The sequence below is a fragment of the Hydra vulgaris genome, chromosome 09 (assembly GCF_038396675.1).
Source record: "Hydra vulgaris chromosome 09, alternate assembly HydraT2T_AEP".
In the NCBI taxonomy this organism is placed as follows: domain Eukaryota; kingdom Metazoa; phylum Cnidaria; class Hydrozoa; order Anthoathecata; family Hydridae; genus Hydra; species Hydra vulgaris.
In genome coordinates, this window is record NC_088928.1 from 41,914,243 (window position 1) to 41,986,331 (window position 72,089).

Here is a 72,089-nt window from a genome sequence, read left to right on the forward strand (position 1 = left end):
TAGAGTAGACTATAAAGTTTCAATTATCTTGAAAAAAAATTATAATTTATTATTGATTTCATCGCTAAAAAAAAAGCGATTTCTTTTAGGTTGAAAGTATTTTTGCTAATATTCTTTTAATAACAAATTTGTTAATTTTAAGTTGCTGTAGTAGAGTGAGTGGTAGAGCGCTCGCTTTGTAAGTAAGAAGTTCCAAGTTCGATTATTTTATACTCTTCCCAAAATTACATAAACATATACATAGTTAAATAACCCACAAAAAATAGTTACTAAAATCGATATTTATAATAACTTATAAATTAAACGGGTATTTAAGCGAAAATGTCGTAACGCGTTTTTATTTAATATGAATGATAAATTAAAGCAACTCAAAAAGTATAATGAAGGTGGGACTTTAGCTAAAAACAGGAACTTCTAGACTCCGACTTCGCATTCCTGTTTAAAATGTTTACACTTGGTCTAAAAAATAAGTTGTTTTTTTAAAGAAAAAATTTTTTTAAGTGGGCGTAAAAAATTTAGTCTCAACAACTAAAATATTATAAGAAAATTGTGTTTATTAATTTTTAACTAAATTCTCTAACATCAAAATCTATGTAATAAGAAATGTATGTATAAATGTGTAATATATGTGTTCATCAATTTGTTACAAATAAATGTTATGTAAAAGTTAATTTTTTTATTTCTTCTTTTTAATTAACTTTTAAAATAATTGAAATGAAAACATATGATTAATTTCAACGGTGAGCATCTTTGGCACCAGAAATAGTGGGCATGCTAGTATCTCTCAACCGTAATTGGGACTTGTTTAGCCTGTACACTTAAAGCAAAACAAAACTTAGATATAAGTGAGAATGCACAACTCTAAATAAATAACATTGTTGAATGAAAAGTTTTTATTGGCTGTTTATAAGTACAACTTTTATAACAGGTACCCGTGAATCCGCCCGTTCGTTCGACGAGTACCCAAGCAGCCGTTTTCATGATTTTCGACAGCCCTACTCAGCAACTTTTATTGCTGAGACTAATAACTAGGTAGAACTAATTTTACTGAGGACTAGGTGGAACCAACTTTAACTTAGATTTCTTAAAACCTTGATTTTATCTATAAATCGATAACATAAATAAAAATTTTTCAAGACTTAATTTTCTGTTGGAGCTAAAATTGTATAGAACGGGCGCCCAAGCAAAAAGATTTTCCCAACTAGAGAGTTAGGAAAAAAATTGAAATTAACTTCTACTATACATTTATAAATACTCAAATTTAATTTTTTTTTATATAAAGCCTATTATACATACACACAATAATTTCAATCTGTTTGGAATATAGCAGAACGTTCATTCTCTGCTAATCGAACATTTTCGTAAACTGAAAGATCTGCATCACAATCTGTTTTTTTGTCGTCTAAAACAAAATAATTATCAGATATAAAATTAGAAAACAAACATCTCTTTATTATAGTTTTGAAACACGTAAAAGTTATATTAAAGTTTGAAAACGAACAATAAGAATAGTTTCATTTTTTTCATGTTTTTTTCTAAAGATGTTGGAACATGCACAAAAGATTGTTGTGCCGTTTACCTGTTATTTTAACTAGTTACTTTTTTGTTTTCCTTAAAATTGTTTTATCTTAAGATTAAATCAGACTTATCAACGAGTCATTCATTGATGATTCTTTCATCGATGAGTCTTTTATCATTAAGTCTTTCAGGGATGAGTCTGAAACGCCACGTTACAAATCTTTTGGAGATACAAGGAGTATTTTGAATTTCAGTAATTGTTGGCAAATATCTTTAAATGATAGATTAGCAACAATTACTTGTAATTCGAACATATTTTATTTAAGCATGAAATTTATGTTGAGAACAAAAAAATAACTCAACAATAATAAAACAAAAAGTTGCTGACCTTTGTCCTAAATTTAAAACACTGGCTAATATGCCATAAAAGTTTGTTGTTGATGTCATAAACAACCAAAAACTTTATTTCTTAAACTTTGTTTAAACTTTATTAATATTTGTTAATTAGAAAAAACAACCTACAACTGCTGTCATAAATAACATAATCAACATAAAAAAAAAACTCAGCTACAAATGATTAAACTCAACCAACTAAAATAATTAGAAAGTTGTATAATGAACTTTAAAAAAAAAAGAAAGTCAAATTTCTATTAATCTATTTGACAGAATAAAAAGCTTATTGAAAGACCACCAAAGAGTTTACAATAAATTTTTACATGAGTTCAAGTGGTTGTTATGTTATTAATGTTAAAAAAGATGGCTATAAAAAGAACCTTTTATGTTTAATGAACTAATGTCAATTACTTTCTCATGCTTTCTTAATGCATCATAACGAACGGGTTTTTCAAGTTTTCTTCAACATTTTACAACTATACACAACATTCCTCAACTATTTCAGTTTAGTGCAGACAATTTCTCTGAACATATAAGTTTATTAATATACATGGTTGAAGAACAAATCTCAAAATTTTCTAAAGTATACTTTTATGTAAAGTCTCTTTAAACCTCTAATTCTTTTATATACTATTAAATATACTGATTACATGTTGCTCAACATCTCTAAAAATATTGACTTCAGAAACTATGAAATCTATATCTATAACTAAGTTAATGTCATGGGTTAAAAAATTTACCTTTAGAAATGTCAAACAAACATTTAAAATCATTATTTGCTTTAAAATTGCCATCAATGCCTGCTATCTTTAAAATTTACGCAGTTTCACTGGCTCGTTATCTTATTTTCAAGTTCAATCCAAAAAACAATGGAGATGGTCTGGGTTTCCAAATTAAGAATTCTTATAAATATAATAAGGTTGCAATTACTGAAGTTTATTTCTCAAAAACAAACGCACCTTAATATTTGAAAACTAATTTTTAACTCTTCTAAACACATTTAGTTTTATTTTAATAATCAAATATCAAAACAAAAAATAAAATTCAAGTTACAGAATTAAGAACCTTTATGCATAGAATCATAGATTACATTAATTTTTTTTTTCCCGGCGCATCAGGCATAAGTCCAACCCTGGCGATATTCTCACGAGATATATATCTTAAGAAAAACATTATTGAACGAAAATATTTTTGCAGGATTTATTTTTGCGATTAACAATAGTAAATGGCGTAATTTTTGCTTTAAAAAATTCTATGGTATGATCAGAAATAAAAACAATTAAAAAACATTAAAAACAATTATAAATTTAATTCAGCAAAAACAAAATTTACTAACAGTTTATCCAGCACAAATATCTTCAAAATATTCACATATATTAATTTACTTTAAATTTATCCAGTGACCTTTTAGTAAACATGAATAAAATCATTACTAAATACTAAATAGTATTTAAAATGATGTATATGGCGCATTGAAAAGTAAAGCCATTCATTTTAAATTTGAACATAAAGATTATAAGTTTTTAGAACCCCCTATTTTCTATATGAAAAATAGATGCACTGCTATCTATTCATACAGAAGTGGTTTCTGAGATAATAACGGTTTTAAATAAAAATGAGTTTCTTAAATTTTACAGGAAAAATACCAATATATTTGAACAACAATTGATAGGTTTATTTTTTATAAGATTTTGATTTGACAATAATTGTTTTGAGAATGTTAAAAAAAAAAAAAAAGATTGTAAAAATTCTGATTCTTTTGAGATTAAATTGATTCTTTTGAGATTTAAGATTCTTTTGAGATTTAAGTTGATTTTTGGAGAATAAAAATTGACTTTATATAAGGGATTCAGCGTGAAATGAACGTGATAGAAGGTGATCTTTTTCAAAAGGCAAACAAAACCAATGATTATTTTGTTACTATGAAACCAAAGTAAATTTTTTTTTTAATGCAAGAAACAGGAAAAACGTTGTAATCCTAATGAACAATAAAACAAATGACAAAGATAAAATATCTTTGTTTAAAAAATTAAACAAAGGTAAGTCGATAATAGAAAAATAGAAGAAAAAAAAGTTATTTTCATCTAGTTGTAAAATACCAATACCTTTATTACAATACATTTATTGTTTGGCATTTTAGATTTTATTGATACCAGTGAGTTTCTAAACACACCTTTCACTTTTTTAACAAAATATTGTTCATTTTCTATGATCACGACAGAAAGCAGTTTCATTGCAATTACAAATATGAAAACACAAAGTTTTACCAAACAGTTAATTGTTGTGACTTTTTTGATTTAAGTAATTTTTTATTCACCTAACACATCTTCTATACATTTTTTATTGTACAACTTTTTACTTGTTGATACTTTGGAAGAAAATGATTTATAAAACAAAAGTTTGCAGAATAATCGAAAAATTTAAATTCAAAAAACTTTAATTCACATTGGTACCTGAAAACTTAAGGAGAATTTAAAATAATTATGTGAATGATTGGTTTTACCAGAAAAGATTTTACAGAACTTTTTATTTTTTTACTTGCTTATTAGATTTAATTTAATTAAATCATAATTAAAGATAGTGGTAGAATTATTTTAAAAAGAGTTATGTTTAGTAAAAAGAAAAAAGCAAAAATTTACAAATCTCTTTTAAACTTTTATAAAAATAAACTGACTAGAAAAATTTGTAAAAGTAAATTGAATGATAAAAATGGAATACTTTACAAAAATGATATTTATGGAATTTATTTAGACATTCGAAGAATAAAGTTAACAACTCATACATTTAGCGAAACTAAAATTTATTAAGTTTGTATTAGAACAATCAACAAGTTTTTTCTTTTGTTGCTGAATAGTTTTAGGTTAGCTCAAAAAAATAAACATTTTTTAAATTTACCTTAATTATCATTCAAATTGGTAACAAATGTGTATGTTTGTGAAAACATTATTCATTTATCAAAACAATTAAAGGATAGTTTTAGACTTGAGTATTAGCAAGCAAAAAAGCTTTTCGTGTAACATATACAGTATACACATACAAAACTTGAATTTAGTACATATTAAATAAATACAGCATAGCACTTCAAAAAAACACCTCGATGTCATACTTAAGAGCAAAATAAAATTTTTTGAAAGTTTTGTTAAAAAAATCATAACAAAGATTCTCAAACATTGATTAACAGTTTTATAAATAAGTGTTTATAATAATTTCATAATACTTTATTAATTCGTAATTACATTAAATCACCCTAAAATACTTGAGGAAAAAGAGGTAGAAAATAAAAAAAGACAAAAGTATAAATTTAAAAGATCTCTAATAACTGTCTGGTTGCCCTGCTAGGTAACTGACTGCTACATTTTTTTAATTTAAGTTGTTTCGTACTGTATAATATATATATATATATATATATATATATATATATATATATATATATATATATATATATATATATATATATATCATATATATATATATATATATATATATATATATATATATATATATATATATATATATATATACATATATATATATACATATATATATACATATAACCTTCGGAATTAGGAAAAATGCGGTATATTTGTTGCTGTTAGGATAAGTGATGATTTTAAATCATAACAAAATGTTTAAACAATAGGTTTTTTTGTAGATTTTTAATACCCATTTAATTACCAAAATTAAAAACTAGTGTTGTTATCGACAAGTCCACTAGTCGAAAGCCAAAATTAATCGGCTTTGAAAATCGAACAGCCAATTTAATCGACTATGGAATTCTTACTAATCAACTAAAAGTCGATTTAGTCAAGTAATTATCTTATAATCTTTATTTTTTTTTTTCAATTTAGCTTATTCAATTTTTAACTTTTGTTTGTTCATTTAATAACAATACTATTATACTGTTTTAGCATACAGTTTTTGTGCACTCTCTTTAAATTTTGTAAAATTCATAGCATGTTAGAAAAATTTATACCTTATTAAACTTTCAGTTATGTATTTAAACAATTTTTTTTTAATCTTTATGCTGTGTGTGATTTTTATAAATACTTTCATATAAGGCAAGCTAGCTCGAGGCCTTGGAGTAAAATTAAATCGTAAAGCTCCAAAATCTAAATGCAATCTATACTTATAAATTTAATGTAATATTGTTAATATGGTTGTTGACTTTTTGATATTTAACAAGTATTTAAAGTGTTTCCTAAATTATTGGGGTCTGGGAATTAATGATCTTGTTGTAGGAGCGGCTCTGCTCTTATTTTGCTTTGCTCCATTATTTTTTAAATGATGCAATGTTAAAAAAATAGAAAGCAAATATAAACTACTTCATTACTTTTATTGCAATTTATTTTGAAAAAATTTATTCTCATATTTTAACTAAATTGACTTTTTGTCGACTTAGTTGACAGCTGAGTTATTTAAAAGTTGTAACAATACTATTAAAAATCTCTAGTTTGCACATTACTGCAACAAATTTTTTTTTTTTTGTCAAAGCTACAGTGTAAAAAAATTAAATAGAACTGACCTTTATTAAGTTTTTCAGTTTCCAATAAACTATCAACAACAATTAGCCCTTTGGTTTCTTTAAGAGTGAAACAAAATAGCAATGGTACTACAGGAGCACAACCCATTATGAGAAATGGCAAAGGTGCCCAAAACTGTCTAGTGAACTGTGACAACCAAGGAGAAGCTGCGCCACCTGATACACCCATTAAAAAAAAAAACGCCATTGCCCGAGATCTAAATAGTGTCAGCATTATAAAAATTACATCTTGTTTTTATATGAAAAACTAGATTTAGAAAATTCTCTATAAATTGGAATTAACAAAAAAGGTAAAAAACAAAAAAAAAAACCTAATTGCAGTTGGATACAATTCACCAGTCCAAATTTGAACAGTAAGCCACGTAAGAAGACTGGAAAACTTTGCAATCATTGCAATTGTGACTCTAATAGGTAAAACTAAAACACAAATCATCACCGAAAGTAAGTTTAAAAAAAATATAGTTCTTATTAACAAAATTTAAAATATATATATATAAAAAAAAAACTTATATATTCCTGTCTTTTTATTTATAAATATTGAAAACAAGTTTACTTTCTATTCCAAATATTTGCATGAGAGCGTAAGATACTAAACATAGACATGTAACAGAATAGCCAGCTATCGCACCTCTTTTACGACCAATTCTAAAAAAAAGTGTGAATTAAATCATAAAATTTTCATTTTTACTGTTCTATAGTTATAAATACAATATTAAAAATATTTACAACATTAACACTGTTGAGCAGCACTAAAGTAAAACAAAAATTATGCAGTACGCTTATGAGTTATTTATTAAACTTAGTATATTAGTTTGCAAAAGGAGAAATTAAAGCTAATTGAGCTGTCGCTAAATATTAACTTTTAATTGAGCTGTCGCTAAATACTAACTTTTAATTGAGCTGTCGCTAAATATTAAAAAAGTTAGGTAAAGTTTGATTTATTTTCTCCATCAATTAACATCACTATCAACACTTAACTTTCCAAAAAATTATTTTTGTTTGAATTATTCTAGTGTGTATGCATATATATATATATATATATATATATATATATATATATATATATATATATATATATATATATATATATATATATATATATATATATAGAACCCTTAGATGTTGTCCGAAAGTTTTTTCCATATTTTGTTGACAAAAAGTAAAAATTAAAATGCAAGACCGCAATTTTTTTTTTTATTAATTGATAGACTGCCTGCCCCAACCAAACCCTCAATCAATGTAGCAGCACTCCCTTGCAGGTCAGGCTAAAAGATAGTAGATGTAGCAGTACTCCCTTGCGGGTCAGGCTATTTGTCAGTCGATGTAGCAGCACTCCCTCAGGCTATAAGATAGTCGATGTAGCAACACTCCGAGAATGATTTACAGCAAAAAAATAAAAATACAAACATTTTATTAAAAAAATTAAAAATAAAAACATTTTATTAAAAATAATAAAAATAAAAACATTGTTTATATTGTTAAAAACATTCAGAATGTTTTTAAAAACATTCTGGTCAATTAAATTTGCGTTTTTGTGGTTTTTTTAAAAAACAATTAATTTGTAATTAAATTAATGGTTTTTACTTTTGTCCAACACGAAAATGTTGGACGAAAGTCAAAAGTAATTAAAAGTGACGTATGTGTTGGCGTAAGAATCACTTTTTTCCTTCCGCTCTTCCCAAAGACAACAAACTATATATATATATATATATATATATATATATATATATATATATATATATATATATATATATATATATATATATATATATATATATAAATTTAATATTATTTCTGTCATTTTTAAACTATAAAAGATTTTTCAAAATCCCCTAGAACTTTGGAGATACAAAGTTTAGTAACTTGAGAATAATATGCCTTGGCAACACAGACAACACCTTTTTGCAACAATTTTTAATAACCATAAGATGTTTGTTCTCAGAAGAGTGAAGAAGAAAATTGTTAAGATTGAAAATAGCAGCAGTGGAAGAAGTAGAAAACAATAGGGTAGAGCGAGGTTTAACTTCATTTATACAATAATGCTTTAAGATTATTAATTTAAAAATAAAAATTAACTCTCAATCTTATATTTTATTGAGAAAAATCTTTTTTCATTTTCTAAAAAATTTTATCTTTTTAGGAAATAAATTACATGATAAAAAATCAAAATACCTTATTCACCTGTTTATTACATATATAGAAACTAGGTTAGCTGGAAAGTCAACAGAACAAATAAACATAAAGTCATGGTACAAGTTTCCTGTAAAATTGCCCGCTGCTATAGTTATTGCATAATAGATAAAATCATTTGTGAACCTAGAAAGATAAAGACAAAAATAAAAAGCTAAACTCTTGAACTTAAAAAAAAAACCTTTTTACAATTGCAGAAAACATACCACATGCTTGCAACTGCAATTGCTTTTCTCAACATTATCCACCCTTTAAATAAATCCTTATATGATCCCCTTGCTATTTCACTATCATGAATTGGAATTAGTTTTTTTCCTTCAGGATAAGAACTTCTATTGATCTTTGCTACTTTTCTTAAAATGGCTTCAGCTTCATGTAAATGATTTTTTGTGCGAAGCCATCGCACTGATTCAGGTATGCAACTAAATAAAAAACAAAAAATTGAAGAATTTAAGAAAAAAATTTGAAATTTTAAAATAATCAAACTGTAATATTTAAGTAAACAATACTAAATAGTACAATTTAAATTTTTTTAAGCGCATCATTAATATCACACACCTTAATTTAAATCAATGCCAATGTGATAAGATCAATTTCTGATCAAATTTAAATTATTAGAAAAATTGAATTAAAAAAATTATAAAAAAAAAAAAAAAATTGAAACAAAAAAATCTTGTTAAAAACTTAACTATTTCTAATAATTACTTATAATCTTATATCAAGAAAACACATCATCAAAATATAGCAAAAAAAATTTTGTTCAAATTATGTCTTTACTTAAAGTTTTCTTTAAGTATAGTATACTTTTTCAATTTCTGATTAAAAGTTTTTTATTATTAAAGTACCCATGCAAAAGATATATGCATATCAATAATAGAGTTAGCATTTTTTATGAGCTCACCTCCCCTTCCACTTCCCCATAATACCATCTCCTTTAACTTTACAGCATTACATCCATCATTGTAGAAAAATTTAATTCATGTCTGTTGATATGAACTTTATGGTTAATATTGTTTGCTTACAGCATATTATTTTCAAATTATTTTTGATTCATCATTTTAAAATATTTGTCTGTTGTTAACCAGCATGTTTTACAAACTAAATCATTTTTGTTACGTAAAAGAGACATTTTTTTCTGCAGAAGATAACATTTTTTCTTTCTTTTAGAAATTCAAAACTTGTTGATTAAAATGGTATTGAAACTAAATAAACAAAGTGATTGTTGTTTATATATTGACAGTTCAAAATGTAGCCTCAAATGCATTCTCTTACATATTGAAAATAAATATGGTAGGGCATCAATTGCTCATATTACAAAGTTAAACAAAGACTGTTACTATTAGTTACTGTTGTAACATTTGGTTAGACTTAAATAAGATACAGTGATTTTAGGTGACAATTTGTGTGGACTTATAAAAAGTTAACATCCTTCTCGGCCTGCAAAGTGCCTACGCCAATTTGACCAGTTTTAAACAACTTTGGGACAGTAGGGCAAAAAAACAAACATAAGATAAGAAAACTAACAAAGTAGTTAAAATTAGTTTTAATATTTTTTTAAAACACCTATGTCATTAATTGTATACAAACACCTGCATTATAGAGTTACGAGCGTTTAATTAAAAGTTTTATTTAATTTATAAGAAATAGTATGAATAAGAATTAACAAGATATAAAAATACATAGTTTGATAAGATATAAATAAGATATAAAAAGTATTCATCATTTTTTTTATTTAAAAGATTTTATTATCGCTAAATTCTTTTAGACTATTGTGATTTGCAACTGTTTCATTAACTAACATTTAACTGCTATATATTCATGTTATGCATGTATACATAATTTCGTTTTAAATATTACATTGTATGGTATGCTTTATTTTTTCTAGTTTTAACTGATGATTATTCAAATGAATCAAACAATTAAAGTTTGCTTAATAATTTTTAATAATAATAATAACAATAAGGCTTTATAATGAGATTTTATACCAAAATTTCAGGATCAAGGCACAAGTATTTTTTTTTGAATAATAATTATCAAATTTTGTGACAAAAATAGAATTAACAGTTTTTAAAAATTTAAATATCAGAAATTGAAGACCAATTTAATTATTTCCAGATATCACACTTTGTGATCACTTAATTCATGCTTTGCAATTGGTATAAAAAATTTAAAAAAAAATGAATCTACCAGCTAAAAATGACTTGGATAAAAAATTAACTAAAATTAAAGTTAGATTAAAAAAATCAAACTTAAAGCTCCATACTAAATGGTAGCCAGCTACAATAACTTAAGATGTGTCATTATATTTTTGAGTATAATAATTCCCTTAAGTAATAATAGTTGTACTTGTAATAGTTATATTCTTTGAATTCTCATATGTGAAAAAATGGGATATTTTAAGATTTATTAACTTTCTAATGTCAAAAACCTATTAATCTAAAGAGATCCTGGTTTTTGACATAAGAGAATTCAAGACCAAAATAGAATTTTTACTCTGATAATTTATAACTGTTAATTAAAAATTTTGTTAACAGAGTTTGCAAAGCATGCGAATACTGACTTACCATCCACCAAGAGCAAAAATGAGAAATGGGGCTGATAAAATCATGCTGAGCTTCCTCCAATCTTCTAACAACCATGCAAATAATGTCATTATAAACAATCCTAATGTCCACATATTCCATATAACAAGACCTGCTAAAGCACGTCGCTCTGCTAAAACCAATTCTACAGATAAAACCATGTTGCTGAGGAGAACACCACCAAAGCATATTCCAACTAAGCCACGCAAAAAAATAAATAAAAAAATGTTTGTGGAGAAGCTACCAGTAAAGGAAAACAGAATAAGTCCGATATATGCTGGAATTAAAACTTTCTTGCGTCCATATCTAAATAAATTATAATTCTGATAAATTAAACAAACATCTATATCAAAAACTTCTAAATAAAAATATACAAATATTTTAGTTGAATATTTCAAGAAATTTTTTTTTATAAATAAAAACTTTTCATGAAATTAAAATTAACAGTATTAGGAGATTTAGGTATGTTGGCAAACTGCCTCATTTTAAAAAAATGGTACTAGATTTTTCCAGCAACATAAAAAAATGCTATAAGAAATGTAATGCAACAAAATATTGACAGTGAAACTAAGTTTTCATTTTCATTTGATGAGTGGACATCAATTTAAAGTACCTTTTATTTGAATATAAACTTACACGATAGAGATAATATTTGGAATTGAGTTTAGTGAGGATTGAGGATGAGGAAACAATGCCAGCTGAAAAGGTATAATTTTACTTAACTCACCACATTTGGTCTAAATATTGATATACTATTGTGAGCATGATGACGGACTGCACACAAGTAATGAAAAAATTTGGAAAACTATTACAGATTAATCATCAGATTTGCTCATGGTATTCAGGTGGCTATTATATCACAGTTTTACTTAATACTACAGCATTATTTTGTCTGCAGAGACAATTAGTAGCGAAAGTTGATAATGCCATAGAAAGTTTGGAAAATAAATCTGAATAGTGAAATCTGTGAATCAGATAGCGATGCTATTGGATATGAAGTTGCCTTATAGCAAAAAATCAATTAATTGAAAGTATATAATTACAAACTAAGAAATTGGGCCAGTGATAAATAAAGTTAGAAAAATGATGATAACATTTAAAAGATCACCAAATAAAAATATTTAGAAATATGTCATGACTTTTTTTAAAAATACGTAAAAAGCAATTTAAAAAAAATTTTATTTAACAAAAGATTGCAAAACAAGATAAAGCAGCTTACTATCAATACTTTAAAGGTTTTATCATTTAAAATATGGCATAAAAAAGAGGGCTTGTTGATATCAGTATTAATAATTCGATTAAAATGGCAAATAGTGAGAAGGAAATTGTTTCTGAACTAATAAACGTGCTAATTCCAGTAAAGGCAGCAGCGGATGTTAACATAGATACAAATGTTAACATAGCAGAGTGCTATGTTAACATGATACAAACATTATAACTGCTGACAATGTGTTGGAGTTTATGCTTACTAAATTAAAAGAATATTAAAAAATGTGAACAAAATTATCACTATCTACATTATGAAAAAATTAAAGCCTGTAGCTAAAGTTTTTAAAATATCTTCAAATTTTCAAAACAAAAAAATGTTGGACCTTCTAAATAGATTTAATGTCAAAAATTTAAATCATTCAAGAAAGTCTTTAAACAATGTTGAAGATTTGGACAATGTTGAAGTTATATTTAGTGGTAGTCGGTAAAATGCGATCTGTGAACCGCGAACTGGCAAAATGCAAACTTTTTTGCAAACCATGGTCTCTATTTGTTGTTAATGATGTAATATCTTTTATATTCCATTTGCCATTAATTTCCTTATTTTGCTATATATTTTATGGACTTTAAAAAGAAGTATAAATTTTATTTAAATTAAAAGAAATACAATCTCATTTAAATAAAATATATCAAGTTACATTATATTTAATTTAAATGAAAAAATTAATGAGGAAACGTTTTTTTAATATCATAACTAAACTGGTCATTAAAAAATTATGTCTTGCTTTGAAAAAAAGCATTTTACAGGTTTGCAGTTTGCGGTTGGCAATTTGCATTTTACCAACTACCATATTTAGTTTGATTTACTGAATTGATAAAGTACATCACAGTAAATTTACCTATAAATCAAAACAACCAGTTAAGTTACTAAAGTATCTTACAGTTACTTAACTATTAAATTTACTAATCATACTCGCAAAAATTAGCTATATAAATGCATCTACTTATATCTTATAACATATATATATAGTTGCTCTTCTAACTAAAAATTACATTGAACAATTATAATATTCTAGCAAAAGGCCTCGTGGCATTTTCAGCTTTTACTGCCGTTGATGTCTTGTTGATTGATATAGAATCTGTAGTTTTAAAATTTTATAAATTTTTTTCAATATACACAATCAGGAATTAATACTTAAATATTTAATAAATACTTAGCTGAGTATACATATAACAACTTATTATCACATTCAAAAAGTAGGTGGTTATCGTTCTTTCCAGCAATTGAGTATTTAGGTATTCAAAGAATGCTAAAGTTGTGAGAACCATTGAAGAAAAAAATTCCCCAAAAGCAATAATAGATTTTTTCAAAAATCCATAATCAGAAGTATACACTTTATTTATACACAGTCAGATGTTTTTGTTTGAAAAACAAATTAGGAAACTTAAAAAAATCGATTATAACTGTTATTGAAGTAAAAAATATTTTGAAGGACTTGAAAAAACAATTAACTGAAAGATTAAGTAATAAGTTTTTAGGTATTCAAACAAGCCAAGCGTACAATAAATAAAAAAGATTTAATGAAATTATTATAACACAACAAGAAGAATTTAAAAATGATGTAGAAAATTTTTTCAACGTTGGAGTTAATTACTTGGCAAAATGGTCAGTTCCAATGGCCAAGTATGATGTTTTTTCGTGATGCTTCTAAATGAAGTATCCGAATGGGAAAACGTTGCAAAAACCATTACATATTTCAGAGAAAAGGGTATACTTTTTACGGATTCTATTTACAAGGAAATTGTGTATATGAAATCCTTTATTGAATGAGAATTGTGTGAAGAATGGAAAATGACATGCATGGTAAATGGTTGCACTATTTTATAAAGACTGAAGAGACTGAAAGAAAAGGTAATCTATTGAAAATGTGCCAATACTTGTTTGCCATTCCACTGCAAAATGCACATGTTGAATGCATGTTCTCATTAATTCAAACTCAATGGAAAGATGAGCAGAATTCGCTTTTTATCAACACAGTGAAAAATTCAATGTGTTAAGAATTTTTAAATTTTATGTTGTGAATTCTACAACTATGTAAATAAGGAAAAAGAGCTGCTACGAAAAACCAGAACATCTGAAAAATATGATTGGATAAAATAGAGCAATAATGAAGTCAGGGAAGAGTAAAGGTGAATGAAGAATGTTTGTAATAAAATGTTTTGATAAGTGAATATGCAGTTAGGTTACGCTTGGTTATTTAATTGCTAATTAATTTACAGTTTTTTATAGCCTTGGTACATTGCCCATATAAATAAAAAAGTTCTGTTGACCAAAATGAATTACCATTGGGGTGACAGTTTTGCCGTTGGAATAGCAATGATCAATCGCATTTTTTTTTTAAATAATAAAGCTATTATTATTAACAGAAGTTTATTTGAATGTGTTGTTGTTGTTTTTTTTATTTTAGAGGGTGGGGGTGGGGGAAACGGATGGGGTAGTCATGGTTGGTAGTCCGACAATTATGGCAGCCCTAAGCTACAGTAACAATATCAGATTTAGAACATAGTGTTAAGTGTAGAAGTAGTGTGGAAGAAAGTTTTATCTAAATCGTAAACATTTTGAATAGTCAACTATATTTTGTTTCTTGAAAATAGTTTTATAAGTATAAAATAATCCAAGCAGAGGCAATTTTATGGGGGAAGGTGTAATTGTGGGGAGGGGGTTCATCCTCCTCAACCTCCTTCCCCCCTAAAGAAAGCAATTTTCAAGTTTTAGTCGACTAGTCGCGAATTTGACACAATTCAGCGGCATAAATTTTAGTTTTGAGGACTTTTTTCTTTTCTTTTTTTTTATAGAAGCCAGTCTGTACTTTTTAAGGATTCACCCCCCTCCCCCTCTTTTTTTTCATAGAATTGCCTCTGAATCCAGAAAACATTTTTTTGCAAAAGTTAAAATAAAAATTATATTATAAATAATTTAAATTAAAACTAATAAATAATTTTACTTCTGTTTAAAGAAATGTTTTTCTAAAAAAATAATTTAAGCATATTCTTAAACTTAAGGAAATATAATTCATTTTATTAAACCAAATTTTTTGTTTCACTTTTCATAGCAAAACAATTTGAATGAAAAAATTGAATGAAAACATCAATTTAAAAATTATTTAAATGAAAAACTTAATTATACTTAAATTTTTTATAGTAGGCTAGATCAAGAAATAGTAAATTATTAAAAACATGGTATCTAATATTTTTTTGCTTTGATCTTACTCGTTTGGTCTATAGATTATAGACTCATGTGGTCTATAGGCATGTTTTTGCCCAAACATAAAGTTTAAAGTTTTATATATTAACAAGAACAATTCTATTTACTTTGTTTTATTTTAAATGCGCTTTATGTTATTGTATAAATCTGTATAAAACAGCAATAAAACAGTGTCACGAAGTTGTTTTACATTAACACAAGTCAAAACAACCATGTTTTATTGTTGTTAGTAATAAATAGTAATTGTAAATAGTAATAATAAATAGTAATAAAACAGTGTTACAAAGTTGTTTTACATCAACACAAGCTCTTTATATTGTTAAAACAACTTTGCAGTTTGTTTTATTGTTGTTTTATAGCTTTTTGCAATAACAATTAAACACTCTTTAAAAATAACACATGTTTTATCATCAGCATGAATGTATTAAACAGTTTTCTATGACTAATTAAAGTGGTTTAAATATTGTAATGTTCGCGTTTTTACTCTTAATTTTTTACTTTTACTTTTTTAAGCATCGTTAAGTAAAAACAATTACTTAAAGTAATATTTTGCTCATATCACTATAACTGCAACTTAAATTTTAAATTATAACTTAAGCTGTAAATTATAACAGTAACTTACTTACATTACCGCAAAGCAGCGCAAGGAATTAGAGATGGGATGGAGGGATTTAACAAAAATAATTTTTTTTTGCGATAAAATTTTTTTGCATTAATTCAAGCCCTGGTACTATTATATTTTGTATCTAGTATATCTATATACTAGATACAAAATACTGTATTTTTTTATTAAATGTTTCTGTGTGAACTAAATAAAATAAAATGGACCAATCTTATAAAATGGATCAAACTTTAATAAAAGTTCAATTCAAGTACAGTCTCACACTGCCTTTGTAACTTTGTATGCTAGAGAGAAAAGGACCTCTCTATAGTTATTTGAGATCTGTAAAAAGTTTTTTTGCAACTTCATTAAAAATCATTTAATTTTTGTTAAAAACCAACCAATCACAATAATTTTTAAAAATAATAATTAATATACCTGTCAGATAACCATCCAATCAAAATGGTACCAATAATTTCACCCAGGAAAAGTGCTGAGTTAGCCAAATACGCATATGAATCTCTTTTACATATCAAATCAAACTAAAAATGAGACAAACTATTTTACACTAAGACAAAATATTTTTTTTTTTTTTTTAATAAACAAAAAATGCTAAAAAAAATGTTTTCAAAAATTAGCAGCCTGTTCTGTCCCAGCTGAATTTGTATTTGTTTGAATGCATTTCTTATTGTTGCATTATGCAAAAGTATACTGTTTTTTGATACTGCTTACAAATAAAGTAAGCCTAGTAGAAGTTTCTCAATTATGTAACAGTATATCAAACTTGTTTAAAAAAATTGTATCACTCCTCAAATGGGGATTAAATTTAGGTTGGCTGTAGTTTAGTATTTTCAATATTGTTGCTCCCAGCTAGATTGTAAATTTTTTGTTAGCAATTTTCTTGTTAGGAAAAATTGACTGAGAAATTTTTCTTTCTCAAAAAAAAAAAAAAAAAATTCCAAACCATCCAACATCCCTGGAAAATTAATAAATGGGAGTGTCCTAATAAACTCCAGAAGGAATAACTTTATATTAAGAATTTAAATAATTAAACACCCCGCTCTCTTAATTATTAGGCACCTAAGTGCGAACCTGCATAAGTTCACCTTACATATAACCTTATGTATACCTTAGCATAAGTATGTTAAACACTAGCAGAACTGTGCTGAATTGTTTTAATATTATTTATAGCAAACTAATATTTAAAAATGAAATTAAGAACTTCTGTAACTAAATTCCAAAGTAAATGTATGCAGATTATGCTTATTACAAAAGTCAGGTCAGGTTATCCTGCTACTGGTAACCCAGTACAACCTGCTTCATGTCCTGATGCCTTGTAGGATACGCTTGTTTAGGTAAAGGCTAGAGAAGCCAAATCCAACTTAAAACACCCCCTGCCTTGGAGGTCTAGGTTGAGTAAAGACTAGAGATGGTGTCTCAATAAAAACTCTCATCTTGGGCAGATGTTAACCGCATCCAGCTACTGTCTTGTAGGATACCTCCTAGGCAAAGACTTAAGGGGTAAACAGATTCTATCTGTTGACCAGCCTCGCACCCCTTTCTCATCTATTAGGCTGGCGCAGATGTATTTTTTAAAATTTTTTTCCAGTTTAGGATGTTGAAGGCTGGGTCTTCTTGACTCAATGCATGGGTTTTGCTTGTGTCTCTGTTTTTGTGACTAGGTAACTCATCCTATTATCTCCGAATGAGGGTACAGCTCTAAAACTCAGGTTTATGGTTCTGAGGCCAATTGTTAGTCAGGTTTCCCAAACTCTGTGGTAGCTCACAGAGAGGCTGATTCCATCAACAGTTGTAAAATATCAGAGTACTAACAATGCCATGTTGCGCATAGGTGGCGTTCCTGTTCATTCTTTTAGAGTGGATTGTCGAGTCCACATTTGGAGCCTTTTGTAACGGCTTAGGGTTTACTAATACTAATAAGGCAAATGCTTAGACTATTAAATAGTTACTGAGTACTATCTGTGCTTTGAGTCAAGTTCTTTGACCAATTTAAAAAATTACTAAAGTATCAAAAACTATAAAACACAATAAACCATCGTCATCACCAAGTTCTCTAAACCTATCATTCATTAATATTCATGGTATTTGAAGTAACTATTCTTCTGTTGAGTCTTATCTCTTGCAAAGTTCACTAGACCTACTTGCTCTTTGTGAGACTAATTTGAGTTTGGTTGTTTTATCTTGTGATCTTAGTGATGATGGTTATCTTCCTTTAATTCGTTAAGACTCCAATAGTCACATGTTTGGCCTGGGCATTTACATTCATAAGAATCACCCATTTGTCAGGAAATTAGATTTGAATCTACCGATTATTCTTTTATGTGCTTTTGTTTAGCACCACTTTACTCTATCGCCTTTCTCTTTGTTCTATATCGCTCTCCTTCATCCAAGACTCCACTCTTTTCAATTTTATTTCTGATCAAATTGACCAAGCCCTCTCTCTATATCCATCAGCTAATATCGCTGTTGTTGATTACTGTTGTTGATTACTGTTGTTGATTAATGCTCATCACAATGATGAGCTCGGCACTAGTGTTAGTGACTCTGCAGGCATGAAAGCCCACAACTTTTGCCTTTCTCAATCTCTAACTCAAGTAGTCAACCTTCCAACTAGCTTTCCAGACAACCCAAATCATTTACCTTCTCTACTCAACTTATGTCTTCTTTCTGAACCTAGTCAGTGCTCAGTTTCTTCACATTTACTCTTAGATCATGGTTTGATCTCTCTAAAACTATTATCTCATTCTTCCACCAGCACAGTGGGCCAGTATAGTCAAATTTGAGACAAAATTAATAAGTAATTTAATATTAGTTCTGTATATACTTAATTTAGCAAGAGTATCTAAATGAGGTCTGTGCTTCTAATGAAAGGGATAATTTTTAAATTTAGTTGCTATGGATACCTAATTTTGCATAGCAACACCCTATTTTTGATCTTAGAGATTTTTGTTAGTGCTACATTTACCAAATTTGACATGAATACAAATATGAGGTCTAAGCTTCTTACTTTTCATAGTTGCTACGGATATCTCATTTTGCATAGCAACAACCTGTTTCCGGTAGTTAGAGATTTTAATTTTTCTTTACTTCTTTAAAAGTGATTTTTTATATTCAGTTACTATGGCTACTTAATTTTGCAGAGCGAAATTAGGTGGTATATCTCCTATAGTTTACTAATTTTGCATAGCAAATATAGTTAACCATATATATATATATATATATATATATATATATATATATATATATATATATATATATATATATATATATATATATATATATATATATATATATACATATATATATATATATACATATATATATATATATATATATATATATATATATATATATATATATATATATGTATATATTTTAAATACATATATATATATATATATTTATATATATATATATATATATATATATATATATATATATATATATATATATATATATATATATATATATATATGTATATATATGTATATATGTATATATTCTTGAATGGTTGTCTTTACCATAAGTTTTTACCATAAAATGTCAGTTTTAGGTTAATTTTTCAAAAAAACTTATCCCCTATAGTTTACTAATTTTGCATATATACATATATATATATATATATATATATATATATATATATATGCATATATATATATATATGTATATATACATATATTTATATTTATATGTATATATATATATGTTTTTATATATATATATATGTATATATATATATATATATATATATATATATATGTATATATGTATATATACATATATATGTATACATATATATATATATATATATATATATATATATATATATATATATATATATATATATATATATATATATATATATATATATGTATATATTCTTGCATGGTCGTTTTTAAGTTTTACCATAAAATGTCAGTTTTAGGTTAATTTTTCAAAAAAATTTATTTTAAAAACCAGAAAAACCTAACCAAACCCCCAGTCAATGTAGCAGCACTCTGTTGCGAGTCAAGCTATAAGATAGTCAATGTAGCATGTTTTACAGTAAAAAATAAAAATAAAAACATTTAGAATGTTTTTATTTTAAAAAAAATAAAATAAAAACATTCAGAATGTTTTGAAAAAATTCAAAAACATTTGTCTTTTAATTTGCATTTTTGTGATTTTTTAAAAAATCATAAAATTTAATTAGTTTTCTCAATTAAATTAATGCGATTTATTATAATCTAACCTTAATTTTGTCAGTCTAAACACCTTAGACAAGTGAAGAGCTGTTTTTAATACAAGCTGTATATCTAAGCCCTTTACTATAGGTATATACAGGGGCGTCCAAAGCATTTTTTGTTCTTTGAGGTAGCTAACTTCCAGACATGGAGCAAACTTTAAACATTTATATGTTTATACTTATTTCAAATGAAGATGCTTTGCAAAAAATTGCGATAATTGGAGCTTGGGAACAAAAAAGCCCCAAAATTTTGGCCCCCATCCTGCCCCAAACATGGAGCAACAAGTTGATGAAAAATTTTTGTACTATTTTCAACTAGACTTATATTCATCGATAAATTTTAAGTTGTATAGTATTATCTCTCAACGTTCAAAAATTATGACAATATAAAACTTGCAACCCCCTCAAATTGAGGGGGGTTTAAACTTTATATGGTCATAATTTTTGAACACTACATCTTCATTGCATTTTGATTGTTTTATTTTTCTTTCATGGTCTTGGCGACAGCTCTTAAAATCTTTATTACAAGCCTCTTGAGTTTCCGCTGAAACAAAACCAATAGACAATATCAATTTTTCCACTATAAGGTATACATGTATTAATATTTTATGCAGACTTTGAGGTATATAGTATTAGGAGTGACATTTAATAAAATATCTGGCAATGTTGAAACAATAATCCCCGAAATTTTAAAATTTCTAATTCAAAACCACTGGAAATACAGCAAAGTATAACATGCAATCTTTGGCGCTACTGCAGTTTCTCCCCCCCCCCCCCCTTTTTTTATTTTTTTTATTGCTGATTATGATAGAGAACTTTATGCTGATTAAGAATCTTATAAAGACAGAGGTCTGAAAATCAACAGAAAGTGCTCTAATTCGCTGTTGAAGTTTAAAAAATTACACTAAAAAACGCTAATATTCGCCATTTTTTTCATACTTCGTGAAAATTAAAATCCTTTTCAAAGATAAATTTTAAAAAGCCTGGTTTCTATCAACAATGTAAAGCAAAACTTTTAAAAAAATGCTAAGTGCATTTTTTGATTTACCTGTGGCCGAGGAGGCTGAATAAGTGCGAATTTCATATCTGCAAATCTGCATAAGTGCGAAGCAGTTGCAAAGACTGGCATAAGTGCGAACTGGCACAAGCGCGAACTGGCATAAGTGCGCCGAAAGAATTTGCAAACATTGGCATAAGTGCGAACTGGCATAAGTGCGAACTGGCATAAGTGCGAATCAATTGCAAAAACTGGCATAAGTGCGAACTGGCACAAGGGCGAACTGGCATAAGTGCGCCGAAAGAATTTGCAACAAATGACATAAGTGCGAACTGGCATAAGTGCGAACTGGCATAAGTGCGAACTTGCCAATTCGCCACTTATGCCAATTTGCACTTATGCCAATGTTTGCAAATTCTTTCGGCGCACTTATGCTAATTCGCGCTTGTGCCAGTTCGCACTTATGCCAGTTTTTGCAATTGTTTCGCACTTATGGCAGTTCGCACTTATGCCAGTTCGCACTTATGCCAATGTTTGCAAATTCTTTTGGCGCACTTATGCCAGTTCGCGCTTGTGCTAGTTCGCACTTATGCCAGTTTTTGCAAGTGATTCGCACTTATGCCAGTTCGCGCTTGTGCTAGTTCGCACTTATGCCAGTTTTTGCAAGTGATTCGCACTTATGCCAGTTCGTGCTTGTGCCAGTTCGCATTTATGCCAGTTCGCACTTATGCCAGTCGCACTTATGCTGATTCGCAGTTATGAAATTCGCACTTATTCAGTCGCCCCCTGTGGCCCAAACCCTAACCCTGTCCCAAGTCATGTTGAATCGCGCCAATCCCTATTTGTCAGTCGTTGTACGTGCATTTAGTTGTGCCGATCCCTATTTGTCAGTCAATGCATTTACATTTAATTGCGCCAATCCCTATTTGCCAGTCGATTTATGTGCATTTAAAAAGCAAAATCTTAGATTAATTTTAAAAAAAATAATTAAAAATATATAAAATATATTCATAAAAACATTTAATTTATTAATAATTTAATTTTGATGACAATAAAAACCGGGTCACGTAGTTAAAAAAAAGATTTTCTAAACAATTGATTACAAAATATAAACTTTGATGTAAAACGTTTTTAAAAAATGGCGAATGTTAGCGACTTTTAGTGTAATTTTTTAAACTTCAACAGCAAATTAGAGCACTTTCTGTTGATTTTCAGACCTATGTTTTTATACGATTATTAATCAGCATAAAATTCTTTATCATAATCAGCAATAAAATTAAAAAAAAAAGGGGGGGGGGGGAGTAAACTGCTGTAGCGTCTAATCTTTCAATTAGCAATTTATTAATTCCTGTAATTTCACTAAATACGTATTCATGTAAAAAAGCTACCCTGACTGTATTACCATTATTAGCATTCCCACAACCACCTGTTCTTGGTTGATCTACTATAAATCCAAGAATCTTTATCCAAGAGCCTTTGCTGATTTAAACTCTTTTGCTCCATTACTGATTTCTTGGCTTCAAAAGATCTCGCTTGCCAAGATTTTATTTTAATTTTATAGCAATAAGCATTCAAAGGACCTTAGAAGCTTGAACGACCATACTCAGTCTTTCACAGGAAGACGTGCGATCACACGCAATTTATATGACCACGCAAAAAATAATTTGTTTTGACAACTTGATCACGGCTTTTGACATATCTTAAAAATTTAAAAATGCGCTACAAAAACTTAATTTATCTAAAAAAATATCGAAAAAGAAAAAAAAATCTTAACGAAAATCTTAAAAGAAGAAAAAAGAATAAAAAAACTTCAAGGGAAAATAAAAATATTCTTAACTAAAACAAAAACACAAAAAAATATATATACGTATAAATATATATATATATATATATATATATATATATATATATATATATATATATATATATATATATATATATATATATATATATATATATATATATATATATATATGTATATATATATATATTTATATATATATATATATATATATATATATATATATATATATATATATATATATATATATATATATATATATATATATATATATATATATATATATATATAAAACCAAACTAAAACAAAACTCATCAAACTAAAATGCTTATTTTATTTTATTTACGAATTAAAAAACCATTTTTTGTTTTAACATTTGTTTTTTGTTTTTTGTTTTTTTTAAATATGTTTCAAAGGATAAACAACTATCATAAAAAATAAATAATTATATATTATATAAGTAAAAAAAACAACAGTTTATTAATACTTATTATAAAAATTTATTAGAAATGTTTTGTTATTTTATTAAAAAGCGTTTCGATAATATAAAAGCATTTAAGATCAAACTTATTTTCAGAGTTGTTACGACATAATATGTCTGGCAGATCTGTCGACATATTTTCAGACATATTTTCTGCCGACATAAAATATGTCCCACATATTTTCGATTGACATATTTTGACATAATTTTATGTCTGAATTATTTTCTGCTGACATAAAATATGTCAGACATATTTTCCATTGACATATTTTGACATAATTTTATGTCTGAATTATTTTCTGCTGACATAAAATATGTCAGACATATTTTCTATAGACATATTTTGACATAATTTTATGTCTGAATTATTTTCTGCTGACATAAAATATGTCAGACATATTTTCTGTCGACATATTTTGACATAATTTTATGTCTGAATTATTTTCTGCTGACATAAAATATGTCAGACATATTTTCTGTCGACATATTTTGACATAATTTTATGTCTGAATTATTTTCTGCTGACATAAAATATGTCAGACATATTTTTTGTCGACATATTTTGACATATTTTAATGTCTGAATTATTTTCTGCTGACATAAAATATGTCAGACATATTTTCTATCGACATATTTTGACATATTTTTATGTCTGAATTATTTTCTGCTGACATAAAATATGTAAGATATATTTTCTATGGACATATTTTGACAGTTTTATATCTGAATTATTTGCTGTTTGATATTCTTGAAGAAAAAATCAATCTAACAAATTTATTGCGCATTTCAACTTAATTTACAGAGTTAAGTAAAAATAGTTTAACAAATTTGTTGCTTTTTTGCAATCAATTATAGTTGAAGGTCAACAAAAAAAAAAAATTTTTCTGGTGCCGAGCAAACAATTTGTTTTTTGGATTGCATTTCACATTTTGATTTCAAATATGCAACTCATTTTTTACCATCACGACAAGTTGTAAAGATATTTGGGTTCAGATCTTTAATATTTGGGGTAAAGTCCCTAATATTATCAAAAAAAAAGTTGTTCAAAAGTATGTCAACTTGGGTCTCAAAAAAAGCGTATTTTAGAAGATAGTATAAAGATTTTAGAAAACATAAAAATTTTTCCTTAAAATTTTTTGGCAAAAAAATTATTTGAAAAAATGCTAAAGACTCTTTAAAAAATGTCAACAAAATGTTTTTCAGCAATAATACAAAAAATACTTATTTTTATTACAAACGAATAACATCTTTCAAATCTCGATGAAAATAAATTTGTTTCGACAATATTAGGGACTTTACCCCAAATTTTAATAGTATTTGATAGTATTTTATAGTATTAATTAGTATGGATTAGTATTGGCGATTTCCCTTATTAGAATGTAAAAACCATCTCAAGCTGAGTTTTTATTACTGAAAATGGTTTTTATTAATATGACTAAACTTAAGATATTCTCTTGATTAAAATAATATTTAAAAAAAAATTTTTTAGTTATTTTTAACTAATAGTTGATTCATTCAATAAATTATTTTCCATTTTTGACTTTAAATCGTAAGGAAAACGAAAAAAAATAATTATTCCAATATATGTTTCACTCAAAACATTTTATGCAAGTTTATGGCAGTTAATTATGCTATTATAATGCAATTGTCAATTATTTTATTGTTAAATAAATCATAACTATTATAACTAAAAGTATATTATTCGTAATTAGTTATAAATTATTACCGGTTAGTCTTCTAAATATGAATTTAATGAGCTGAATATAACTTTTGTGAAATATTTCAAATTCTTCAGCTTAAATGAATTTAATTTGGCACAAATTTTTTGAAATTCTGTGAACCGCTTTTTTCATAGAATCTTTTGAATTCAATTTTTCATAATGAAATCTATTTCAGGATCAACTAATAATTAAAAATAACTGTAAAAGTTTTTTTTTTTTATTATTTTAATCAAAGAAATAATTTTAAGTTTAGTCATACTAATAAAAACCACTTTTCAGTAATTTCAAGCTGAGTTTACTTAAAGTAAACTTTAAGTAAACTCAGCTTGAGATGGTTTTTACATTCTAATAAGGGAAAGCGCCAATACTAATCAATACTAATCAATACTATCAAATACTATCAAATGATGCCTCAATACTAGTCAATATTAGTCAATATTATCAAATGTCAATATTAGTCAATACTATCAATGTCAATATTAGTCATAATCAATAAATAATTCATAATCAATAAATAAGTCAATAAATGCCAATATTAGTCAATACTATCAAATGATACATTGCTAAAAAGGGCAGAAAAAGACCTTTATGAAACAACTGATGTTTGCTTATAGGGTTTAAAGTAAAATTTTTATGAAGCAAAATTGATTGCAAAGACATAAAATTATGTCAAAATATGTCGATATAAAATATGTCTGACATATTTTATGTCAGCAGAAAATAATTCAGACATAAAATTATGTCAAAATATGTCGATAGAAAATATGTCTGACATATTTTATGTCAGCAGAAAATAATTCAGACATAAAATTATGTCAAAATATGTCGATAGAAAATATGTGGGACATATTTTATGTCGGCAGAAAATATGTCTCAGACATATTTGACAGATAACAACCCTGCTTATTTTATTGAAACGGCTTTTTAAATCATTTGTCTTTTTTTTTTAACGAAATTTTAATTATCTTTTCAACTTTAATTATTCTTTTATTAAAATTCGTTTTCTTTTTAAATAAATTTCAATAAGAGGATTAAAAAAAATTGATTTATAAATTTTTTGTTAAAACCTTAAGTTTCCTAAAACACCAGGAGAAATCCAGGGGCGGATCCAGCATTTTTTGGTCTTCGAAATATCTAACTTCCAGACATGGAGCAAACTCCAAACATTTATATGTTTATACTTATGTCAAATAAGGAGACTTTGCAAAAAATTGCGATGATTGGAGCCTGGGAACAAAAAAGCCTCAAAATGTTCGCCCCCCCCCCCCACTCCAAACGTGAGAGCAACAAGTTGATAAAAATCTTTTTTTACTATTTTCAACTAAACTTATATTCATCGACAAATTTTAAGTTTTATAGTAAAATATTTTAGCGTTCAAAAATTATGATCCTATAAAATTTGCAACCCCCTCAAATTAAGGGGGCTTATTTTTTATATGTTTATAATTTTTAAACGCTAAAATATTTTACTTTGAAATTTAAAATTTGTCGATGAATATAAGTCTAGGTGAAAATAGTGAAAAAAATTTTTATCAACTTGTTGCTCTCACGTTTGGGGCAGGGAGGCGAAAATTTTGGGGCTTTTTTGTTCCCAGGTTCTAATAATCGCAATTTTTTGCAAAGCATAAACATATAAATGTTTGGAGTCTGCTCCATGTCTGGAAGTTAGCTACCTCAAAGACCAAAAAATGCTGGATCCGCCCTTGAAATCTTATGTAACTGTCATCTATTATTTAAAATTATTGAAGTAAATATAGTTTTTTTTCTTTTGTTATAGATGTTTTATGGCTGCAGCTAACATTTTCATTTTGTAAATCAAAATATTAATTTGCTATTTAAAGCGTTGTTTGACTTGGCTTATGTATTGTGCGAAAATATCAGCGTTTTCTAAGGTATACTGTCAAAATGCATGAAACTTTTAAAAATTTTAACGGTTGAAAAGCTTTTGTAAAGATCCCTACACTGAAAAAAATATAAAAATTCAGATAAGATAAGTAAAAAAACTGACAAATAAAAAGTTTTATTTGTCAGTTTTTTTAGAAATAATAAAGACTTTCGTTGTTGTAGAATGTCATCGTTTATAAAAACAAAACAATATTTTATTTTTTAATAAGGCTTATTATAAAAAAATACACACTTAAACAGTTTATATACTATAAATTAAAAAAGTAAAACTGTCAATTATACTTTAAAAAAAAACCATCATCAGTAAATTGTTACTTTATTTAAAAGCATTTGGCTAATATAAAAACATTTGTTAAAAATTTTGATGTAATTTATTTCACTCAAGGTACAATTCAGAATATTTTTCATTCAGCGCGTTTTTAAAATGTTTTTTGAAATAGCCGCAGTCAAATCGTCAAAGCAAAATTTGCCTGGTCATATAATGACGTGCGATCGCACGTCTTCCTGTGAAAAGACTGACACTGGAGAATATGAGTGAAATAATTTTTTAATAACAATTTAAAAGAAAATTAAAAGCTATAAATGTATTTTAAAATTTGCTAAAAAAAGCGCAACGAATAAAATTAATTTTAAATTTGTGAAGAATTAAAGTTGAACATATTTTTTATTGAATTCTTAGTTGCTTTAAATATCTGAAAAAGATCCCTATTCAATTTGTAACTGTAAAAACAGTTTTTGAGTTTTTTTTGAGAAAAAAAATAATATCCATTTTTGAAAGGTTTTTTGAAAATATATACTATTAACGTACCTAAAAATGTTTTTTTTTAAGAACATTACTTTTTTGATTTTTGTCACAGCCTGGCCGTATTTTACTTATGCTGTATCTCACTTATGCTACAGCATGTGTGGCTGGTGAACTTTAATTCAGTGGCTGGTGATTATCACAGTGGCTGATGAAATTTAATTCAGACAAAACCCAATTTTTTTCAGCCAATCGTTATCAAAATTATTTAGATTTTTTTATATTTATGAAAAAATGTACTCAATGAGTCATCTACTCTTCATCTTCTAGGATTAACTCTTACTTCCGATCTTTCTTGGAAACCATATATCACACCTAATGCAAAATTAGCATCTGCTAAGGTTGCATCTCTTTATCGTGCTCGACACTTTTTTACTTCGGATTCTATTCTTTATCTCTATAAATCTCAAATCCGTCCTTGTATGGAATACTCTTGCCATATCTGGGACTGATCTTCCAATGATGCCCTTTCTCTTTTAGACAAAAATCAAAAATGCATTATAAACATTGTTGGACTTGCTCTTGCAGCCAACCTCCAACCATTATGACATCGTCGTAATGTTGCTTCTCTTTCTCTTTTTTACAAATACATAGTTTTATATATAATTTTATATACAATTTTACTATTTACAAATACTATTATAATAGGCACCGCTCTAAAGAGTTAGCGTCTCTTGTGCCATCTACTAAAATTCATTCTCGTGTTACTCATCATTCGATTAAGTCTCATCCTTTTTCTGTTCCTAAGTGCTCAAAAAACTCTTATTCGTCTATTTTTTTTTTCTCGAACATCAGTTCTTTGGAATTCGCTTCCTTTATCTTGCTTTCCTGATTCATATGACTTAAATTTTTTAAGTCGTCTGTCAATCATTATCTTGGTTTATAAACTTCATCTTTTCTCTTCCAGTAACTTCCAACTCTAATAGTGGTTGTTTGCAGCCTTGTAGGAAGCGAAGATGTTAAAAAAAAGAAAAGTTATAAAAGTCGCAGTTCACACTTAAACAAGGTCAAATTTATGTATGCCTACTGATACAGGTTTGCATTTACTTTTAAAAAATTTAGTAAAATGGTTTGACACATGCATACTAGTTAAATAGCAAAAGACTTTCTATTTTAGCATTTTCGATTGAGTATTCTCAAAAATTTTGAATTCTTTACTTTACGCTGGAATTGTTGGAATGTTAAGTTTTTTGAAGGACTATGATGTATCTATGTATCGAGCATTATTTTGCATGACAAAATTCTAAATGCAATGATTATTGAATACATTGAATTGTTTTTTATATTTGTTCACTGAAAGAAGACCTGCAACTGTTTTGCTATTGTAATACGTTGAGCTAATTGTAAACATTTGATATTGAAATTCGGTTTCAAATTATTTTAATCAAATTTCACACATCTAAGATTATTTTGATAATACTATTTAATTTTCCTTTCACCTAATTTTGTTAAATGAAAATATCTATAATTTAATTTCTTATGCTAAATTTGCGCGGTAGCTTTTTGGTGAGTAAAATTTTTTCGGTCATTGGTTTATATTTAACTAGATGTCTAAACTGAAGCAGTTTTTTTCAATGATATATTAAGAATATTTTATATATATAATAATATATATACACTGCGCGACATAATGATAATACACCCCAAAAAAATTTATAAAACTCTACTATACGTTTATATTTAAAAACTAATTTTTATTGTAAATGAAAGTAAAGGGTTTACAACACTAAACAACATTTTAACAAATTTATTTTTAACAGCATTCTGAATAACAGCCAGTTATTCATAATGCTTTTCACCTTTCGCGCAAAAAACTTCAGTGAAAACCACCTTTGACAACAAATCATATAAACAATGGAATAACTTTTGCAAAGGACCACGTAACATAGTAAGAAGAGTGGCAACAAGTAGTATTTTCTGACAAAAAACGATTTTGTCTTGATGGACCGGATAGATGGAATTATTATTTTCACGACTTGCGTAAAGAACCAGTAACACAGCAACGACGTCAAATGGGTGGTGGTGATGTAATGATTTGGTGTGCAATTGGATATCATGGTAAATCAAAAATTCATTTTATTGACGGAAAAAGGAAGTCTAAGGATTATCTTTTAATTGTTGAAGAATTTTTAAGGCATGAAGCATCTGTAATAGGTGGTAAAAATTTTGTTTTTCAACAAGATAGTGCTAGCGCTCATACAGCTGAGATAGTAAAGGAATATTTCAACAGCAGTAAAATTGAAACATTTAAGTGGCCAGCTAGATCTCCAGACCTGAACATTATTGAGAAAGCTTGACCACAGCTATTACATATAGTGTTTGAAAGTGGTAAACAATATAATTCACTAGCTGACTTGAAATCATCGCATCTGCATGGTATGCAATTGACATTTCGTACATAAAAAAGTTGTATGATTCTTTACCTTCTAGAATGATTGAAGTGATTCAAAAAAATGGTAAAAGTACCCACTATCGATTGTTTAAAATTAAGACGTCTTTTTATATAAATGACAATTTATATGAATTTTTTCCAAAAGTGTCTTATAATTTTGTCGCACTAAAAAAAGAGTTTTTTTTAATAAAATATAAGTTAGGTTTAAAATAAATTTTTTTAAATGTTGTTTAGTCTTATAATCCTTTTAATCTCATTTACTATAAAAACTTTTAGATATAAATGTATAGTAGAGTTTCATAAATATTTTTGGGGTGTCTTATCATTATGTTGCGCAGTGTATAATTTTAATATATTATTGGTTTTTTAAGCTTGTAAGCCGGTAACCGGTATCAATAAAAAAAAGTAAACAAATAAAAAAGATAACCTTCATTTTGTACATAAAGACTGTTTTTAAAAACATTAGTACTAGAGATTGCAATCCGAGGCTTGATTTACGATCCCGGGATTTCGGGATTGAAGAAGTTAAAATCCCGGGATCTCGGGATTATATATAATGTGAGGTATTTGCTAAAAAACAGAAGTTAATACTGCATATATGAATATATTTTTTGATGTTATCAATTTTTTATTTAATTTCATTATGCCTTAATAACTTAAATTAATTTTCTATGGCGCCTTAAATTGTTTCAATTGTGTAATAGGCAGCAGGTGTATATAAAGATCTTAAAATGATGCAGAAATATATATACGGTACCTTCCATATTATGTTTTAAGATTACAGATTTTACAGAATAATCTTCATCAAATAATTGGATATTTTTTTATATAAATTTCAAAATAAATTTGTAAACATAAATTTTCTTAAACTTGGCTACTGATGAAGCAGCTGTAGCAACAAGCTACTTTGTAAAAAATAACAAAATAAGTTGTTTTATTAATACTGAGTACAAAAATTAAAGAAAATCTTTATTTTATATTTATAAATAAATGGTAGCTAAATAATAAATGTAAAACAAACAAAAAATTCATATTAAATGCATACTTTATTTACAAACTTTCTTTTTTTGTCTGAAAATATGCCCGGAGGAATAGTAGAGCATCTAAGGTTTGGTTAGCCTACTCCTTATTTTACTTCCCAAATACCCAGCTGCAGAAAATGCCCGCTCAGGTTCGATGCTCGTCGGTGGAATAGATAACAAATATTGGTATACTAATTCCAAATTATGCCCCCGGTTTCCACCATTTTCAAACAGATTTCTTTCTTTATTACTGACATTAAATTTGAAGTTTGTGTTTCTGGTTCGATGGCTTTCATGCTTTGTGCAATTTGTTCTTGTAACTTTTCTCTTAAAGACAGGGAGGCTCGAACTTGTGATTCTTCATTTCTAACGACAGCCATTATATTTTTATCAACATCAATACTTGATTTTTCTAAATTATCATTTTTAAAAGCAGCTAGTCTCTCAATAAGTTTTTTTATCTGCTTCCTAATAAGGGTTTGAGGAGGAATTCCAAAAATTTTGCAGACATTTGTTTCATCATTCACAGCATCACATTTTGGATTTTGAAGGTATTTTAAAACACTAGAAATATCTTCACATCGTCTTTTTTCCATTCTTGTTTTTATAGCTTGGAACATTTTATTAGCAAAGGGAGATTGTTTTTGAACAATCTGCTGGAATAAAAATATGACTGCATCTGCAGTGCATAGATTAGCATCTCGTCGGCATAACGCATCTACTGCTAATTTGACAGGTGCAAGTACTTGTATTATTTCCGAAAGAACTACAAATCACTTTCGTTTAAGGAAACTGAGTAGTTTAAGTCAATTAAAGCTTTCTGTATACATGTTTTTGAAGCAAGGAAACGCTCTAGCATCGATAGAAGAGAGTTCCATCTTGTTTTGCAATCCAAAATGAGCGAAAGCTCGCTGCCTTTCTCTTCTTTGACATATTTTTGCAAGACTGCATCATTTTTTGTCGGAGATTGTTTAAAAAGAACAACTACCTTACGAACTTTTTTCGCTAGTTCATTGATATTTTGTTAATTGGTGAGTAAATCTACATTTGCTATCCCATCATTTGTTGGGGGAAGAAAGCCTAATCCTATTTCCTCGTCGATATTTTCTTAATAATTTAATTAGTTCAATCCTGCTATCCGTCCGGGATCCCGTATCCCAGGATCGCAATCCCTAATTAGTACATAAAAAAATACTAAAGAGTTTCAGTTTGGCTATACGCATTTTTTTTTTTTACTTTTACAACTATAACTTAAAAGTATCTTATGGGAAAATTTTGAGTTATTGTTATAAAAAATAAATATATTTAATTAAGGAAAAAGGCAAATGATAATGTTGGTGTAAATGATGAGATATATATTTTTTTAAATTGTATGTAGGCTTTCAATAGAAAAATTTCAATTATTTTAAAATAAAAACAAACATAGGAGATTCTATGGAACTTTCATTAATGAAAAAAACTATTTTATAAAGAAGTTATTTTCTTTTTGGCACTTAAATAATATAAAAATAGTATTGCATATTTTTTATAAACCTTTAAATGAAACAAGCTTATAAGACTGTTGCCGTAATCTAATCTTTCCTTTATGCAATTTATTTCTAGTGTATAGCTGACCATATGAGTAAAGAGGTAATGTTAAATTCTTTTCTATACATTTTTTAAAAAATTGGGAAGAATGCATGTCTTCAGTTTAGATCTCATGTTCTAAATTGTGCATATTTAATTCAGGAAACAGCGCATCATTTACAAGTTGTTGATTTATAAAGTGCACCAACATTTTAAGACTATTTCTTGAAGATATTTCCAGATTGTATAGATCTATCCCACACACAAAAACGTGCTCACATTTTTCAACAATCTTTAAAACTTTATAGGATGGAAGTATTAAACTACCATGATTTTTAAAAGTTTTAAAACTTTTCCAGGGTGAACTGCAAAATATAGAGTATTGATGATCTATGGACATAGCCTGTTGAGAAATCAAACTTTTTGCACATGTCAGTTGCGTTGGCCCAACATCGACCGCCAACGTTGTTTTTATACCATTTTGGTTACAAATGCGACGTCGCCAACAACCAAAAAACAACATTGGTTCAACGTTGTATTTTAAGTCGGCATTGCGTAATGTTTTACGTTGATTCAACGTTGTACTTTACGTTGGCACAACGTTGTTTTTTACGTTGGCAAAACGTTGTATTTTAAGTTGATTCAACGTTATATTTTGGGTTTGCACAACTTTATATTTACCTTTTATCGAAACTGAATTAATTTATTTTATGTTAAGCATATACATTTTAACATAAAATATTATTTATTTAAGCACGTGTATAGTCGTATATATGAATTAATGTATTAGCACATATGTATACATATGTATTTCCACCATTTTGATGCTGAATTAACATTGTTGTTTACGTATGATTATACTTAATACGGTGCATCTGATTAAACAGACATTATTCATGTTTGCTTTACTTGTGGCTTGATATTTCATTACATAAAAAAGAGAAAAATATATAAGCAAATATATTTCCATGACGAACTGAAATATCTAAATGAAAAATAATTCTCATAAATTATACAAATGTATATTTGTATATCCGCCTTTTCTCTATGCAAACGCTACGTTAATCCACTGTATAAAATCCAACGTTGTTCCAAAATATGTATATACATCAAATCAACGACAGGTTAATAACATTGGATCAACGTTGGGTTTAGATCGTAAAAAAATCAACTTTTTGCAATGTTTTTACATACATTGAATCAACGTTATTTTGTATATATTGATTCAACGTTGGGTTATACACAATGGGTCAACGTTGGGTTTAGATCGTAAAAACAATCAATTTTTTGCGATGTTTTTACATACATTAATTCAGCGTTGGTTTATACACATTAAATCAATGTCGGTTTAATAACATTGGGTCAACGTTGGGTTTACATCGTAAAAACAATCAATTTTTTGCGATGTTTTTACATACGTTGAACCAATGTAAATGAGCCAGCTGTTTTAAGTTCCGTCGGTATTAATTTTATCATTAAACAAATGACATTGGATTAACGTTGGTTTTGCATTGGAAAAAACAGTCGACGTTTGCGATGGTTTTACATACGTTGGCCCAACGTAAGTGTGCTAGCTGGGTATAGCTTCTTTATAAACAGAAGAAGAGACTGATGAGAGACAACCAGCAAGTTTTCTAATATAGTTCAAATTCTCACTACATGTTTTATTTTGCTCAATAAAAGGAGATCTCTTTTTACTCCACTTTGATAAAAAGATTTAGGAGAGATCTTTTTATCAAAGTGGAGTAAAAACAGAAGGTCTTTGGTCAAAAGCAAGACAGTTCCTAAATTTTGATCCTATGATTAGGGTTGCCAGATGTCCGGCTTTTACGAAGGAAAACGCGGTAAAAAAAATTATTTTTCCAGTTTTGGCGCTGTATTCTCCTATATAAAAGTTGGACGTCTGGCAACCATACCTATGATTGAGTTTCTTAATAAAATTCTATTTAAAGTAGATTTTAATTGATGTGCATCTGGATTGTTATTGAAACCATTTTTTCCACGAATACAAGCAAATAACAATTCAATATGATCTTGTGACATTTCATATATCAAAATAAATTTAAAAAGGTTCTCAAGCCTTGATAAAAGTTTAAATGATAAATCTCTAATACTCGTGGCTGCTACAATAAAATCAAGCACAAAAGTCTTTTTTCTATTTTCAATTAAAGGAGTTCTAGATATGTCTGATAAATTAATTAAGTAACTTACAGATTTGTCTATGGTCTCAACCCAATTTGGTGCTTCATTTAGAAACAGAGATTTCTTCTATCCTTTTTCAAAAATGTTTTTATAGTTTAGCAAATCAAAAAGTTTATCTAAAGTTCTAATAAGATCAACTGTGCCTTGAGCATCTAGAAAAGTTGGATGACCAGAAACCATCAAAAATTCGATAGCATTGGCAACTGAAGCACTTAGTTTCTGAGCTGCAATTTTAACATTCATTTTGTGCCTATAAAAGTTAATATGATAATTGCATAGTTTATTTCCAAATTTTAATCCTTCTTCTTGTAGTTTGTGCAATACTTTAATGTGGTCCCACTTTATATATTGATTTTATTCATCAACAAAGATGCCAATACTACACAGAGCATTTCAAGCTAATTTCAGCATATGACAAAGATCTGGGATGCAAAATAGGATAATATAGGATGATCTTATGTAGGATGGATAGAACTACCACATATCTCTTTGATTTTACTACGAAATAATAATAAGCCAACTTATATCTGTTGCTGGTCAGCAAAATTAGAAGAAAAAAAAACATTTAATGTTTTTTTTTTCTAATTTTTTAATTACTCTGTAAGTGAATCAATTTTTTCTTTTTTTCGTCTAAGCTTTTGTTTCAAAGTTTTAATGTTTTTTTTAATTAAGATTTTCGTGGAGAATTTTGTTTAGATAATTTTTGGTTTATTGCATTAGTAGTTTTAACCTCTGTTAATTCTTTATTTAAGATAGAACATTTAGTGTATGTTAAATCATCATTGTATAGTTGATTCGGTTGAACTCTCTTAATTTTCATCAAAACACAAATTCAAAAACTGAAGGTACAACATCTTTTTTCAACACCTGTTTTACAATCTCTTGGTAATTAAAATCTTCTAATTTAAAATGTTTACTGCAGATGCAACTATATTGTACACGTTTAGTGGCCATTACCCATTCTTCACAAAGATGTTGATCATTTAAAGGGAATCTGTGAAAAGTTATTTAAATATTAATGTTATAACATTTTAGTTATAAATTTTAGAAATTTTCATAAATTTGAAATAAAAGTAACAATGATATATATTTGTAATTTTTTCGTAAAATCATTTAATATTGGATATTTTTATAAACGTAGGCTAAAAGTATGGAAAACGTGTGAACATATGGAAAATATCAGAAACATGTATAATTTTACATATTTGATATATATATATATATATATATATATATATATATATATATATATATATATATATATATATATATATATATATATATAAATGCCAAATGTGAAAACAATAGTAGTAGATTAAGTTGGCCAATTTTCACTTTAACTTGGCATTTTTTCATTTTAATTTGGCAATTTTCACTATAATTTGTAAATTGAAAATTGCCAAATTAAAATGAAAAAATGCCAAATTAAAGTGAAAAACTGGCCAACTTAAACGCAAAAAGGTGTAGTAAATATACAACATTGGACGACCTCAATCCGCTACCATGTTTGTCGAAAGTGCCTATGCAATCAAATGAGTCGAATGTAGCGGAGTTGCGGATAAAGTCGCCTGGAGTTCTGCTTACCAAGAGTGTATATTAAAAATATACATTTTATTTTTTTGGTTTGTCTGTCTGGTTGGACGAATAATAAATTTTTTAATGTTTCTAGAAGTCATAACGACAAAAATTTCATAAACTTTCCGATTTGGTCCGGTGTTAGTTTTGTGTAGTATTTGTATAAGTATTTGTATGCACCAACATATAATGGTTAAAATAAAACAATCTGCATAGGTTTTAATACAAATAAAAAAATCTAAACGGACAGCTTTATATTACAAATTTATCACTTTATTATTGTTTAGATGGTGTTATTGAAGGAAACAGGTTAGTTACTTTTAGTTACTTAAAACATTTTTTGTTTTAAATGACTTAATAAATTAGATAATTTCGTTTGACTATTTATATAAAAGCAAACAAAAATAGCGTGACTTGTGATTATTTTATCCGCAACAAGTGTTTAGAGCAGTCGTGGTGCAGTTAGAATTTTTCTCAGAACCAAGAGGTCCGAGTTGTACTATGCCGGGTCTGAACCGATAAAAAACATAGAAAGGAGGTGTAAACTTCCTAATTAAATGCTTTTCTGTGGTGCTCTGTGATAAACCACTAGGACTTCTTGGAGCACCTTAATAACTTAAAAAAAAAAGTTTCTTAATGTTTCTTAAAAACACCCCCTTTAAAAATCAAGAAAAATAAAGTTTTGAGTTTTGTACTTTAAATATTGAAGTACAAAATTTGTTATATTTTCATTATTATGTGCTTTAAAAATGAAAAATTCAGTGCCGATTCGCACTTATGCCTATGTTTGAAAAATTATTCGGCGCACTTATGCCAGTTCACATTTATGCCGATTCGCACTTATGCCAGTTTTTGCAACTGTTTTGCTCTTATGCCAGTTCGCACTTATGCCAATGTTTGCACTTATGCCAATGTTTGCAAATTCTTTTGGCGCACTTATGTCAATTCGCACCTTTGCCAGTTCGTACTTATGCCAGTTCTTGTAACTGCTTTGCACTAATGCCAGTTTGTACTTATGCCAATGTTCGCACTTATGCCAATGTTTGCACTTGTGTTGGCGCACTTATGCTAATTCGCACATACGCCTATCGCGCTTATGTCAGTTTTTGCAACGCTTCGCACTTATGCCTCTTCGCACTTTTGAAATTCGCGCTTATACAGCTAGTGGTTAAGAAGTTTTTTCTTTCATACATAAGCGGCCGCAGAATTTTTTGATGTTTCAGATATGACACCTGCACGTATTGTGCAAACTCTAAACTTAAGTATGTTCATACCTATGCCAAATGAGGAGGCCTTGCAAAAAATTGGGGTGGTGGAGGTCTGAGAGTAAAAAACCAAAAAGATTTGCCCCCTCCCTCCGTGTGGGTAAAGCATGGAACACTTTAACTCAAAACGCGGTAAATTCAACAAATATAAATAACTTCAAACATAAACTATCATTATTATAGCACTTAAACTGTAATTTGAAAGCTAAAGACTATTTTTATTTGAAAGCTAGACTGTATTTTCATCACAGTGCGGCCTGGTGTGCAGCTTCATCAATTTGTAAATTTTATTGATTGTGAATAAATTAAATTAAAAACTAAATGAAGTTATTTTTTATTTTAAGACGTTTGCGCATAATATTAGTACGTTGTTACGCTTGTTGTTACAGATTTACTAAGGCATTTTTAAAGATACTTGTTTATTGCGTTGATATTAGTTAGTGTATTTTTAAACAACGGTTCTAGGAAAAAATTCCCCGCGAAAAATAAAATTTTCAAAAAAATATTGCTTTCAATTGGTAGACACCCCAAACCAAAACCCTCAGTCAATGTAGCGGCACACCATGCATGTTCTATCTATTTGTCAGTCGATGTTTGTACATTCCTTGCATGTTCTGCCTGTCAGTCGATGTATGTACACTTTTTGTATGTTCTACCTATTTGTCAGTCGATTTATGAAAAATGAAGGATTAAGGTTCTGCTTGTATTATAATATATACAGTATCGGACAAAACGAGTGCAACCAAATAATGCTAATTTAGTTTCTTTATATAAAAGTGCTGCATTTTTTCAATTCAGAGAAATAACTATGTAACTGTTTAGAGACAAAGTTCTTCAAGTTTTATTTATCACAAAGTTCATTATTTGTACACGAAAATTAATAAATTAATCAATAGTATTAAAAAAAGTCGATTTCCTTCTGGACAAAACAAGTGTAACTCGACAAAATGTTGACCAAGCTGTATTTCGCTATCAATATTTTGTGGCGAATCCTTTGTTTTTGATCACAGCCTTGCATCTTCGAGGCATAGATTCGATCAGGTGATCAATGAAACTTTGTGGAATCGCTGCCCAGGCCTTTTGGATTTCAAACAGTTGATCCTTATTACGAACACCTTCACGATTAATTCTGCGGTTGACGATCTCCCACAGGTTCTCGATAGGGTTGAGATCCGGAGATTGAGGCGGCCAATCCATCGCCGATAGGTGGTTGTCTTGAAACCACTGCTTGACTACTTTTGCAGTGTGTTTCGGATCGTTGTCTTGCTGAAAAACCCATTTTATTGGCATATTCCATTCAGCATGAGGTAACATAACATCTTTCAGGATATTTTTATACATGAAACGGTCCATTATTCCATCGTTTCGATGTATTGGACCTAGACCGTTAGCAGAAAAACACCCCCAGACCATTACATTGTCTCCACCATGCTTCACGGTCTTATGTCGAGAAAACAATCCGGCTTCAACAGCACGTCGTCTGATTGTTCGGTCCGATACAGGCAGCTCTAATTGCTTTTGTATCTCGACTGATGATATCCAGGGATCCTTCTTGACGGATCTGACGATCATAGAATCCTCTCTAGAAGTGGTGGAACGCGGTCTTCCACCTTTGCTATCTGCTGCCAACTTCCCCGTAGAACGATATTTGGAACATAGTCTTGATACGGTCCATTTTTTCACGCCATATTTATCACAAATACTTTTTTGTGACATTCCACTTACGTAATCGCCAATAATTTTCTTTCTTAGTTCCAATCCAAGACTGTCGTGAGCCATTTTTACACTTGAAGTCATAAAAATAATAAAAATAAATAATCACGCTTCTCAAGGCTTACCGTGTTACATTTACCTTGTGATGATACAATAATGCTCTGTGGAACACAACGTCTTGGTTGGATGTGAACTGTATTGATGTAATGAAACACTTGTTGTATTTCACTTCTTGTATTGATGTTCTTCGATAAAACACTTTGATAAAACTCACTTCGATAAACTGTCTTGATAATACTGACTGATTGACTTCCATATACTGACTGAATTACATGTCGATTTACATGTCTCTTATATAGTAAAATGAACCTGTGTGAACCTGTTCTGGAAGATTCTAGATGCTTCTTTTCGACGCTTCTGGATATTTCTGGATGCGTCTGGATGCGTCTGAATGTTTCTGGATATTTCTGGATGCTACTAGATGCTTCCAGATGCTTCTTCTGGAAACTTCTGGAAGCTTCTGCATGCTTCTGGAAACTTCTGGAAACTTCTGGATACTTCCTTTAATTATTAAAAAACTTCCGTGACGTTGACACGGACCAGACTTAAGAAAATAAAAACAAACCAAAAAAGTTGCACTTGTTTTGTCCGCTGCAAAATGGCACTTGTCAACGAAATTTTGCCTGTGTGCTGTCACCTGTCAGCTGATTGCTCGTGTCATGGCATGTTATGACTCCAGATTCCTGAACTGTTTACTGTGGTAGTATAGTTCGTTTCGTTTTTAAGACATGTAAAATTAGGAACACTTTTTAGCATTGTTCGATGTTGGTTGCAAATGTTTTGTCCAATACTGTATGTATAAAATATTTATATTATAAACAACTATTATATTATATCGCTTATTTTATGCGCTGTAAAAAAAAATCGAGGGGGATTTTTTCGGGAGAATAGCTTACAGAGAGATTTTTTCCTGCTACCTAAACAACTATATGCAATCAACTATAAATAAAGCTTTAAATAAATAACTAAATATAAAGCGAATGCACTTCCTTCACGAAACAACGGATTTATCAAAGACAATTCGCCCACTTTTGCTGCTTTCCGACCAGTTTTGCTTTTTTCAGCCACAGATCCATCAATTTATCAATTATTTTCACCATGGATTTCATAATGCCGAAATAGTGTGTAAAAACGATAACTTTATTTCCTAATTACACACTTTTTCTTTAACATACTATTTTACATTTATAATTTGTATACACTTGGCGTAATCAAAAAAATCCCTAGAGCGTAATTATGTACAAAAATAGCTCATGACATATTTACACTATTAAATTTATAATAACTTATTCAAATAAGCTATTCACGTTGTCAAACCCTGAAATGCTAAGAAAGTGTTTACAGGAAATGTGACACAAAACTACAATGAGTCATTTAACGGTTTGATATAGGAACGATACCTAAAGACAAGATACCTAAAGAAATTTGCGAAATACCTGTTTTCTCTTCAATTTTAAATTACAGCGATGAATTTTCTATTTTTAATTTGCATTTTCTGCAAGCTTTTATTTTGAAAAAGAAGATCTCAAAAAGATAAAAAGTGCTTAGCTATTAAAAAAAGTTATTTAGAAATTGAGAAGGAGAATGATGATGCGAACTCTTATGCTTGTGGTAGTTTTAAGAAATTTTCTAAAAGAAAAAACTTTTCGCTTTTAATTTTTTAACGTGATTTTTAAGACTTTCAAACTTTATGTTTAAAAATCTTCTGTTTTATTGAATCAATTGTCAGACAATAAACCAATATCTACCATTTTAGATTAACTTAACTTTAGAAAAAGGTTTCGCGTCCTGAAGCAACTATTTTTCTACTATTTAGAAAATTGTGGTGTATTTATTCTTATATAAAAAATTAATAACAAGCTTTGAAATAATATATTTAAAAAGTTAGATTTAATGGGGATGTACCTCCTTTAGTGTCTCTATACGCCACGCTCTACCTAACTATATTTACGAGTCCTTTACAAAATAATTATAGATCTTAGTTTTTAATATTTCTTTATTAAAAAATGTTTATAACGCTTTCTTTAACAACAAATATAATCTCTTTGTTTTGAAACAAAAAAAATGTCATTCAAAGTAAATTGAATTACCTGACTCAATTGCGCGTGGTCAAGGTCAAAGTTAGCCTTCATCTGATCAGATTAGCGTACTTTGAATAAAATTATCGCGCAGAATAACTTAGGTATTTAACACACTCGTAGACGGGGGTAGCAAAAGGTGGTGTTAAAAAATTAATTTGCTTGTTATACCAAACATTTTTTTCAAAAAAAGCAATTGTATTTAGAAACTTTATTTAAAAGCAAATATGTTATATTTTTTGTCATTTTGTTACAAAAATAGTTAGCAAATTATATTTATTGGTTTTTAACAGATAAAGAAATTTCTCCTCATTTTATCCGCAGTAGTAAACAATTTTTTTATCTTACTTTTTTCTTCAAAGAACGTAGAATTATAAAGTTTTTTCATTGTAAAAGTTTTCTCTTTTAAATAGAAAACGAAGTTTTCTAGTCTGACTTAAAAAGCACATTAAAGCCAAACGAAATCAGTTTTATTTACGGATTTATAAGAGTTTTTTGTGTATGACTTTTTTTGTTGTAGCTGCAGTTTTAAATCAATCCGCGTCTCTTTGATTTAAAATTACTTTTTTTTACTGATTAACAATAAGATTATATAATCCCCTTAAAACATAGTGCTCTTTAAGAATTCTTTATTGCGAATTTTTGAGTGGGTATGCTTGTGTTTAGAGGGATGGGGTAGCACAACCATACCCAACGTTATTGAATAAAGTATATCTCTGATATATTTTTTTTTTTTTTTTATCTATTTACATTTTTATGGAAAAAAAATTCTTAAAGAATCGAACTTAGAATTTTAAGTAATTTAGTTACCTGAGTCACGATCGAGTATGAATCTGGTTTCGAGTACTTCCATGAAGATCGATTTAATTTACACCTTTTATCGTTATCTGCCGAAAACAAATTTGTACTATTGCATTCTTGACTAATTCCAGTGCATTGCCATTTTGGAGAATCTGCCAAAAATACTATATTAAAAGCCTGAAATGCTGGAGGCATGTAAAGTAAACTGAAAAGAATAAGAACAAAAATTTGGAATTTGCCAATCTGACCAATTTGTTCTAAAACCTCGTCGATCGTGATCCATTGGTTATTTTCATGTTGAAAAGATTTTTGAACGTTTAACTCTAGAACCTTTTCCATTTTTTACCGATTATATTTGATCAAATGAATTTCATACTCACGCTCTGTATAAAAATAACAATTAAGTATAAGTTTGTATTCTGGAACTTATTTTTGACAAATGTTAAAAAATTATTACCAAAACAACTTTTTAAAGTCAACATTTATTTTAACTTCAAAAAAAGTAAACAAAACTTTTTTTTTTTTACTTTTACCTTTAATTATTGTTGCTTTTACCATTTATTTTCTTTAATAAATAATCGAATTTCGAATACTTTATTCATTTCTTGTTTAATTGGTTTGGCAAACATTTTACTAGTTCTACCGAAAAAAAAACTTTTAACTTATAATTTTTTTTTAATTAAGATACTTTTAACCTTGCGTCACAAGATTAAACAATGTTATATGTTTTTTGTTTTTGTTTTTATGTTATGCCACTACCTAACTTATAGTCTATATTTATTTAGATTAAAAGTCCCGCCAAAAAAAAATAGCAGCTAGTTTTTAAATTTACTGCGTAATTCAAAATTCTACACTTAATTTTTTCATTTTAAAACTGTATAAACACGTCGAACTTTTTTCATTTCCATTGTATTTAACAAACAACAAATGAATAGAAACATACTTAATTTTTATTTTGTATTTAACCGATTTAACTTTTTTTGAATAAAATTTTTTGTACAATGCACAACGCGCACGAACGTTAAATTATTTATTTAGATAGATAAAAAATCGTAACAAATTAAACAACTTAAGTTATAGAATTATATAGTTCGGTTATAGAATATTTCTTGAAAACTCAACTAATAATGGTAAAAGTTAGACTTATAAAATAAATTAAAAGCAATACATCTATTTTATTCAAGCTATATATAAAGATACTAGGCGTCCGGTTTTTACGTAGGAGAGCACTCTGTCAAACTAATTAAAATCAAGAATTACTTTGCGGCTTCTTGTATAAAAACCAGACACCTGGTTACCTAGCTATATAATAACTATATTAATACGTATTAATAAATAGCATGATTGCGAGCCATATTTGAAACTTGCTGTGTTGTTTTGCTGATAATGAGTATGCATTATCATTATTTGGTAGCTTTTTGATATTTTTGATGTTTTTTTATGTTTTAACGCTCCAAAAGATAGAGAGAGTAAAGATATTGAGTTTTGCTGATAATGAGTATTTTGCAGATAATGAGCATTATCATTATTAGCAAAATTAAAATCAACACGGTGTAATGTGAGAAAAATATACATGTTTTAACATCGTAACATTTTGAAAGATATTAAAAATAACTTGTATGGACACAATTTCTATTTGATTAAAGATGATAATATTAGTGAAGCGGCTCGGGTTTTTTGATGGAAACGATACAAAAAGGGATTGAGTGAATGCTATCTGGGATATATCTAAAATATATGAAGTTGCATATCTTGTTTAAAATGGCTAAATTTTTTCCTGCCATATTCAAATGCAGGCGAAGAAAAAGTATTTTAGTATGGTGGGTAAAAACAAAACACTTAGAGTAAATGCAGGAAAGGGAAAAGTTTCCTTATTTATAAAGAAATGTGGCACTACCATCAGGGTTGACTAGCATACATCAAAGAACTAATAAAGGCAAATATTTTCAACAGAAGTAACTGCGCAATAAACTAATGGTAAAGAAAATGCAGAAATTTTATGTACTTGTGCTGAACACGAACCTAAAATGAACCTAAATTGAACCTGAACATAAACTTAAGTTCCTATGCGTTGAATTTTCCAATGTAAAAAAAAACCAATATTCTAGAACTCCAATAAACGGGGGCAATTTTAGTTATTTAAACAAAAAAAATATCAAATTTATGAAGCCAGAGGAATGAGATTTAGGATTTAGTATATAATACTCTTCTCAGAGTGAAACTAACTTAAACAGGGAGTGAAACCATCCATTTTGTTTTAATATTTTTAACATCCATAATCGTGGTGTCAAAAATTAGAACAAGATAAAAAGACGAATCTATAAATGCTATTTTATCTTTAAAGAGTTGATTTTAGTTTTGTTTATAAATCAATAATAAATATATCATTTTTTTTTTAGTTTATGTTTTCTATTTTAATAATAATAAAAAAGATATTATTAGGTTATTTAAATAATTTGCAAAGCTTTCTCAAGATTCAAGCAATGTTCCATAACTTCCTTGCTAGTTACACTATGTAAACTGTGAAGATTATAGAGAAAACCAAACAACGAACTTATTGTTTGCATAAGAGTGAATATTTCTGTAACCGATTGTATTGTTGTATCAAGAATAGCAAAATAAAAGTTTATTTTGGAAACTTTACTTTTAGATCTTGAATAGGTTTTTCATCTCCTTCATATGTAAGTTGTATATTCTTTCTTCTGATACTGGTTGATTCGGTTTCGAAAAGTGCTAGTATCTCTAAACTGACTGCAATTTCAACTGCATCTTAAACTCCATTTCGTTTCAGTGGTTCTCAAGAAACTTCTTTATTTTTTAAAGGTAATTTATGGCGCCATGCATATCTAACTCTTTTGTCTGAAGTTGCTACTATTCACGGTGATCTCAAACAACACGTCATACCACACAATCAGAGAAGCGACAAGCTTGAACTGGAAATGGCGTTTGTAATAAACCGTGCATCTACCCATGTTGAATTACCTAAAACTCTTTGTTGGACATTCTTATTTTTTGTCCGCGTAAGGTTTCAAAAGAGAAAGATATCTCGTTTAACTGTTTAAGAATAGTTTGTTGTCTCTTTTAGAAGTACAAAATCTAAGAAATGTTTCTTTACAGATGCTGTTGCTGTAATGCCATTTTCTGGATTTGAAATCACATACACAAAGTAAATGATCATAGTCGCTTGTTTAACATGAGCCGCATCAGGTGTGCATAATTATTGAAAAGTACTTAGCATCACGAGCAGATGGTAGGATTTTTTGTTTGACTGCATTAGAAAGAAAATGAATTAACTCAATTTTTGTCTTTGCCTAAGTAATGTATATGTCTTTAATCATTCGAAGATGCTCATCTATAAGTGAGTCAAACAAAGCTAGAAATTCCACAAACTTTAGAAAGTTTCCGTTACCAGCAGTTTTCAGTTTTTCATGTGTTCCACAAAAAGCATGATTTTGCATACCAAGAACTCTAACTAAAGCTATCTGCCGTTTCATGATTTGCTGCCGATACTGTTCTTCTTTTTTAACGAAACGAAAATATTCGGCACTAATTGTTTTATTGTGTCGCTGCCACTTAATCTCTCATCTTGAATCTAATAACTTAATTTCTGATTATCAATATGGATTTCGATCTTCTCATTCTACAGCTGATTTACTAACAGTAATAACCGATAGGTTTTATCGTGCATTGGATAGAGGTGGAGAGGTTAAGGCTATCGCTCTTGACATTTCTAAAGCTTTTGATAAAGCTTAGCATGCTGGTCTTCTCGATAAGCTTTCTTCTTACGGTGTACCAGGTAACATCTTTAAGATTGTTGAATCCTTTCTTTTCAACCGTACTCGGTGTAGTTAAGGCAATTTAAAAATAATTCGAATTCTTTTATTTGGAATTTTACATGGTTTTATCAGCGTATTATGTCCAAATAAGAGCTTTAGATAGTATAATTTTTTTTGCTTCAGGTTTTTTTAATATTTAAAGAAACTTTTTATATATATATATAATTTTCAAAACCTTTTTACGACACGTAATTGTCAATCTCAAGAACACCATTTTGAAGTCTTTAGATCAATTTCGCTCATCGGCATTATTTTGAATGATTATTATGAATTTAGTTAAAATCTTTTGTAAAAGTTTCTTAATTTACTATTGATTTTAGTTCTAATCGGTTCTGACGTATATTAACTATATATAGTTGTCAATACAAAATATTTCTATCAGTTTTCACAAAAAATACTAGAATTCCGACCAAGAAAAAGCTTATAATAAAGAAAAATTACCAATAAACTATCAGAACAAATTATGTTGTTAAACTATAATGTTTATTTCACCTAAAAAACGTTCTTGTTTAAAATCTTATTAAAATTTGGACAAGTAGTTGTGATTTTATGAAGTTTTTTTTTTTAAAAAAAAGAATCTTCGGTCTCGGTTTTTTCGCTATAAACATTTATATTTTATGAGACCGCAAAATTTATCATTTTAATTTTTTTTTGTCTTTTCATAATTCACAGACATGCTCATTTAACGGAAATATGTCGTAGTCAACAAAATATCATACAGACGCTATAATATTTTAAAATTGCCTTAACTAAACCGAGTATAATAAAAGTTGTCCTCAATGGACAGCATTCTTCTTCATATCCAGTAACTTCTGGGGTCTTCAAGGTTCTATTCTTGGCCCTATACTCTTTTTAATTTACGTTAACAATTTTCCAGATATTCTCACATCTAAGGTGGCATTGTTTGCTGATAACACTACCATTTTTGTCTTGATAAGAAGCCAACACTCTCTGATTACTTGGAGGGGGCATTTGAGCTTGAAAAGGATCTCACTTATGCTACAACATGAGGCTTACAGTGGCTGGTGAACTTTAATTCAGATAAAACTCAATTTTTTTCTGCCAATTGTTTTCAAAATAATTTAGATCTTCATATATTTATAAACGGTAATGTACTCGATGAGTCAACTACCCTTCATCTTCTTGGATTAAATCTTACTTCTGATCTTTCTTAAAAACCGTATATCAAATTCATCGCAAAATTAGCATCTGATAAGGTTGCATCTCTTCATCGTGCTCGCAACTTTCTTACTTCGGATTCTATTCTTTATTTATACAAATCTCAAATCCACCCTTGTATGGAATACTGTTGTTATATCTAGGGGCTGATCTTTAAACAATGTTCTTTCTCTTTTAGGCTGGTGCAAAAACGTATTGTGAACATAGTTGGACTTGCTCTTGCAGCCAACGTCCAACCATTATTGCATCATCGTAATGTTGCTTCTTTTTCTCTTTCCAATATACTATAATGGGCACTGCTCTAAAGAGCTAGCGTCTCTTGCGCCATCTACTAAAGTTCATTCTCGTGTTACTTGTCATTCAATTATGTCTCGTCCCTTTTCTGTGACTGTTCCTAAGTGCTCCAAAAACTCTTCTTCATCTATTTTTTTCCCTCAAACATCAGTTCTTTGGAATTCACTTCCTCCATCTTGTTTTCCTGATTTATATAATTTGCAAACTTTCAAGTTGTCTGTTTATCGTTATCTTGCTCTATAAACTTCATCTTTTCTCTTCCAGTAACTTCAAACTCTAATAGTGGTTGTTTGCAGCCTTGTTAAAAGCGAAAATGTAAAAAAAAAAAAATTATGTAATTCAAATTTTTCTGATACTGTCATCTCATCGACTTTCTTGTCTGCTTTAACTTGATTGTTTAACTTATCTGCGCCATTTTCAATTCTCTGCGGTGTACATAGATACTTTAACAACGAATCAACCTGTTTTGTTACGAACTCTTCATTTGCAGTCCGTCGTTTACCTTTAAGTTCTTTTAATTAAAGATTATTTTAACTTTTTTAGTTAAAGTTACATTATAAAACTTTTAAAGCTCCATAAATATAAATAATTACACTCTAATAATATAAAAGCACAATAAAAATCAATCAATTTATTATTATACTACTTTGTAGTATAATAATAAATTGATTAAATCTTAGAATATTTAATTAAAGTTAGTTACTTTCAGTAAAAACAATTTTCACAATAAAGTTAGCTAAACGTATCAAAATTTGATATGAGTAATGAATCCTTCTAGAAATTTATAAAATTTCTGGAAGGGTTCTCTGCTGGTACAAAGGCCTGTAAGACGTCCTTGCGACGTCCAATAAACGTCTCATTTTCGTGAGACGTTTAGCTGTCGTTCTGTGTCTAATTTGGTTGATAAAACTTTTAAAGAAGTAAAATCGAGGAACTTGAAAAATTTTACATTGTAAACAATATTTGTGCTCTCGTATCTGACAATCTTAAACACCCAACAAAAGGTACCAAACAACAAAATTAAAACTTTAAAGAAACCATTGAAAGATTTTATTTTAAATTTTTAGCATGCCTGGTACATTACTCACATCCAACCATTATTTCGATATCCCATCCTATCGTGATTTTCTCATTGCAAAGAAGACATAAATTAATTTAAAAATTCAACAACACGCAACAGTATATAAAGCAATTAGAGCGTTTGAAAAAACCAGCGGCGGTTTTAAGCACAGGCAAAGCAGGCATTTGCCGGTGGCCTCGCGCTCAGGTAGCCTCGCATTTTTTTTTCTTAGTACAAGTAATATAAAAAAATTTTCTTAGTACAATAAATATAAACAACGAAACTCATTTATTAAAATTCAATATAATGTATGCGTACATTATTTTTATAAACAGTATTTTTATAAAATATTCAACTTTACATATACATCTATTATTATGTATGTAGCAATTTTTTTTTGCGTTATACATAATGCCTAGCAACCATATGAAAGAGTATGCGGTTTCTAGTCTCATACACATTGACAATGACTGTGACAAATATATCTTTGCCCATATACACCTACACGTCTCAAAGGCTTTTTCTGTTTTTCCATCCTCCTAACTGAATGACTTTTTGTTTGTTTGTTTATTTATTTTATATAATATTGTCTTTACATTTTTACTGTTGCACAAGACATAATCTGAGCAGTGATGTGATGTTATGCTGGTTCCGGGTATTTGTTGTAGCGGTTTCTCTTTGAGCCATAGATCAGTGTTTATTTCATGTATAGGTGTTTTATCCATTGTGGGTTCGATGAAGTGTTTGTAAAATGACTGTTAAATCATTATCAGATACGCGTTGGGAAAGCCGTATAAATAGTACAAAAGTTGTAAAAGATAATTTGGTTCAAATTATAGAAGCTTTATAAAAAATTGCAGATTCAAGTTCAATTGGAGTTGCTGTTTCTGAAGCTAACGGTCTTGCAAATGAGATATCCTCATATCAGTTTATACTTTCACTTACAATTTGGCATGATTTATTGTTTGAAATTAACAAAGTAAGTAAAGTTATGCAGAATCCCTCGGCAGATATTTCTATTATGATAAAATTGGTGGAAACTACGAAAATTTTTTTAGAATCATTCAGATGTGATGAATCATTTGAAGCGATTATTAAAAAATCTGAAGAAATAGCTATAAAATTAGGTACTGAGCCAGTATTCCCTCAAGTGCGGCTTAGCCGAAAACGACGTTTTTTTGAATATGAAGGAACTGATACACCTCTAAATGGAAAGTCTAAATATAAAGTAGATTTTTTTAATGCAATAATTGATGTTGCATTAGTAAGCTTAAATGAAAGATTCAAAATGCTTGATTCATGCAACAAAATATTAGGTTTTTTAACCCGTATAAAAAAACGCGAAGTTTAGATGCAAATGAATTGTTGAATGATTGTAAAAATTTAGAAATATCACTGAGAAATCCTAGTACAGAAGAATCGGACGTGAACCATGAAGAGTTATACTCGGAAATAAATACATTTTTAAGAATAGAAGCTTCGGCGGAATCGAAAGATGCGCTGGAAATTTTGAAGTATATTACGGCAAATTCTTTAATCGAAATTTTTCCAAACTTATTTATTGCCCTACGAATTTTACTAACTTCCCCTATTTCAGTGGCAAGCGCAGAGAGGTCATTTTCCAAATTAAAACTCATAAAAAACTATTTACGTTCCACTATGGGTCAAGACCGTTTATCTTTATTATTATTAGCATTAGCTTTAATTTCCATTGAAAATAAAATAAGTCGGTCCTTGGACTGTTCTGATTTAATTGATGAGTTTGCGTCTTTTTTCTATTTTCTATTTCTATTTTCTATTTTATTTTGCCGTTTAACAAATTTGACAGTTTCCATAAATTTACAATTAAGTTAATGGCCGGAGCAAGAAGAAGGCATAATTTGCCTTATCGCCAAGCACCGTGTTACAATTTATAATTTTTACAAAGTTGCTTCAAGAATATATAACATAAAAGAAAAATTAAATGAATGTTTACAAAAGATATATAATAAATAAAGTAAAATATCGTTTAATACATAATATCATAAATAGATTGAGTAAAAGTAAGAGTTAATATATAAAACTTTATATATATTTTAAGTAAAATATATAAAAGATAAAGTAAAATATCATAACTAGATTAGGTAAAAGTAAAAGTGAATATATAATAACTTTATATATATAAATACGCACAAAAAATAAAAAAAAAAGCGAGAAAATGTGATTTTTGATAATGATTATTGTCAAAAAATTTTAATCTTTTTTTTTTCTTCTTTCGAATAATTACGAAAATACGAATAATTAACTTGTTTTTCAGTTTTTAAATTATATCTGATCTATTTTTAAAAGAAAGACTTATAATAATATAAGTCAAAATCTGCGTTTAAAAAAAACTGTTTTGAATCAGTTTTAAACTGATGAAGAGATTTTTTTTTTCCGGAAACAATGTTTGGAAATCTTTTCCACAAAAGTGGTCCGCGATTCTGAATTGAATAAGAAACTTGTTTAGAATAAGATTTTGGTATAACAAATTTGTTAGCGGAAAATCTTGTAGCATATTTATGATGTATTACTTTAAAATAAGTTTCAAATATTTTGGGGGATAGTCCATATTTTGTTTTATACATGAACAGTAGAACAAGATGGATATTAAGTTTGAAAATATTCAGGGCACCAATTACACGTAAAAGAGGTTCACAAGGAACCGCTCTACCAGATCCAAATATGATTCTAACAGCATGTTTTTGCTTGCTATAAAGTTTTTTTAGCTTAGTGTAATTAGTACTTGCCCATATGATGTTGCCGTAAGTAACTATGTATAAAGGAAAAATATAAACTTTTTAGGGACTTAAAATTTAAAAGTGGCTTAACTCTATAGATCATGCCAATGCTTTTTGAAACTTCTTTTTTCTATAGAATTTATATGCACTTTCTATGCGTCTTTAAAAGTCAGAAAGGTTAAGTTTTAAGTCAATGTAATCGATCCTCCTAAAATCTGCGAAAAAATAAATGGTATCGCATTTTGAGTAGTCTTATTAGTGCATCTTCATCCAAAATAAAAAAAATACTTAATGTACATTTAAAACCTATGTGCGTTTTTTGCTTCGTTACGTTCTAATAAATATCCAAAACACAATAAAACACAAGAATTAAAAACTCAACTAATATAATAGAAAACTTGCCTATGGCCTCGCATATGGTAAATCCGCCACTGGAAAAAACAGCTGATTGTTAGAAAACCACTTGTTAAATAATAACCTTTTACATTATATATAAAAGAACCAATGGACTTCCATTTAATTATTTTATGTTAGTATAAGATAACGAAATTTTGCAAATCTTTTGGGTATAAACTGAAATAGCTATTTGGCCGTAGTTAGGAAAAATGTTAGATTGAAGTGTGATTTAAAAACAGTCATGTTATAATCTGCTTATATTTTAATTTTCCTTTAAAGTTATGGTGAAAATGTTGAAATACATGGTAGTAATATAGTTTGCATGGTTGCTTTATTGTTATATGCGCCTTTTTTTATTCGAGTGTTTTTGTATGACATTTATTTTTATTATTTATAATTATAAACCTATAATAAAAACTAAATTTATATAAAATGCCTTTATATAAAAATGGTGATGAAATACATCACTATCTTTATGTAAAAAACATATTTAATTCTTAATTCGAAATCTGAAAACTACTTATTTAATTCTAAAATTTGCAATTTTTTTTTACAATTTAATATTGGAATTGTAAAATTGCTGAGTCAGCAAAAAACTGTTGAGAAATTTAAATTTTAAATTGAGAAAAATAATTCTAATAATTATATCTTGATCTTACCAGCTTTTTTAGTAATAAAATTATTGAAAATAACACTTATTATTTGATTTATTGACAATAAAAATGTATTACTTAATTTTGTATTAAACATAAAAAAAAATAGAGGGGTTCACCACTTAAATAAAGTCATCTACAATTGAAATTCAACTAAAATTTTCTTAAAAAATATTATACATTTATAACTTAAGAGTAACATATCTACAAAAGGTGCATCCATCTCTTATTATGAAATAATTGACACAAAAATTGTCGATACAGATATAAAAAAGGATACGGTAAAAAATTTTAAAATCATAAAGCACCAGCTGTCTAAACAAAAAAAGATTTCAAATAAGACTCCCTTCTTAAAAACTACAGCTTATAAAACAAAGTCATAATAACTCAAGTGTACAAAAATGAACAGATTTTAAGCATGAAAGCTTTTTAAACACGATTTTCCCCAAGAAAAAAAACACAAAAAATATTATAAACTAAATTTGGATGACCAATCTTTACCCTCACCGCCTCCAATGATGTTCCAGCCTCCAGTCAACTTATAGAACATTTCATCGTCTAAAGGTGCATTAACGTCTTTACGCATAGACAAGAAAATATAGCCTCCAATAAATTCGTGAACCAGCCTTACATCACCTCCGACAAGTGAAAAAACAACTGTATCTCCTTCACAACTTATAATCATTTCTCGAGTTTCCCAATTTACATTCCAGTTTTTCATAGTACTATAGCGCCATTGTTTTACAGTGAGACGCGAAGCTACATCATACAGCATTATTCGATTGGTGCCTATTCCAACGATTTCCTGTTTTACAAAAAAAAGTTAACATTGTACATAACTAATATTAATCAATAACAACAGTTTTGCTTTTGTAACCGTATAGGTATACAACGTTAGAAAATTAATCAATAACAACAGTTTTGCTGTTGTAAGCATATAGGTATACATTGATACAAAAATTTATCAAAAGTTTGCTTAAATTATTCACCAACAATAAAATGTTTAACTTTATATGAAATTATACTTTAAACATAACTTTTTTATTTATAAAGATGTTTGTAAAATATTTTTAAAAAACATAATCTTATGATTTTAATTATAGTTTAAAAAACTTTTATCATCGGGACAACCTGGATTACACATAAAATGCAGAAGTTAGAGAAGATTATAGCCAATATGAAGCGAGTATAAAACATTCCTAATACTAAAGTTTTCCTAAAGCAATAAATTTAAAGCAGTATCATTTAGTAGAATCGTTTAGAAAAAAGAAACTCAACAATTTGCTAACAAGCAAAAAAGTGTATCAGTATTAGCTGATGATAAACTTATAACAGAAAATAATACCAAGTTATATATTTATTAAAAAAGAATTTAAAAAGAGGACAAGAAAAGTTTGCACTAATAAGTCAAAATAATTGTGTTTTGTGCTTTTAATAAGACAGCAGAAGGTATAACCAAGGTAATACTAGCAACCTTCTGGTTCCTACAATAGTATGAACCAATTTATTTAATGATAATTTAAATTCTGATAATTTAAAAAACTTCTTAAATAAAAGCTGTGTAAAGATAAGAGTGAACCTCATAGTTACATAATACATTTTGCTGTTACACTTAGATCAAGATTTCTAATAAAATAATGTTTTTAACGCATTTATTTATGTACTTTTTATACAACATTTAAGATGGTGTAAAAACGAATTCTTACTTGTTTTTTCTTACTGTCACGAAACTTTGCATTAAAGCGAGTTATTCCATAATCTGGCAATGATTGCCATTGGCGGATAAAACTAAGTTTAGCTTCCTGTAAAGCCAATTTAGAGAATGATGAATGTGCCTCAAGAATACGAGCTGCAATCTGAAGAACAAAAAACATTACTACCATTAATAAGTAAATACAATCATTCTACTAGTTTACCTAAACCATTACAAACAACATTACCAATAAATAAATCAAGCTTTTTTAAATTTAAAAACACAAAACCTGTTTGCTTTTGTATTTAGCCAACAGTCTGGGAGGAACAAAATCTTCAGGTTGCATTCCAGCCTGCTTGCAGAAAGTAAAAACATAAAATAAATATTATAAACACAATTAACTATAAGTATTACTACAAACAAATAAATTTTTTATACATGATCTCCAGCAGCATAGTCTGAGTCATCTTTAGAGGAATCATTTTGCATGTTTAAAAATGTTTTTACACCAGCCATTTCAACATTGTAAGAAGGGTCAGCCATGGTTTTTCCTTTGGAAGCTAACCTACATGCAGCCATCCATTTTATATACTGCTCAGCAGATAAACAACCTAATTCTACTTCGCAAATGTCAGGACCAGGAATACGTAATTTGATATTGTATTTATTTTTTGTAACATTTACCTCAGGAACAATATCACAACCTAAAGTTCAGTTTTAAAACATTTTAAAAAAAATTTTAAACTTAAATTTAGTAAAAACATTTTCTTTTTTAGAATATATAACCCCTTCCCTTGCCTAGGCAGTAAAAATTTAAAAACTAGTAGCCTCCTTAACAAATTATGATTTCTTGTAGTACAGAAAAGGAGAGAATATATCTGTAACCGAACTAGCATTGTCGTATCACACTGTTTTGTACCATTATAATTTTTGATCACTAGACTGTACAAAGAAACTAAATTCAGTGATCTTTAAAGATTCAGAAGTTGCAAAAAAATTGCTTTAGCTCCTACTAAATATGAGGCGGAAATAAGAGCGCTGTTACATCAACTAAGAGTATGCCATAAAGGTAGGAAAAACTAGTAACAATTATATATATATAATAATATACATACATATATATAATAATATACAATACATATATATAATATAATATATATATATATATATATATATATATATATATATATATATATATATATATATATATATATATATATATCGGGGATGCGGAATTTATGGGACAAATCCTAATTTCATTATTTGAGCATAATAATTAGTTTTGTGGCTTATCTTTGATTTTATCATAAAAACTGATTATCACTTGAGCATAATAATCAGTTTTTGTGGTAAAATGAGGTTAAATGCAGCTGAACGAGAATCTTTTCAAAAGCGACTAAAAATGTTTTTTGTAAATAAACCTAATATATAAAAAAAAAAATCGTAAATCATTTTGAAGAGGAAGGATTCGAAGTACAATATATGATACAATATATCGTTTTCTGATAGAAAGCACCCTGGTCGTCCGACATCCTGGACTAGAGAAAAGAAAGCCAAATTAACGAGACTTGTCAACAATCGAAAAGGGGTCAGTCAGAGAAAAATAGGTATTAAATTCGGTGTAAATCAATCGACAATTGGTCGTCAGTTAAAAAAAATGAATATTAAATATAGAAAACGTGAAAAGCCTCCAAAATACACTATAGAACAACAAATAAAGGCAAAGAAAAGAAGCAGGAAAATAGTTAACCAACTCTAAAATGGCTTCTAGTCATCGATGACGAAAAATACTTTTGTTTTGCAGGGGACAACATGCCTGGAAATTCTGGATACTACACAAACAACAAAAAGACATGCCCAAAAAGTGTTCGTTTTATAGGAAAAGAGAAATTTCCAAAAAAATTATTAATGTGGATAGCCATATCTGACCGTGGTATGTCTGTGCCATTGTTTCGCACTTCCAAGGCTGTAGCGATCAATTCATCAATCTATATTAATGAATGTTTAGAAAAACAACTTCTTCCATTTATTCACAAGTATCATAAAGACTTTAACTATTTATTTTGGCCAGATTTAGCAAGTTCTCATTATTCTAAAGATTCTCTAAATTGGATGGACCAATATGTCTATTACGTTGATAAAGAATCCAATCCCCCAAATGTGCCTCAAGCACGACCAATTGAAAATTTTTGGGGACATTTGGCACAGAAGATTTACGAGGGAGATTGGCAAGCTTCAACAGAGCAAGTTATGATTGCTCGCATTAAACTAAAACTACAAGAAATTGATTTAAACTTTTTACAGTCACATATGAAAGGTGTCAGAGCAAAATTGAGATCAATTGCAGATGGTGGTGTTTTTTCATATAAAAAATAATATATTTTTATTAAAAGATAAATGCTTTATTTAAAAAAAAATAATAGTAGTTTGTTTTTTTATTTATAAATAAGTTTTTGACGTTTTTATTTTGTCCGATAACTTCCGCATCACCCGTTATATATATATATATGTATATGTATATATATATATATATATATATATTATATATATATATATATATATATATATATATATATACATACATATATTTATCAACAAATTGTCAAATCATCCATTTATCAAATTTTTAACATTTAAAGTTTTTAAACTAAAGTTATTGATAGACACGCAGGAGAAAAATTTCCTTGAATGTATATAAGAAAAGCATAAGCAAGAATAAAAGCTCATAACCTTAATTGTACCTTTTATACATTATTTTTACATAAACATAATTTGAACCACATTCAATGAACTGAAACAAGACTCAAGTCAATAATAATAATGAAATAATTAAAGTTTTCAGAGTAACATACCTAGATTGTCAAAAGCATTTGGGAATAACTTATGTTGACAAAACTAAACGGGGGTAATTTATCTGGATTGAAAAAAATATTACAAGTAGTTTATTCAGACAAAACAATTATTTTCTCAATTATTTATTGATTTATTTTAACATTTCTTAAGTATTTCTTGATTGGTTTGTGTAATCAAAAACTGCAAAAACTAGTATTACAAATTAACTGGATTAATTTTAAAATATTGTTTTCATGATTTTTTTTGTCAACTTTTCGATCCTTATAAATAAATAAAAAACAACCTTTTAGATTAAATTTTTGTATTGGTTGTCCCATGGACTCTGATTGCTGCTTAAAATAAGATATATGCGTGTCTTTAAACAGGAAATAGTAGGTTTTCACATTCTTTCCAAATTTTTTGTTTCTAATAAATTAATTAAAATTTTTTTAAAATTCGATATCTAAAAAGTTCAAAAACACTGAACTGATTTTTAAAAAATACACCTACTTTATAATCATCAAGTTATCTTTCATTTCTGGAATATGAGTTAAGATCTAAACAAAATTAAAAAAAAAAAAGTTAATAAGATATAAATAAATAAAATTAGCAAATTTAAAATAAAAACAACAAATAAATAACAATACAAATAACCAATAACTAAATGCACTCAATCAAATTGATTAGTTAGAACTTTTATATAAATATTAAGTTTCATTGAATTAAATGTGATTCATTTAAATGTTATTTATTATTGACTGGCTCATGAGCTTTGAAAAGTTTTCAAAATCATGGCATATAAAATCAGCATTTTAAAACTTTATTATATCACAAAAGATATTGCAGTTGGTTTTTTTTGATAAACATAAGCATAAAGTTTTTAAAAAGTTATAAATAAACTTTGGACTTAAAATATCAAAGATTAAAACACCAAAACAAATCAGACCAGATTACCACAACACGACATTTGGTTAAAAATCTAAAGCAAGTTTGCAAATTATAAAAATATCAATTTATGGGTCTTGAAGACCTATAAAAAAAACCCATAAGAAAGACTCATAATTAATATCTTGAAGAATGTTATAGCAATAATCCAATTAACTCTTTTCTTCTTGTAAATGACCTGCACTTGACTATGGAAAATAATATTAAAACTCAACAATTGTTTTATTATTTTTTATTCTTGTTGTAGTTTTTTTTTTTTTATTGGTTCATTAAAAATATTGATTTTGATTTCTTCACAGTTTTTAAAACTAAATGTTGTCTAAAACTTACATTTTATTAAAATTTTAATATAAAATATCACATCACATTTTTAATTACAAAAATTTTGTAAGCAAATGTTAGGTATAAATGTATATAAAATATTTACAGATTCAAGGTTTATTTAATTCCTTCTATCCCCTCTAGCTTTAAAATAATTGATTTGTGTATATCATAAGCAATATATCTATATAACATAATTAGTATATTGTATAACAAGCCACTGTCATGTATCATATAGCACTTGGCTCAGCATGGGATTTATTTATTCTATATATAGAAATTATTTGCCACACAAAAAAAAAAGAAGCAAAAAAAACTGTAATTTTTTTAGGGAAACAAAAGGAAAATGGGCAGATTTAAATTCTCCTAACGTTTGAGAAAACTACACTTTTCAGACGGTAAACAGTTATTAATAAAACAATTTACAAAAAAACTACAAAGCTCTATGGCGAATAAAAAACTATTTACCAAGTTAATATATTAATTAATTATTTTTTATTTGGATTTGTATGAAATATTGATTTAAAAATGAATTAGTGCAGGCCCTTAGCATCTAAGGCCCTAAGCTTAAGAGTCTGGAGGTCCAAGTGAAGACCTTAAGTCGCTTTCTGTTTATTTTATAAATTTCATTTTTAAAATGCAATACAAGTATCATCAAACCATGTTTAAGAAATTACATAACATGATTGGCTCACTAGCTTGGGTCCCCTACTAGCTCAGGCCCCCCATCTATGCTTAGTCCACATACCTTATAATATACCATATAAATTAAAATTTTTTTGATAATTATTTACATTTTTAAATTGAGTGAAGAGTTTGAGGAGCAAATAGTTAGCAAAAGCAATTACTCAGAGATACTGAAACAGAAGAAGAATTAATATTAAGGTTAAGACTTGGAAAGATGGAATTGAAGCAAAAGGGCTTTAGATAAACATGAATAAGATAAAAGTTATGCATTGTAAAGTCAAGAATGAGCAGGCAGAAAATACTGGGAAGGAGTGTGTAGGAAGAGAGTATGAGCTAACTCTATAGTTTGTACAGTTTGTATGCAATCGTTTCATAAGAGATGTAGATATTGAAGAGATATTCTTTAAAGATTGTTGGTTTTGAGTGTTTTAGAAAATACTGGGAAGTGGCCATGTGGATTTTTTAGGAAGAGAGTTAGAGCTAACTCTATAGTTTGCACAGTTTCTATGCAATTGTTTCATAAGAGATGTAGATATTGAAGAGATATTCTTTAAAGGTTGATGGTGTTAAGTGTAGAAAATGTACTTTTGGTGAGTATAGAGAAGAAGTTAAAAAAGAGATTAAAATAAAAAGTGGAGAAAAGATAGTGTGTTAGTAAGTTTTGTTATCTTGGAGAAGCATCTAGGGCAAGAGTAAGGTCTGCTTGGGCCAAGTTTTGAGAATTATCTCCACTTTCAACAGCAAGAGGTGCTTCATTAATGTTAAAGGAAAGTTCTACATACAGTATCGGACAAAACGAGTGCAACCAAATAATGCTAATTTAGTTTCTTTATATAAAAGTGCTGCATTTTTTCAATTTAGAGAAATAACTATGTAACTGTTTAGAGACAAAGTTCTTCAAGTTTTATTCATCACAAAGTTCATTATTTGTACACGAAAATTAACAAATTAATCAAAAGTAATAAAAAAGTTGATTTCCTTCTGGACAAAACAAGTGCAACTCGACAAAATGTTGACCAAGCTGTATTTTGCTATCAATATTTTGTGGCGAATCCTTTGTTGTCAATCACAGCCTTGCATCTTCGAGGCATAGATTCGATCAGGTGATCAATGAAACTTTGTGGAATCGCTGCCCAGGCCTTTTGGATTTGTTCAAACAGTTGATCCTTATTACGAACACCTTCACGATTAATTCTGCGGTTGACGATCTCGAACAGGTTCTCAATAGGGTTGAGATCCGGAGATTGAGGCGGCCAATCCATCACCGATAGGTGGTTGTCTTGAAACCACTGCTTGAATACTTTTGCAGTGTGTTTCGGATCGTTGTCTTGCTGAAAAACCCATTTTATTGGCATATTCCATTCAACATGAGGTAACATAACATCTTTCAGGATATTTTTATACATGAAACGGTCCATTATTCCATCATTTTGATGTATTGGACCTAGACCGTTAGCAGAAAAACACCCCCAGACCATTACATTGCCTCCACCATGCTTCACGGTCTTATGGCAGTAATGTAAATGGAGGCGTTTTCCGGCCGGTCGACGTACACGGCAAATGCCATCGCTCCCAATGATGTTGAACTTCAATTCATCACTGAACAGGACAGTTCGCCATTTCTGCACATTCCAGTCAATACGAGATGTAGCAAACAGGAGTCTTTTCTTCTGGTTTTTTAGTGAAATCAGCGGTTTCTTTGCAGGGCGTCGAGAAAACAATCCGGCTTCAACAGCACGTCGTCTGATTGTTCGGTCCGATACAGGCAGCTCTAATTGCTTTTGTATCTCGACTGATGATATCCAGGGATCCTTTTTGACGGATCTGACGATCATAGAATCCTCTCTAGAAGTGGTGGAACGCGGTCTTTTTTATTTGGAACATAGTCTTGATACGGTCCATCTTTTCACGCCATATTTATCACAAATACTTTTTTGTGACGTTCCACTTACATAATCGCCAATAAATTTCTTTCTTAGTTCCAATCCAAAACTGTTGGGAGCCATTTTTCCACTTGAAGTCATAAAAATAATAAAAATAATTAATCACGCTTCTCAAGGCTTACCGTGTTACATTTACCTTGTGATGATACAATAATGTTCTGTGGAACACAACGTCTTGGTTGGATGTGGACTGTATTGATGTAATGAAACACTTGTTGTATTTCACTTCTTGTATTGATGTTCTTCGATAAAACACTTTGATAAAACTCACTTCGATAAACTGTTTTGATAATACTGACTGATTGACTTCCATATACTGACTGAATTACATGTCGATTTACATGTCTCTTATATAGTAAAATGAACCTGTGTGAACCTGTTCTGGAAGATTCTAGATGCTTCTTTTCGACGCTTCTGGATATTTCTGGATGTGTCTGGATGCTTCTGAATGTTTCTGGATATTTCTGGATGCTACTGGATGCTTCTTCTGGAAACTTCTGGAAGCTTCTGCATGCTTCTGGAAACTTCCTTTAATTATTAAAAAACTTCCGTGACGTTGACACGGACCAGACTTAAGAAAATAAAACAAACCAAAAAAGTTGCACTTGTTTTGTCCGCTGCAAAATGGCACTTGTCAACGAAATTCTGCCTGTGTGCTGTCACCTGTCAGCTGATTGCTCATGTCATGGCATGCTATGACTCCAGACTCCTGAACTGTTTGCTGTGATAGTATAGTTCGTTTCATTTTTAAGACATGTAAAATTAGGAACACTTTTTAGCATTGTTCGATGTTGGTTGCAAATGTTTTGTCCAATACTGTATGTCCAGAGTGTTATGTATGGCAGTAAAACATGGCAATGAAGCTTGATGATGTCCAGCTTTTGGAAAGAACAGAAAAGATAACGATTAGATGGATATGCGGTATGTTTTTAAAAGAAAATAAAAGCAGTTATGATTTAAGAAAAAGATCAGGCATTGTGAGTATATCTGATTAGGTGCGTCAAGGAAGCTTTAGGTGGTTTGGGCATGTAAAGCGTAAAGATGCAGATGACTGGCTATCAGCATGTAGAGAGTTGGAAGCTTCAGAAGAAAAAGCTAGAAGTAGAAGCAGAAAAACTTGGAAAGAATGTGTTTCAGATGATTTGAAAAAGTTGCATTTAAGGAAAGAAGATGTTCAGTTATACCCTTGAACTTCAAAGTTGAAGTTTGGAGTTTGTTGATGTTAATGTTGCTTGATGTTGGCGTTTATGTTGCTTTGTTACAATTTGAGCTTCCTAATTCATTTTTTATTAATCTTGTAAGTTACAACAAACTATTCAAACTGCTAGAAAAACTTCTCTCTCTTATCTGTCAAACAACTTACAATCGATGGAAAGAACTGTAAAACTTTCATCTGAAGCCTTAAAAAAAGTTTATGGAAGGGTGAAGAGGCATAGTTGCATGCTGGTTATAAACAAGAGCAAAATGGAAACCAAGAGAAATGCGACCATTGCATACTTTTTCCAAGTAATTTTATTATGTTTTATGTTACAAAAAAATATTGAAAATGACAAACATTTCTTTAAAATACAGTTTGTTGTTTCTTCCAATATGAGAAAAATAAAAAGTTTTGTATTGCAGTAATAAATACTAAAAATTATGTAAACCATACGCAGGGACGCAAAGACATGAGAGGCAAAAAAAAAAGGATTATAATTTTTATGAGAAAAGAGACAAATAGTTGAAAACTTTGAAGTGATTTCCCAAAATTACCCTAAGTCCTACAGTGAGCCAATGTGTTCAGAAAAAAAAGTATGTTTAAAAAGTGACTCATTGTATAAGACAAAAATAAAAAAAATTAAAACAGCTTTTTATACTCTCTTTTATTTCTTTGCTTTGCTTGTGTAACTGTTGGTTAGGAGACTGATCTCCTTACTTTTTTTTTGCATTAATATTCTGAACTCTTTTTCTGGGATTAGGAAATCAAATCCTATAATCCAATTGATTATTTACATAAATATCACCTGGAAAGTTCACGCTACAAATAATATCAACAGCATACTAGACTTATTAAACATTTAAAAAAAAAATTATTTTAAAGAATAGTGGAAAAAAATAAAATAATTTTTTTTCTTCAACATTTTTTCTTAAGTTTATTGATTTGTATTCTTTCTTTCTTTACTCTTACTTATTCTTTACTTTACTTTTGTTTTTTTTAGGCAGCAATCATAATACTAGTTTTGTTCAATATAAGTGGCTCCTGATTTAGTAATTTTTTTAACTAGACAACATTGAACAGAAAGAAACCAACTACAAAAATCTCTGACTGAGATTACGACGTAAAAAAATATTTTTATAACTGAAAGGCATATAAAATCAACATTTTAAAACTTTATTATACTACATAAGATATTGCAGTTGCTTTTTTTTGATAAAAATAAAAAAAAACTCGTTGTAAGTTCGATAAAATTTCATGATATATCAAATTGTTGGTTGGTTCCTTTGAAATGAGATAGTAAATCAAAGAAATGAGATAATAAATGTTCATATAAATGGTAAATGAAATAAACTCAGCAAACAGTTGATTAACTTTTAGAGGTCTCAACTTACTGGTCTTGAAGGATTTGCACTAGTATTCGAAGTGTGAGGTGTCGTACCTTCAAGTGTCATCTATAAAACAAACTTTACAAATAAAATACAACGTACGACACATTAGTCACACAATAAAAAAAACTTATAATTTTACCTGCAACTCATTCAGAGCTGAATCAATATCATCAACTTCATCTGAATTCAAACCTGTTTGAGGATTTTGCAATGCAACTTTTACTTGAAATTGTAACGCAGCAAAAGTAATAGCTTCTTCTTCAGTACAGTCAACATCTTCTGATAAAATTTGCCATTTTGCTTGTTCATAAATTTGATTAATACGCACTTCATCTACCTTTAAAATAAAAAATATTTTAAATCAACCTAAAAAGTTTTATTTAAATAACTCAAATGTTATCAAATTTTGGTTGGTAATTTTATTTATATCATATTCAGAAAGCTTACACTTGAAACTGATGAGAAGGGATAATAGTTAATTTTTTTTAAATTTTAATAATTCCTTCAAGAAGTTATAACCTGATAAATTGATGAGTCTTCTATTTCTTAGTTAATTCATACAATTTTAATTTAACAACTTCAATTTAACAAAAAATACTAAAAAAGAATAATAGAAGGTGAAGGGTATCAAAAACGGTAATTGAGCAATTAGGTCCAATCAAGTTTTACTAGCAATTCTGCAGCATTTTTATGACACAATAACGCTAGGATCTTATTATTTTAATCTATAACCGTTATTTTAAAGTCAGAAAATCATACTTTCACAAAAAAAGAAAACTCGGTATACACATTCAGAAGAAACAACCCAAAAGCAGTATCAGCTTTGAGTGCAAAAAACTACTGTTTGTACTCAGTAAGTTATTACTAAATAAAAATTGAACTAAAATTCTTCAAGTTAGCCAGTGGAACAATGGAAAGTCATTATCTTTGTAACAAGTTTTATTTTAAAACAAGCACAGTAACAAAAACCCAAAATTGTTTTGAAGAACAAATGTTTAGATCTAACCTAAATAAAAACCTATATTTATTTTTATGAAACGGTTATAGCTAACAACCAACACTTGAGACTTAATTTGATAAAACAAAGCTCAGGTTGGATTTGAAGACCAACTAGGAAGTAGATGTAATTTTAATAAACAACTTTTTCAATATTTGAACCTCTGAACAAAAAGAAATTATGTAAAAACAAAAAATGGTTAGTAATAACCCTCCCTGCCACAGTTAAAATATTTTAGGGCTGTATATAATTTTTTTATATAACATATATAAACTTATATCAAGCTTTGATTAAATATATAAAAATTATTTTTCAAATATCCACTTCATTAAGACATAACAATATACTTTTTAAATTCTTTTCTGGAACTCATGAATTTTGAATATATGTAAAAAAGAATTTAGGGCAAGTTATTTCTAAAACTAGAACCAAAAGACTGCAAAATGTGGTGAATACAGAAAAAAATGCTAATTAACATTTCTCAGTACACTGACTATTATGCCTACAATTTTTATTATACATAAACAAAGTTCATAATTAACAAGTTACTAAGAAGGCAGAGTTGAGTAAATATAGTTTGGTTCTTTCTTTGGTTCCAATCTTTTATTAATTTTTAAAGATTAAATTTTCAAAAGAAAAATGAGAACTACAATAAAAGCACTTTTATAGTTGCTAAGTAACTTTAGTTGTATTAAAATCTTTAAAAATCAGCTCCATATTTATACTTCACACAATAATCTGATGATCCTACTTTTATTGTGCATAGGATATGGATATAGTGTTTCTGAAAAAAAAAACCAAGCTAAATCTACTTAATAGTAAGGGTTTATTCTGTGTAAGATCAATTATTAACAGTTCTATTAATGTGTAGGAATTAGGCCTATGCATTTTAAGAATTGCTGTTTTCCTATTTTAAGAAACAGTAAATATCAAAATATTTATTGAAACTATCCTTTATTGTCAATATAAATTAATATTACCTGATGAAAAAATCTATAATTTGAAAAAATTTGACTAATGCTAATTCTGAAATTTGGATTTGAGCAATGAAGATGTTCCTTCTATTGGATAACATTCCCAAACTCAAAGCCCATGAGAAGAAAGAAATTAAAGATATGGCCTTCTTTACTGCAGTGTTTTACACTGAATAGTTTCTCAGGGCAGAAATTCCAGCAATCGCTCCCTCTCAGGTTTTTTTACTGTAATTTTTATTTCCTTATTATTCAAAACATAATAAAGTTTAAATAAAAATTATTCTTTTTAGTATTTTGCTATCAAAAGACTATTTCTTAGAATATGAAAGATCTGTGGCAGATGATAAGGTACTCTGATGTCCAACCTGAGCTGGTAAAACCTGTTATTGACTCACTGAAGAGACACACCTGGTACATTGATCCTACTGCTGCTGTAATGACTTTAGCTGATGAAGAGGTCCATGACTGTGACGAGATTGCAAAGAAGCTGTATTCTATGCCAAGGCCTGAGAATTATGCTGTCACAAACAGCAGGTGGATTTTGAATTGCTGAACAATCTGGGCTTTTTCAGGATAATCCTCCTAGCTTGGTTTTAATGAAAAATGAACAGAGTTGGTTCGTATTTTATCTCTTAAACCATAGGAAGGCAGAGTTTCAGTGGTTAGAGATCCCAGTTTAAAAAAATTATTAAATTTAAACCTATTGTAGAAATTATAAAGGTAATCTCAACAAACATATTTTATTTTTAACTAGGAGCTGATCAACAAATCCCACAAGGAGAAGAAGAAACAGGACACTTTCCTTGTAACTAACAAGTTCAAGAGTGGAAGAAAGAGAGAGAAGAAAATTGATTTTAAAAATGTTTCTCTTTGAGTATTTATGCTGAAACTTTATTTTTTATGCTCTGGCATTATTGAAAGATAACAAATGTTACTAAACGTCAAATATTGAAATAGACAACCTAATAAGGTCACATAAAAGAGGGACAATCTTAACTCATTTTTTTAGACGATTCTGTAGCTGCTTTAAACATTACATTCCGACTGTGAACACTAAAGGCACTGAAAAAGACCTTATCAAAGAGCAAAAAATCAACATTTTCGAAAAATGTGGTTGTTTAATTGACCCATTATTCAAACAAATAAAGCTTAACATTGGATTTTAATTTAATTCTTATGCATAAAATTGCTTTAAAAACTTTAATTTTTAAAAATTAATCCATGGGAAGGGTCCCCTCTATTTGACTGAAAAAAGGGTCAAAGACAACCCAAAAATGAACTTTGGGTTCATTGTACGAACTGATAGAGTGGTCCAAAGGTGATTTTTTTTTAGTAATATCAATGGTAGGGCACCATATGTAAAGCATTTTTTTGAAACCCCCTAATATATATATATATATATATATATATATATATATATATATATATATATATATATATATATATATATATATATATATATATAAATATATATATATATAAATATATATATATATATATATATATTGTCAGTAGCTATGTAGCAGCTATATAGCAGATTATGTAATAGCATGCTGCATAACAACTATGTAGTAGTGGGTAGCCTGTGGGCTATGTAATCTCTATGTATCAGCCTATTAAAAAGGTATATAGTGGGCTATTAAATAAATTTAAGCGTTAGCTAGTGTTATTAAGCGATTAAAATTTTTTTATACATTTTCACAAAAGACTGAATTATCAATTTAACTAGATTAAAATAAATTATTAAAATTTAAAATATAGTTCAAAAATTAGATTAAAATTTACCTTTGGATTAATGTCGAAAAAGGTGAAGTATTTAAAACGCAGAAGAAGATGCTCATATTCCTTTATATCCTATTAACAATTATATAGAGATTTAAGCTATCTTGTCTAAAGGAAACCAGAGAAAAATTCCAAACTTTTTAATCTTATTTAAAGGAAACCAGAAAAAAAAGTTTCAAAACTCTTTCAATATAAGACATCAACATTAAAACAAATAGACACTTACCTGTTGCATAAGGGATTCAGAAGACGCTAACCATCTAAAATAAAAATACACACAACCATAATACTGAAAATGAAAAACTTGCAACAAAAATAAATTTTTTAGCATAAAATATACCCTGTATTAAAAACTGCTCTCTCAACAAGTGACTTTCCTTGACCTAGTGCTTCTAATTGTTCAGCTGACACAGTAGTGGGACTATGCGTTAACATAGGAGACAATGCTGTACTGTATGGATTTAAACTGTCACTTCCAGAAAATGAATGATCTGACCCACCTTTTCTATTACCTTTCTGTGAAATCGGAGAACTTGGTGTGTTTTGCAATGAAGTCTGACGACCAAGTGTTCCATTTCCTAGACTTCCTTGAGAACTATTATCATCAGAAACATTTGTTTTTGTACTTTTTCTTCTCTTTTTACCAGTACCAGTCTCAAATGGCTTTAAAAATGAAAGTTCTTCAGGATGGCGAATACCTAATTCAGCGCATAACTCTGCTACAGAATGAAAAACATCAATTGCAAAATTAACTCGAATATCTATGCGTTGTAAGTCAGGTAATTGAAGCCTTATACTTTTATGTTGAGGGGTAAAAAGAAGTTGAACATCATTTGTTATACCACACGATGCCAAAGTAAGCCTAGCTTTAGTTAGCCATATCTTTTTTTCAGGCCACCACAATGCATGATCAGAATAATCAGCTGTTACATCTTTAACACAAAAAATACACGTTAAAATGAATAAAATAAATAAAAATTATGAAATTAGATAATAATAAAACCTATAAATATAATCAACTGTGGGGAAAATAACAGCCAGTCAATGGTCAATGACTCTTTGAAATGACTAAAAATGCTAATTTAACCTCCCAATATGAATTCTTTCCGGTCATGGTTGACCAGTTGAAAAAAAAATTTAAAAACAGAGATTTAAAAACAAAGTTTGACAAATAATCAGGATTTTATTTGGAAAGTGCATATACTAAAACTTTATAAAATTATTTAAGTTTTGAAAAAGCGTTTAAAATAGTTTTCTTTTTATGATACACTACTTTAATTGCTAGCAGGTCAGTAAAGCAAAAAAGTTTGAAAGCGAAAAGGAGTTAAAGCGAATTTTTCCTTTAATCCTTTTATTTATTAATACTGCCTGGTTTTTATCTTTGTTATAAAAGCGTTCCAATAAATTTATTTTTTATAATTCAAATTATATAATTCAATAATTAATAATTAATATAATTCAATAATTAACTAATTAACTAATTAATTAATTTAACAATAATTAGCTAATTAACTAACTTAATTAATTAACTAATTAAATTAATTAATTAACTTAATTAACTAACTTAACAATAATTAACTAATTAATTAGTAACTAAACTAATATAATTCAATAATTAATAATTTATATATAATTAATAATTAAAAATTAATAATTTTATATTACTAAATCTGCTACTTATAATATATTTGAGAATATACTAAATTTATCGTTGTTAAAACTTATTTTATTATGATTGCATATTAATAGAAACCAGTCATTTTTTTTGTATTGCATGTAAATTACATAACGTATACGTAACAATGTAAACTATAATCATTAAGTTTTTTGCTTCACTTATTCAAATTAATTTTATTTTACTGATGGTGAAAATCCTTTTTTCTTAAATGATTGAAGTCTTATTTTATTACTATTTTAATATAAAAATTTTATATATTATTTTATTAATAATATAATAAAATATAATAAATTTTGTATTTAACTGTGAACAGTTTTTCTTTCATCTGCACTTAGTCAATTTGTTTTATTTTTCTTTTTATTTATTTTCTCGTAAGTTTTGCCGCATAGTGCAAATAAATGAATGAATGGTTTATAGATAAATTAAAAATTAGTAATTGAGTGGTTGTGCTTTTTTTTTTATAACAGTATTATTAAAAAATATATATAGTTACATATATATTTATATATATTATAAATGTATATATAAATATATCAACCCTCGCAATTAGGAAAAATGAGGTTGGCAATAATTTGTCAACCTCAAACGGAGGTTGGCATCAGGTTGGCAAAAAATGTTTGATGCAAAGATCTTACCATAAAACATTGAAACGAGGTCAGCAATTTTTTGCTGACCTTAAACACTTTGGGGTGGGCAGTTAGGACGGCATTGCTGAATGCCGACCCTAATTCTAAGGGTTGATATATATAATATATATTTATTAAAAATCTTGTTTTATGTAAATTTAATAATTTTTATAGTGTTTTATTAAACAAATTGTTTAATACTAAGAAGACAAATGTTTAAAACAATTTAAAATATTAAATATTCAGTTTAAATAGTATCTGCAAACAAGAGTTAGTAGCATTATTATTAACTAATTAACATTAGCGGTTTTTGAAATGATTTTAATTAACAAAAGTTATAAAATGTGCAAAGGTTTTTCTCTAACTTCAGAGATTTATTTCACTATTATTCGAAATTATTATATGTAATTAAGAACATAATCTCAACTGTACTTTTTTTTCATGTAATCTTTTCAATTATTTTTCACACAGCTTTTCCCACCATTTGCAAAGTCATTGCATTGAACTGAATTATTTTTAAATAAATTAAAAATTATCAATTGCCTGTTTGCGCTTTTAAAAAAAGTACCAATTTTATTTTAAATTGTTATTATTAAAATAAATTTATTTTTTACCCTTCAAGCATTAACTTATTTATTTACTGTCCAAAAAAACAATTGACCGTCAATTCTTTGAGTTGGCCGGTAGAATTGACCGCTCGCCTTCAATTCCTTATTTTCCACGCTGACTAATATTTATTTTTCAACTCGGATTCGCTGCTTATATCAAGGTTCAATCAAAAGCTGTGGTCACACTGTGCCATAACTGTTTGATTACACTGCATCATTATCAAATTTATATATAATAGTTAAAGTATACTATGTTCATTTTTTGCATTCTTATGTTATTTAAATTAATTTGATAGTTTTCAGAAGGATTTTTGAAGATCAGAGATTTGTAAATAGATGGTGTTAAAGACCATCTTTAATATCATTCAATGCGAATGGTGTTAAAGATAGATACATATACAAATTAATTTTTTTTGATAAAATTAATTAAAAAGAAAATAAAAGATTTTTGAAAAAGGAGATAGTAGGCTTCAGATTTTTCACAGGTTAACACTTAACCTGTAAGTGAAAATCTGGGACTTCTTTAGCTGATTACAAGCTAAGAGCTCAATTTAGAAAAATAAAAGGATCTGTTTTAAACTGATGAAGATAATAATGAGACGAGTGTCCAGTTTAGGCTGATTTATTTAATTATTTAACTTGATGTTAATAGAGCATACTCTTTTTTTGTGTGATAAAGAGGATTAAGCTTTTAGTTTAAAAAATATGTAACCATTATATTGTATTGTTTTGAATTATGTAGGTAAGACCTATAGTACCCTAGTAGTAGTAAAAATACTTAATTATAGAATAATAATAGAAAGTTTACAAAACAACAACAAAAAAATTTTAAACACTTTTAAATGAAGTAACAAATTTTAATGATTATTTTAAATAAAAAACATTAAATATAAATTAATAAAGAATATTATAAAAAATTATATTTAATTTTAAAAACGTGTGCATTTTATGATTATGTTTGAATAATTTTATTTTATGATTAACTTTTTATTTAAATGAGTTCGCCTAATCTTATAAATACATTAGAAAAGATCGAAGTTTTAAAGATATTCAACCTTAACAAAATTATGAGCATAATTAAATAATTTTCACTAGAGCTTTAATTTTTTTGTTTCATATTACTTCATTAAGATTTCTTCCTCTTTTTGTAGTTAAGTTTATTTATAATTTTCTTTCATTTGTCACATTTTTTCAGTGTGTCTTTGAAGCGTTAAAAAACAAAGATCAAGTTTTCAACAAAAAATCATCATATGCGTGGTCAGGTATTGAGTGCGATCGCCCACCTTTTCTGTCCATGAATACCTCAGCCCTATGT

At 28.1% G+C, this 72,089-nt stretch overlaps 3 protein-coding genes across 5 annotated transcripts in view; 1 reads left to right on the forward strand and 2 right to left on the reverse strand.

Annotated features, from left to right (window-relative positions):
* Positions 1–1,244: 1,244 nt before the first annotated feature.
* Positions 1,245–43,722, reverse strand: LOC100201216 (organic cation transporter-like protein). Of its 3 annotated transcripts, none has more exons than XM_065805753.1 (10): positions 43,459–43,722; positions 42,935–43,308; positions 16,737–16,840; positions 11,206–11,529; positions 8,848–9,063; positions 8,633–8,767; positions 7,005–7,096; positions 6,763–6,868; positions 6,434–6,648; positions 1,245–1,402 (listed from the first exon to the last, which is right to left on the reverse strand). In XM_065805753.1, exons 2-10 carry the CDS (start codon positions 43,262–43,264, stop codon positions 1,308–1,310), a joined length of 1,617 nt encoding a protein of 538 aa, XP_065661825.1. In that variant the 5' UTR covers positions 43,265–43,308; positions 43,459–43,722; the 3' UTR covers positions 1,245–1,307. The 3 variants fall into 3 exon arrangements, with proteins under 3 accessions (XP_065661825.1, XP_065661826.1, XP_065661827.1); XM_065805754.1 differs by having other exon boundaries at positions 43,383–43,462; XM_065805755.1 differs by lacking the exons at positions 42,935–43,308; positions 43,459–43,722 and adding an exon at positions 42,137–42,193.
* Positions 43,723–50,045: 6,323 nt separating this feature from the next.
* On the forward strand, positions 50,046–50,645 carry LOC136085479 (uncharacterized). The gene is made up of 2 exons (XM_065806790.1): positions 50,046–50,085; positions 50,155–50,645. The coding sequence occupies exons 1-2, from the start codon at positions 50,046–50,048 to the stop codon at positions 50,643–50,645; spliced, it is 531 nt and encodes a 176-aa protein (XP_065662862.1).
* A 2,599-nt stretch (positions 50,646–53,244) lies between these two features.
* LOC100211707 (fermitin family homolog 2) overlaps positions 53,245–72,089 on the reverse strand; it is a 26,441-nt gene continuing 7,596 nt past the window's right edge. Inside the window, exons 2-12 of the mRNA XM_065805756.1 lie at positions 68,203–68,794; positions 68,089–68,122; positions 67,866–67,934; positions 64,249–64,446; positions 64,113–64,172; positions 58,138–58,184; positions 57,932–58,053; positions 55,234–55,499; positions 55,085–55,147; positions 54,809–54,958; positions 53,245–53,907 (exon numbers count right to left, since the gene is read on the reverse strand). Of these exons, the coding sequence (XP_065661828.1) occupies positions 53,572–53,907; positions 54,809–54,958; positions 55,085–55,147; positions 55,234–55,499; positions 57,932–58,053; positions 58,138–58,184; positions 64,113–64,172; positions 64,249–64,446; positions 67,866–67,934; positions 68,089–68,122; positions 68,203–68,794 (1,937 nt within the window). The 3' untranslated portion in view covers positions 53,245–53,571. The remainder of the gene's footprint in view (positions 53,908–54,808; positions 54,959–55,084; positions 55,148–55,233; positions 55,500–57,931; positions 58,054–58,137; positions 58,185–64,112; positions 64,173–64,248; positions 64,447–67,865; positions 67,935–68,088; positions 68,123–68,202; positions 68,795–72,089) is intronic.

Excerpts from the sequence above, each read along its gene's own strand:
- LOC100201216 (XM_065805753.1), bottom strand. The coding sequence starts at position 43,264 with ATGGAAAAGGTTCTAGAGTTAAACGTTCAAAAATCTTTTCAACATGAA. Across the intron at positions 16,841-42,934 it reads CATACTCGATCGTGACTCAG|TTTGATTTGATATGTAAAAG; the intron begins GTAACTAAATTA and ends TCTCATTTTTAG. Across the intron at positions 6,869-7,004 it reads GCAAATATTTGGAATAGAAA|TTTTACCTATTAGAGTCACA; the intron begins GTAAACTTGTTT and ends TTTGTGTTTTAG.
- LOC136085479 (XM_065806790.1), top strand. The coding sequence starts at position 50,046 with ATGACTGTTAAATCATTATCAGATACGCGTTGGGAAAGCC. Across the intron at positions 50,086-50,154 it reads AGATACGCGTTGGGAAAGCC|ATTCAAGTTCAATTGGAGTT; the intron begins GTATAAATAGTA and ends AAAAAATTGCAG.